Source organism: Thamnophis elegans, chromosome 14, assembly GCF_009769535.1.
Source record: "Thamnophis elegans isolate rThaEle1 chromosome 14, rThaEle1.pri, whole genome shotgun sequence".
NCBI classification, from domain to species: domain Eukaryota; kingdom Metazoa; phylum Chordata; class Lepidosauria; order Squamata; family Colubridae; genus Thamnophis; species Thamnophis elegans.
Window position 1 is genome coordinate 24,155,517 of NC_045554.1, and position 72,089 is coordinate 24,227,605.

A 72,089-nucleotide genomic window follows, 5' to 3' on the forward strand; every position below is an offset into this window, starting at 1 on the left:
CCTCTCATCTCCCTGAAGGCACACAGAACGCAGAATAATGGAAGGGACCTTGGAGGTCATCTAATCCAGCCCCTCCTCAAGCAGGAGAACCTAAACCATTTCAGATAAGTGACTGTCCAGTCTCTTCATAAAAACCTCCAGTCATGGAGCACCCACAACTTCTTAATGCAAGCCATTCCACTGGTTAATTGTTCTCACTGTCAAGATTCTCCTTATTTCTAGGCTGCTTCTCTCCTGGATTAGTTTCCATCCATTGTCCTTGTCTTGCCTTCTGGTGCTTTGGAAATCAGGTTGACCCCCCTCTTCTTTGTGGTACTCCCTCAAATATTGGAATGCCATCATGTCCCCGACTCTTATTTTTCACCAGAAAGACCCAATTAGAGATGGATAAAACACAGGACAGTCACACTCAAGCTCTTATACACCATGGAATATTCTTTCGCCTTTCAGAGACAAAGTTGCATAACCCCCTGCCCCTTCAATTCAGAGCAAAGAGGAGCAGACTTGGAAGGGAGCTGGGAGATCTTCTAGTTCAATTCCCTACTTGAGCAAGTGGCTGTCCAGTCTCTTCTTGAAAACCTCCAGTGATGGAGCACCTACCACCTCCGAAGGCAATCTGTTCCACTGATTAATTGTTCTCACTGACAGGAAATTTCTTCTCAATTCTAGGTTCAATCTGTTTGATGAGCTTCCATGCTTATTGTGCCCTTAGATGCTTTGGAGAATGTCAACCCCCTCTTCTCTCTGACAACCCCTCACCTACAACTTCTGGAGGCAAGCTGGACCACTACTTAATTGTTCTCCCTGACAGGAAATTTCTCCTTTTCTAGATTGGATCTTGCTTATTAAATTTCCATTTGTTGCTTCTTGTCTTCCCCTCAGGTACTTTGGAGGTTGACCTCCTCCTCTCTGTGACATTTCCTCAAATATTGGAAAACTGTTCTCATGTCAGACTGCTCTTCTTTGGACTAGACGTTCCCAGTTCCCACAAGTGTTTGTTGTATGGCTTCGCTGCCAGTCCCCTAATTGTCTTTGTTGCCCTTTTCTGCACTCTTTCTAGGCTCTCAAAGCAAAATTTTTTGTATCATGGGGACCAAAATTGGATGCCGTATTCCAAGTTTGATGCAGGATAAAATGGTACTAACACGTCAAGTGAACTTGAATGGTTGTCCCAAAGGTGCTTTTTCAGGAGGCAACTGTACTTCCTTGTTTTTTTCTTTGTAGTTGTTTTGCTTCTGATCCAAGAAGCTTCTTCAGCACCTTTGGGACAACCATGACCTGGATGACTGAAAATCTCTACAGACTTTAAGCTATACAATTTGGGATGAAGACCCTTGGAATGGGGTGGGAGTAGGAATGGATTTCCAGAGGAAAAATGGCAAGACTACAGGTTACCACTCAAGTGATCCTGAGGTCACAGATAAACGTCCAAGTGGCCTCAACGACCCTCTAGAACAATGGTTCCCAAACTTGGCAACTTTAAGACTTGTGGACTTCAACTCCCAGAAGAGCTGGCTGGAGAATTCTGGGAGTTGAAGTCCACAAGTCTTAAAGTTGCCAAGTTTGGGAACCACTGCTCTAGAAGGATGCCAATAACCAGCTGTTTGCCAGGAGTATAAATCCTTCCATTCCCTACTATCCTGTCAGAGCTGAAGAAGCTTCTTGGATGAGAAGCGAAACGTCTTCAAAGAAAAAAACAAGAAAGTCCATTTGCCTCCAGAAAAATCCCTTTTGGGACATACTTAAGTGGTTGTTCACTAGGACTCCTGGATCCTCCTCACAGTTATTGCTGTTGAGTCAGTTATTACCTATTCCATAGTTGTGCATCTGCGTTTTTTCCCTTTTTTTGCATTTGGTGTAAAACCCTCATTTTCTCACCATTTAATTGCATTTTGTCGGATAGAGTCCAATGTTCAAATCAGAATAGAGCTGGAAGGGATCTTAGAGATCTTCTAGTCCAACCCTCTGCGCAAGGAGGAGAAGCTGTACTATGTTGGAGTGGTGGCTGTTCAGTCTTTTCTTAAAAACCTCCAGTGATAAAAGCATCTACAACTTCTGAAGCCAACAACAGTTCATTTAGTGACCATTTGAAGTTACGACACTGAAAAATGTGACATGTTTTCCACTCTTAAAACTCTTGTAGGCATCCCCGTGGTGGTGATCATGCAGACTCCTGGGGTGACCTTTTGCAACCGTCTGGCAAGCAAAATAAAGGGAAAACCAGATTCGCTTAACGACTGTGACCAGGAAGGTTGTAAAATGGGGCAAAAACTGCTTAACATCTGAGCAACAGAAATTTTGGACTCATTTGTGGTCATAAATCAAGGATTATCTGTAATCTAACTTTTTATTTCCCCACCTTAAAATAAGACTTAAAATTGCTTAAAAGCAATTTTGGCAGATGCATCCATGAAATTAGGTAGTATCCCCAAAAAGGGCGCTTGGGAATTAATCCTGAGAGAATTTTTGGGATTGTTCATTCCTTGGCTCTTCCATTCAAGAATGATGGTTGTCTAATCCTCACTTGGTCTGTTTCCCTGATTCCCGTTATCCTTCAGTTCTCCTTTTCAGTTTCTTGTTTGCCCTTAAATTGTAGTAGCCAGCCTAATGCATATTTACTCAAAAGTAAACCAAATTATGCCCAATAGAACTCATAGAAATAGTACACAGAATTCCAGCATTAAATATATATTCACTCTTGCATACAGCTTTAAGGTTTCATATTTCCAAATTCACTTTTCTGAACTATTAGGACAACTGAAACATATACGGATGTTTTTTGTCCATGGGAAATGTTACCTAAAGCATTTTTATTCCAGAAAGGGCCGGATTCCATTACACTGACTACATCTTTTCCTCTTGAAATTGTCAGCCTTTGCCTTCAGAAATGTTGTCAGTGGCATTGATGGTTGAGAGTTGGCCTGATTTCAATGGAGCTGAGAAGTGGTTTCTGAAAAGAAGCTACACAGTCTCCTTAAAGACCATCCAGTGAAAAGTGCCCATTTGCCAGTCTCTTCAAACAGCAGTCTGCTGTTTATTTTCATGCCAACCCAAACCACACCTTTGGTTTGCTCTCATCTTCAAATCGAGAACTTCATTTACAGTATATAAATGCTAAAAGCATAGCAATTTGCAAAAAACAATTTTAGCTTTAATAAACAAACATTTTAATCGATTGCAGCTGAAGATGTGGGAAGCTTAAAGTTTTGCCACCAAGACAACTATAGAACACATTGTTATATTCATATTTTATATAAAAATATGAAATGATTTTTTGTAACGTCACAATACCAACTCTGTTCCTTTCATTTTCTATGTGTGATATGTGTACAAAAGGGGCAGAGCTAAACAACTTTTGTCAGCAAATGCTGCCCTTTTCTGCAGATCATGGTTTGATCAAGTTGCACATTTAAAAAAGAAGTTTTAATCTATTACTACAATTCTCATGTCAGTAATCTTTAGCTGGTTGAAATTGTTCATGATAGGGCAAAACTTTTTCAACCAAAGTACCTTAAATAGGTTAGCTTGTTGTTGTTAGTTGCAAAGTCATATCCAACCCATCGCAACCCCATCACAACCCCCATGGACAACATTCCTTCAGGCCTTCCTGTCCTCTACCATCCCCTGGAGTCCATTTAAGTTCACGCCGACTGCTTCGTTGACTCCATCCAGCCACCTCATTCTCTGTTGTCCCCTTCTTCTTTTGCCTTCCATCGTTCCCAGCATGAGGCTCTTCTCCAGTGAGTCCTTCCTTCTCATTAGGTGGCCAAAGTATTGGAGTTTCATTTTCAGGATCTGGCCTTCTAAAGTGCAGTCAGGGTTGATCTCCTCTAGGACTGACCAGTTGGGTCACCTTGCAATCCAAGGGACTCACAGGAGTCTTCTCCAGCACCAGAGTTCAAAGGTCTCCATTCTTTGGCGCTCAGCCTTTCTATGGCCCAACCTTCACAGCCATCCATTGCAACTGAGAAAACCATAGTCTTGACTGTACACACTTTTGTTGGCAGGTGATGTCTCTGCTTTTTAGTATGCTGTCTAGATTTGCCATAGCTTTCCTCCCCAGGAACAAGCATCTTTTAATTTCTTGGCTGCAGTCACCATCTACGAGTCCAGGAAAATAAAATATGTCACTACCTCCATTTCTTCCCCATCTATTTGCCAGGAATTGAGACGGCCGGATGCCATGATCTTACTTTTGTTAATGTTGAGTTTCAAGCCAACATTTGCACTCTCCTCCTTCAACCGCATCAAGTGGTTCTTTAGTTCCTCTTCACTTTCTGTCATTAGAGTATCATCCGCGTATCTGAGGTTGTTGATATTTCTCCTGGCAATCTTAATTCCAACTTTTGATTCATCTAGCCCTGCCTTTCTCATGATGTGGTCTCCATATACTGTATTTTTCAGAGTATAAGACGCACTGGAGCATAAGATGCACCAGGATTTTGAAGAGGTAAATTTTTTAAAAAAGCTTTTGCACTCTGCATACCTCCCAAAAACAGCCTGTTTTTTTTGTGAAAACAGGCCCATTTTTTGTTAAAAAAAGAGCATGCATAGCCTTTAGGAAGCTTATAGAGTGCTCCTGGGGGCTGGAGGGGCAAAAATGAGCAAACAATGCCCAATTTTTTTGCTCATTTTTGCCCTCCCCAGCCCCCAGGAGCATTCTGGAAGTCTCCTAAAGAATATGCATGGCCATTTTTGCAAATGGGGGCGGGGTTTCAGGAGGCCCAAAATGCTGTATTCAGTGTATAAGACGCCCCCAGATTTTCACCCTCTTTTTTGAGGGAAAAGGGTGCGTCTTATACTCTGAAAATTACGGTAAGTTAAATAGACAGGGTGTCAGTATACTGCCTTGCCGGACTCCTTTCCCAATATTGAACCAAAAAGAGATTCAGTGTCCAGTTCTCTATTGCAGTGGTTCCCAAACTTGGCAACTTTAAGACTTAAGACTCTATTGCTTCTTGACCCACATATAGATTTCTCAAGAGACAAATAAGATGGTCTGGTACTCCCATCTCTCAGGTTAATTTACCAAGAAACTGACATTTGCCAAATTTTATAAAACGTTTGAAGATATAAAACTTTCATGAACATTATATGACTGATTACAAAATGTGATAAAATATTTATTGGACTCAGTTCCTGATGTTTGACAGGCCCATACAGTTCAAGCTCTGTCTTTGTTGAATGCATTGAGGAACCTGGTAAGAAGATATTTCTCAAAGGATGAGCGAAGGGGACACAGGTTGTCTAGGTTACTGCCAAAAGTTAGATTTGGAAGGTGCAGCAAGGAAAGGGAGGGCAAATTTAAGGCAGGACGTGACACCTCATTTTCTCTGCACCGCAAATATGAAAATCCCATTGAGTGAACTGCTATTAACTTGCTGGCAATGCAAAACTAGACTATTGAAATCTGACATAATTTCTAGATGAGATTTCATTACACTGAGCAGATCAGACTTTTCTAATAGATCAAGGCATAAAATAAATAAAAGGGGAGCAAATGAAGGGAATCCTCCTTACTATGGAGGGAAACGGTTTCAAGTCATTTCTCATAGAGGGACAAAGAGCAAATTAGAGAGGGGCTTGTTAAGTACAATATAGGTGCTTTCTTTCTATTGATCACACATAATTTGCATCTCACAAATGTGAATTCTTGCATTCTCACTCCACACAAGGAAAATCTCAATGATTTATTCATTTCAAATAAAAAATAGACGGTAGATTAGAAGAATTACTTCACAGGCTTCAGCCTACTCAGGGCACTGTTAGGAGGCTCTTTTCCCCACTGCCTGGAGGAGTTTTGTCTGCGAGTCCCTCTAATTAACAAGGTGAATCATGCAGCAGCTCTCTCTAATTAGCGAACATGACAAGCCATTGGAAGCCAGCACCCAGGCCTGGCCAACAAAGACGGAGCCCCACATCTGGGGGGAAATGCATATTTCATGTAAATAGAGTGCAAAAAGTAAGAGAATTTGGGGGGAACCTCGTTTTCTTTTTTCATGTTTCAGGCTTATGCCTCATTTATTTTCAGACATAAATAATGACACCGTAAATCAAAGCACCCCGCTGCAAGTCACAGGCGGTGAGCACAAGCTTCTCACACACACAAAGACACATCAAGGTTTTCTTTTAAAACAAAGCTCAAGTATCCGCTTAAGGGGGCGCTATTTGCTTTCTGGTTATTATTATTATTTTTTTGCTTTGCAGTGGAAAGGAGATGCGACATGGATATTTCAAAACTAGCTTAATTATTCTTCCAGCCTCCTAATCAGCTTTTCCTGAGAAAAAAATTAGATGGACAAGATGGAGAGACGTTTGAACAGAGGTTTTCTTCCACCACCATCACATTTGGGTCATTTGAGATTCACACCACCAAGACCTAAAATCCACCCTTCTGTCCCTCTTTTTCCTGATTCTGTTTTTGTCTCCCCCTTTTTCATAATTTTTCAGTGATCAAACTACATTTCCATTCTTGGGGGCAAACAAATAGTAAACTTTGTCTATCTTGAAAGGGAAAGGAGAAAGTGAGGTAGGCATGTAGATGGAGAGGATGGTTGCCCTGAGAAATCACCTGCCCTCGGTTTTGTCTCCCCATTTAACACACCCTCCCTCTGGAGTGGCAACTGATATGTCGCTCTGCTTTATGGTTCAGTCATCTGTCTCCCAACCAGGCAATTCTGGATTAAACGGAAAGTTTGCCTTTGAAAGACCACTGCATATTAAGTGCTTTCTTTTTCCTTCTTGCAGGAAGGAGATAAAAATGATTACAAAGTTTATAGGATGGCACCTCTCCACCAGTGCCTTCCCCCCTTTCCCTTATGGTGTTGTGAATATAGTACCTTAAAGGTGCTGCCTTGTAAGCCACTTTTCTGGAAGGATCATGTGCTTGAAATAGAGAAATGGCAACCCTGGGTCCAAGCCAAAAGAGGAAGCAGGGTAAGGCTGAGGAGTATGTCCAGTTCTTGGCAGACAAAGTTGCCCGGTTTCGAGCGGACCTGGACTCCACCCCAGTAGATCCAGCCGAGACACAAGGAGAAGACTTGGCAAACCATCTCTGGGTTGAGTTTCAGGAAGTTGCCTCTGGGGATGTGGACAAGGCTATGCGAGCTGTGAGTGCCTCCACCTGCATACTGGACCCGTGTCCCTCCTGGCTGGTTGCCAACAGCAGTGAGGTGACACGAGGCTGGATCCAGGCGGTTGTTACCGCTTCTCTTCGGGAGGGGTACTTTCCCACCGCGCTCAAGACAGCGGTGGTAAGACCCCTCCTGAAGAAACCGTCTTTGGATCCAGCTGTTCTTAATAACTATCGTCCAGTCTCCAACCTCCCCTTTGTAGGGAAGGTTGTTGAGAAGGTGGTGGCTCTCCAGCTTCAGCGTACCTTGGAGGAAGCTAACTATCTTGACCCCTTCCAGTCTGGCTTCAGACCCGGTTACAGCACAGAAACCGCTTTGGTCGCATTGACTGATGATCTCTGGAGAGCTAGGGATGGAGGCCATGCTTCCATCCTAGTTCTCCTGGACCTCTCAGCGGCTTTCGATACCATCGACCATGGTATCCTTCTGCGACGACTGCGGGAGATAGGGGTGGGCGGCACTGTTTTGCAGTGGTTCTCCTCCTATCTCTCGGACAGGTCGCAGTCGGTGTTGGTGGGGGGGCAGAGATCGTCCCTGAGGCCCCTAACTTATGGGGTGCCGCAGGGGTCGGTCCTATCCCCCCTACTATTTAACATTTACATGAAACCGCTGGGCGAGATCATCCGAAGGCACGGGATAAAATACCACCAATATGCGGACGATACACAGTTGTATCTGTCCGCCCCGTGCCAACTCAATGAAGCAGTGGACATGATGAACCGGGGTCTAGAAGCCGTTAAAGACTGGATGAGAGCAAACAAGCTGATACTCAACCCAGACAAGACCGAGTGGCTGTTGTGTTTCCCTCCGAAAAATTTGACCAACATACCATCACTCAGGCTGGGGGGACAAAACTTACACCCCTCAGAAAGGGCCCGCAACTTGGGAGTCCTCCTGGACCCACAGCTAACTTTTGACTACCATCTCTCAGCTGTGACCAGGGGGGCATTTGCCCAGGTTCGCCTGGTGCGCCAGTTGCGGCCCTACCTGAATCGGCAGGCCCTCACAACAGTCACTCGAGCCCTTGTGGTCTCCAGGCTGGAATACTGTAATGTGCTCTACATGGGGCTGCCCTTGAAGAGCATCCGGAGACTTCAGCTAGTCCAGAATGTGGCCGCGCGAGTGATCGTGGGCGCACCACGGTTCGCCCACATAACACCGATCCTCCGTGAGCTGCACTGGCTACCTGTCGATCTCCGGGTGCACTTCAAGGTCCTACTCACCACCTATAAAGCACTCCATGGTAGTGGATCTGGCTATTTGAGAGACCGCCTTCTGCCAATTACCTCCCTGCGTCCCATCAGATCACATAGAGTTGGCCTCCTCCGTATTCCATCCGCCAGTCAGTGCCGACTGGCGACTACTCGGAGGAGAGCCTTCTCTGTTGCGGCTCCGACACTATGGAACAATCTCCCCGTGGAGATTCGTACCCTCACCACCGTCCAGGCCTTCCACACAGCCCTCAAGAACTGGCTAGCCCGTCAGGCCTGGGGATAAGTTTATTTTTGCCCCTCCCGAATGCTGAGTGAATGTTGAGCTTTACTGTTTAATTTATTTTTGTGCACATTTCTTTTTGTATTGTCCTACACTCCCTTTCCTTTTTGATTGTAAGCCGCCCTGAGTCCCCTCAGGGAAAAGGGCGGCCTATAAATGTCTAATAAAACAAAAAAACAAATAAAACAAACAAAAACAAGCATTTCAAAGACACAAAAATCCGGCTATTTAAGATCTGGATTTTGTACTCCCAGTTCCTGCCTAACCACCTAACGATAACAAAGGACAACGAATTCTCAAACTCTTGCATTGTCAACCTGATCTCAGGCTTGAATTAAGTTTGCATTTCTGCTACGAGTCTTTCCTTTCAAAATTTAATGCAAGAGAACAGAAAGGAAAGCTCTGACTGAAAATATTAATTAAAAAATAGGTCTAAGTTAAAATTTGAGCTTCATGCTTTTTTTTCTTTCTGGTGATCTTACTTGGGACAGCAGCTCCCATGCTTCCCAGGACTTCAAGTAGACCAAGGGTGTCAAACCCGATTTCATGGAGAGCTGCATCAGGGTTGTGTTTGCCCTTGGAGGGCCGGGGTGGGCGTGGCCAGCTCGACACCACTCCTGTCACCACTCCTGTGGTGGCCCAAGCGCTCTGCCAGTGAAAACAGGCTCCTGAGCTCCGTTTTCGGCTGCCACGGCCTCCTGCAATCCTCTTGTCAGTGAAAACAGAGATGGGGGGGGGACACAGCTCTCCCAAGCTCCATTTTCACTGACAGAGGGTTGCAGGAGGCCGTGGCACCCAAAAACAGAGCTCAGGAACCCATTTTTGATGGCAGAAGCACCGCATGCCGGTCCTTCGCTGTTTCCAGAGCAGCTCCGTTGGCCAGATCTAAGTACCCCATAGGCTGGGTCTGGTCCCCAGGCCTTGAGTTTGACACCCTCAAAGTAGACCACCTTGAGAAGGGCGAGTCCTTCCATTAGTTCCCAGGAGTTCCCAGATCTCCCATTTCAAGAGCAGGAAAGACAATCCACTGGAGAATATTCACCCTGGTCAAGGTTCCCAAACAATATCCCCATAGCTCATTACTTTTGGAACATTTCCCCGGGCCTCAAATATTTCCAGCCAGAAAGGTGGTTTTTAAAACGGGAAGAGCAGAGAGCAGTGGAGTACCTACTAATCAGGTTTCTAACGAGCGGGCCGGGGCTGCATGACTGCATGTGCCTCTGCCTTTGAAGAGCTGCTTGCAGAGGGACTGGGGGAATGATTTCCACAGGCCGCCTCAAACAGCTTGATATTATTTCCAGAATTTTCATCATCATTTATGTTTGTTGTGGCTAATACAGCCATTCTCTGAAGGAGGCCTTGGCTCAAGGCAGCTTCTGACATTCTGATCTTTATTTACTGGAGTGTTTTGGATGTGCGTTCCCAGGATTAACAGAATAACAGCATTGGAAGGGACCTTGAAGGTTTCTGGTCCAAACTCTGCTCAAGACCCTATACCAGTGATGGTGAACCTTTGTGGCACTGAGTGCCCAAACCAGAACGCCCGTGTATTATGTGTGCATAAGTGTTCGCAGGAGACCTGAACACCAGCTGGCCGGTGCGTTTTTTGGCTGTTTCTTGGCCCAAGAAATGGCCTTAAAATGGCCCAAAATAACAGCCTGAAAACAGCCCAAAAAACGGCCTGAAAACAGGCCTGGTTTTTGTTGGTTTTTTTGGCCATTTCCCAGACCCCCAGTGCCTGCAAAGACCAGCTGGCCAGGGCATAAAAGCAGCTCAAAAAATGGCCTGTTTTATTGGCCGTTTTTCGGGAAGTTTTCAGACCATTTTCCGGTGCTCCGGCACCTGCGAAGACCAGCTGGTCAGAAACCAAAAGAGCAGCTGATGACGGTGCGCATGCCCACAGAGGGGGCTGTGTGTGCCACCTTTGGCATGAGTGCCATAGGTTCGCCGTCACGGCCGTATACTATTTCAGATAAAGGGCTGTCCAATCTCTTCTTAAAAACCTCAAGTGGTGGAGCACCCACAACCTCTGGAGACAAGCTTGATTGATTGAAATTTGTAACAGAAAATTTCTCCTTGATTCTGGTTGGATCTCTCACTAAATTCCCATCTGTTGCTTCTTGTCTTGCTCTCAGGTGCTTTGTAGAATAAGTTGATGGCCTCTTTGTGGCAGCCCCTCAAATATTGGACAATTGCTATCATGTCATCCCCAGTCCTCTTTGTTAGATTAGACACACCCAGTTCCCACAACAGTTCATTGCACATTTTTGCCTCTAAGTATCTTTGATGCTCTTCTGGCTTTCTTGTATCATGATGACCAAAACTGGATGCAGTAGCACAATAACAACAATGGAGGGGAAGTGGAAGGTTTCTAGTTCAAACTCTGTTAAGCAGGAGACCCTATACCAGGAGTGTACACACTTGGGAACTTTAAGACTTGTGGACTTAAAGCCAACACGGCTGGCTGGGGAATTCTGGGAGTTGAAGTTTGGGAGTTAAATATTCCCAAGTTTGGACACCCCCACCCTACACCATTTCAGACAAATGGCTGTCTGATTATTTAATCTATTTAACAGCAAGTCCACAACAACTTCTAATCTATGATAAACCACCACAGTCATTATCCCTGATCCATCCAGGATCAAATATCCTCTATTCATTTTTAACAAAACTTTTCCTTAAAAATTTAAGTAGCATCTTTCCAAAGGGAGAGTCATTCCCCAAAGTCATAAATCTTTGTTGTAATTACCTCTACAGCATTTCTTGTACAATGTTTCTTCCTACAAGTTGAAACCCAGTATCTCTGGACAATTGTTTTCTAATAAATCTATTCCACAATATCCATTCATTTCATTTTTTTTTTCATTTTAATTTATTTGTATGCCGCCCTTTTCCCTGAAAGGGACTCAGGGCGGCTCACAACTCAAAGGGAGGGGAAAAACAAACAAAGTTACAAAAAACATAAAAACCATGCATAATTTAAAAAGCACAACAGTCATACCATTCGAAGTGGGGCAGCGAGTCTTTAGCCCCAGGCCTGTCGCAACAGCCAGGTTTTAATTTCTTAAGAAAGTCCAGTAGCTCTCTCATCGTTTTTATCATCTCAAAGTCTTTTGAATTCATGCCCCTTCCAGTCTTCTCCAAATCCTCAATTCTCAAACCAGGTTCCTTCATGCTAATAACAGATTAGGTTCCAATCCAATCTTACAACTGGTCTGATTTATCTGCTAAATCAAGTATCTGAATGTCATTTTTGGGTTGATTTAAGACTATTATTAATACATCAAACCTCTGATCTCTTTTCATTTAGAGCTTGTACATTTAAAAAAAATTCAAAGCTATATTATCCAAAGGCATTTTGGATAAAAATATGGTGGGTCATGCAAAATGTTTTTAAAAGAAGGATAAAGTTTAGTCCTCAGTTATTTTTACTAGGTATATGTACTGACTTTACAGTGGTAGAGACCAATTTGACTCTGCACCTGATAACTGCAGCAAGACTGTTGGTGGCGCAATATTGGAAGAAGGAAGACTTGCCTACAATCCAAGAATGGACATTGAAAGTAACAAACTTAGCTGAAATGGCTAAAATATCGGCATATCTCAAAGATCATTCAAATGAGAGATATAAACGAGACTGGAAAAAATGGATTGACTATATACAAAATAAATACGGGACTAAGAAATTCCAGTTAGCCTATGCTTAAGATCAGAAATGATTTAAACTGTTAAAAGTCAGTTCAGTAAGAAGAAGCTAAGGTCAATCTAGAATGTTATTAATTTCTTTATTTCTTTTTTCTCAATAGATTTTAGACTGTGTTAGTTAAAATCCATACCGTGTACGGGTTCTGGGAAGTCGGGGGGGGGGAAGGAGGAGGGGGGGGGTGGGGGTGGAGGGAGGGAGGGGTACACACAATAAAAAAAATTGTACTTCAATGTCTTAATGATTGACAAATGATGACATATTTGTGTTTTTTTTTAAAGAAAAATAAAAAATAAGACTTGCAAAAAATAAATAAATTCAAAGCCTTTTATAGACCTTGCAAAGAGTATATGACATATAATATTCAAAATCCTTAATTATTATTGTTTTCATTTTTAATATAGTCCAAAACTTATAGCTAAGCTTTCACAATAAGATGTAGGTAATTCCTCTCAATTACAAGAGAACAAGATGTTTCATAACAGAATAACTGCAGAAAGAATTGAGATATTTCCTACAATGAAAATGAACGTGTGAATAAAATCAGACCACTTTACTACCAAGGGGAAAGTAACATGTCTCTTTTTTGTTCTTTATTTGGTCTTTCTTGTAGGCCATTTGGTCTCTCTAGTATTCAGTGCTATAGTAGCTTCCTGCTATACTATGATAGCTTTAGTGCATCATCTTCATTGTCCTTTAGATATTTTTCTAATGCTTCCCCCCATTTGATAATACTTGCAATATTCCACACCCACCCATTTTCATTGGTAAGTAGAGTGTCAATATTGCTTCAAAGATGAAGGCATGGTTTATTATTATTTTTTTGGTCTTCCTATCTAGGATTTTTAGTTCTGCTTGAGTCAGCCCATTACTTCAGCTGTGTATTTAATGACTGGAATTGCCCAGGTGTTGATTGCCTTGATATATCTTCTGCAGACTTTGGACTTAAGATCTTTACTCTCTTGATGTATTCATTTCTAACCTTTTTCTTGACTTCAGTGTGCTTGATTTTGTAAGTTTGAAGGATGCCCAGGTACTTGTAGTGATCATCACCACAAAGAAGAGGGAGTCGAACTGTTCTCCAAAGCACCTGAGGGCAGAACAAGTCGCAATGGGTGGAAACTAATCAAGGAGAGAAGCAACTTAGAACTGAGGAGAAATTTCCTGACCGTTAGAACAATTAATCAGTGGAACAGAAGTTGCCTCCAGAAGTTATGAATGCCCCAACACTGGAAGTCTTTAAGAAGATGTTGGATAGCCATTTGTCTGAAACGGTATGGATTTTCCTGCCTAGGCAAGGGGGTTGGGCTAGAAGACCTCCAAGGTCCCTTCCAACTCTGCTATTGTATTGTATTGTATCTTCATCCACTCTTGATATTCTATACTGGGCTTCAATAATATTTGTGATTGGATGAATTATGCCACCAAAAATGTGATTTTCACCCTCCATTCCCAGCTTACTAAACCCTTCTGTGATTGTTCCTCCTCTCTGATTGTGTTATTCAGATGGCCTGGAATAATTGTGATAACCCTCATACAGCAGCAACCAGAGGAAATTGGGAGAGAAAATAATTTATCTTCTTTATGTGCAGTTTTAGGTCCAACCTTTCTGAGCTCTCTCAGAAGAAGGTAGCAATAATTTCTTTTCACAGGCTTTGGCCAGTGATGGGATTCACACATCTATTTACAGCTGCCTCGAAGCCTCATAATTACAATGCAGCTGAAATGTCCATTTTCCCTTCCTGACTACAAATAGGGATCAATCGAATTTTAAATGACTGCTTACGGGCTAGATTCTGATCGTGACCTTTGTAAATAATTAGAGCTTGCCCCATTCTCTCTACCTGGAAAGGGTAAGTAGGCAGGTATTTCTAACTGGCATTTAATCTGGAAAGGAGCCAAAGATAAATATCTAGCTAAAAAGCTAATATGACTTGGCAAAAAGAAGCCTACAGACACCCTTCTGCTCCCTCCAAATCGTTGTGGTCAATAAAAATGAAACTGGAGAAATTATGCCACTGTTTCATGTGCTGAGAAGTTCAAGGGGCTCAAAGTGCACCTTCCTACACTACCTGGTCTTGCAATATACCTCTCTACCTTTCCTGCTGCTTATCCTGAATTTATATATAGGTTACAGCAAGGTTTCTAGGAAAGGTGGAGTCCAAAGATAAAAATACAAGAGACAAGAACATTAAAAACCATCCATTTTTGCACTGAAAAATAGCTTGAAAAAGAAGGGCATTACCAACCATTCGCTCAAATATTGAAAATATTCTTCCTTACATTTAAGATTCTGAGTAAGCCACCAGTTCTGAACATTTGGCTTTTTTAGTCATTTGTTCTGTCTTTGCTAAAATTCAGATTCTAAAACTCATAGGGCTGGAAAGGACCTTGGAAGTCTAGTCCAGATCTCTGTTGAAGGCTTTTGTCTGGGGTCTCTTCTTTCTCTGTGGTATTGTGTTTGACTGGGCTTCTTGGTTTTCCCTTTAGGTTTTCCATCCATGAAATATTTCCTAATCTCTTAGTTTGTTGAAGTATGTTCTCTTAAAATCTAAGAAAATAGTTTGAATTTGCTCAATTGACTGTGCCTGCATTATGGTGAATTCTAGTATAACTCTACTCCAAAGTTCCTACAACTTCCACCGCTTCTATCATTTCATCCTTATTAGTAAGAATTAAATCTGGTATAGTTGGCCCTCTAGTTCCTTTCTCTACCTCCTGGCTAACAAGGTTGTCATCTAGGCATTTCAAAAACTTGTTTGATGTCCCACTCTTTGTAGAATTTATCTCCCAGTTTAAGTCAGAGTAGTTAAAATCCCCCAATACTATCACGGTGTGTTTCCTGCAAACTTTATTTAATTGATTAGCAAAATGTTAATGTATTTCCTCTGCCTGGTTGGGTGAATTGAATTGAATTGAATTGAATTGATTATATTTCTATGCTGCCCTTTTCCCAGAAGGGACTCAAGGCGGCTCACAACCCAAGTCCGGGGGGGGGGGGATAGGGGATACAAATAGGGGGGAAAAAGACATAGACAACCAATACCACAATTTTAAAAACAACTCAACAGGCACACCATTCGAGCGGGGACAGGAACTTATCAGCCCCAGGGCTGTCGGAACAGCCAGGTTTTAAGGGCTTTGCGGAAAGCCTGGAGGTGGTGAGGGTCCGAATCTCCATGGGGAGCTCGTTCCAGAGGGCCGGAGCAGCCACAGAGAAGGCCCTCCTCTGGGTGGTCGCCAGTCAGCATTGGCCAGTGGATGGAATTCGGAGGAGGCCTAATCTGTTGGATCTAATCGGTCTGTTGGAGGTAATTGGCAGCAGGTGGTCTCTCAAGTACCCAGGTCCAATACCATTAAGGGCTTTATAAGTGACGACTAGCGCCTTGAAGCGTATCCGAAGACCAATAGGCAGCCAGTGCAGCTCGCGGAGGATAGGTGTAATGTGGGTGTACCGAGGTGCGCCCACAATCGCTCGCGCGGCTGCATTCTGGACAAGCTGAAGTCTCCGAATGCTCTTCAAGGGCTGCCCCATGTAGAGCACATTGCAGTAGTCTGTAGTATACACCCATTGCAATGTCATTTCCTCTAATATTCACCCAAATGTGTTCAAGAGGACTTTCATCCTTGGTATTGTGTATTTCTGTAGAGGTGTAATGATTCCTTGGGTGGATGTCAAGGCTTGTGCATGAACTGGATTAAAGTAAGGGAGAGGTGCGCATAGTCAGCCTCGCTCTCTCTCTTCCCAGATTCCATCTTGCTCCAATAGCATGACAAGAGTCAAGACAATTGGAGATGGGCTGGACACAATGGCTTACCAGGATATTCAAGTCCCTGAATATTGACACCATCTCCTGGGAAACCCTGGCACAAGATCTATCAACATGGCGCACACAGATCCACTAAGGCTGCCAGACATCTGAGGACAGAAGAACAACCATAGCACAAGAGAAGCAAACACTCTACAAAGTCAGAGCTACAAAAGCTGCAACAATGGTGGCACACGTTTGACCGACATGTGGCAGAACATTTCATGCCCCGATAGGCCTTACCAGCCACCTGCAGACACATCGTGCGCAGGCCACAACCTGTTAAATGTCCTCTTCAAACACGATGGACAAACATCAATCAAATGATTCCTTACATAAAGTGCAATTCCCTTTCCTCTCTTGTTGGGTCTGTTTCTTCAAAATTTTATATTCTTTTAGCAATAGGTTCAAACCATGGGTTCCATCCCACAATGTTTTGGTAATGGCAACAATATCAAAGCTGTCCTCATGTATGAGCTCTTCAAGTTCTCTGTTCCACAAACTCTTGAGCATTAGTCTGTAGGCAACTGAGTTCTTTGGGATTGACCCCATGTTTCCTTCCTACATCTCCTGTTTTGCAACCAAGTTCTCTTTCTTTTTCACTGTTGTCTTCCTCATTGTTGGATTTGCTCTCTTAAAGTTTCTGACTGGGATTTGGTCTTAGGACTGATCACCCTTCCCTTCCATTTTTCGTTTAATGCCCTTCTGATGAGCCAAGCAGTTATGTTCCAAACAGATTCTTCCCAGTTCTTGTGTGGTGCAGCTTATCTTTTGCCCTTCCTGTAGATAATATAAAGCATGGTATAGAAATCCAAAGTTCTCTTGACAGCATCATTTCTTGAGCCAGTGGTTTACTTCTAAAATCTTCTATTCCCTCACTGGGAGTTCACCTTCTGTTGGCACTAGATGAAAAAACAATTTGAGCACCAGACCCTTTGCTTTTCTGCTTATTTCCAGACTCTTGGTTCATCCCAACATGAAAGAGATTTATAAATTATAAAATGAAAGAAACCTATGAAGTATAAAGAAATTTATACTCTCCTGGGTTGCTGGAGCTTTGCCTTTCTGAATCAGAAGTCAAATGCAAGCCTGTGTCTTCTCAGCAACGTCTGGACTCCAGGATTGTGACACTTACAATGGGATCTGTCTTTCCATTGTCAAATACATGTTGGATAGACCGGTAGATAGATTCCAAATATTCAGAATCACCATCATATCTTTAAACTATATTTGGGGAAAGTAAGATGGTTTGAGAAAACCATATGGACAAATGTATGAATGTTAAGCTAAAGCAGTGTTTCCCAAAGTGTGGTATGTGTACCCTCAGGGGTACGGAAAGAGTTTGGTGGGGGTACGCGTTGCACCGGAGTTTGGTGGGGATCACGTGGGAATATCCACTGCACTGTGCTTAGCTGCGCCCACAGAACAAGGAAAGAAATAGGCGCGTATCGCAGTTTTTACCTGGGAACTGGGGCCATCGTACATCGTATCGCAACTCATTATGGCGGGAACTTCTGCGCATCCTTCGCGCAGCTCGGATAAACATGAGTGTTCTTTAACATCATTTTGGTTACAAATGCAACACGTGTATCCGGTTTTAATAGAAAAAGTCCTGAAATACATCTTGCCTTTTCCAACTTCATATTTATGCGAAGTTGCTTTTTCTGCATTTGTAGACATTAAGTCGAAAAAAAGGAACAGACTATTGGACGTGGAACCGCATCTCAGATTAAAATTAACAACCAGGGAACCAAATTATGATGATCTGTCATCTCAACATAAACAATTTCATCCTTCTCACTGAATCAAATAAATGTTCTTTATAATATAACTTTCGTTTATTTTGCGTATGTACCAAAAAAATAAAAAATAAATATATTTTGATTTTTATTAAAGCATATGTTTTTTATGAGGGGTACTCAGCGTTACGAAAATTATAGAAGGGGTACACATATGTCAAAAGTTTGGGAAACACTGAGCTAAAGGAACAATAACGAGGCATCCATAGTCATACGCACATGTCCTGTTTATCACAATATATGGCTTCACAATTGTTCCTTTTAAACATTATCTGAGATAGCCAGTACACGTGAAAGAAAGATTCTATGTTGAATTCATCTCTTGAAATTATAAGAAAGAAACATAATATCTTAAACCTTCAGTCCTTGAAGTTAATAAACGGTATTCCCAATTTTTCCTGTGAAGTTGTTTTAGGAGGGAAACATGCAGCTCATTCTATCTTAGGCCCAGTACTCTTCATCATCTTCCTAAATGATTTAGATGAAGCAACAGAGGGGGAACTCATCAAATTGGCAGATGACACCAAACTTTAATACTCAGGGTTTCCAAAGCCTCTTAAGTTGATTTTCCCTCTAGGGCAGTGATGGCAAACCTTTTGTGGCTCATGTGCCAAAAGCAGGGGGAGCGGAGGGGGGGGGGGTCGTGTGTAGGCGTGCCACACCCATAATGCTATGCGTGCCCCTCTACGTGCATGCATGCGTGACCAGCGCCCCCTGCTTTTGGCTCTGTTTTCTACCCTCCCCAGGCTCCAAAGGCTTTCAAGGAGCCTGGGGAGGGCAAAAACAGCCTCCCCCCCCCCCGAGGCCCTCCGGAGGCTTCAGGAGCTTCCCTGAAGCCTCCGAAGCGTGAAAACCCGGCCCTACAGGCAAACCAAAAGTTCGGGAACAGACTTCCGGTTTGCTCATAGGGCTGGTTTTAGCCTTCCGGAGTGTTCAGGAGCCCTCCGGAGGACAAAAAACGACACTACAAGCAAACCGGAAGTCACTTCCGGGTTACTCGTAGGGCCAGTTTTAACCCTCTGGAGCCTTCAGGGAAGCCTTCAGAGGGCAAAAAATGGCCTCAAAAGAAGGCCAAAGTCAAGCCTTGCGTGCCCTGACAAATGGCTCCACATGCCCCTGTGACACGTGTGCCATAGGTTCGCCATCATGGCTCTAGGCTTTCCGTTCTAAAAGAGGCATACCTAACACTTTAGAAGATAGGCTCAAAATCCAGAAAGATCATGGCAGACAAACCCTGGGCCCTATCCAACAAAATGGAATTCAATGGTGAAAAAAATAAAAAAGCTTTTACACTTAGGCAAGAAAAAACAAATGCACAGGTCTAAAATGGGTTGTATTTGACTTAACAGCAACAACTGCAAGAAAGTTCTAGGAGTCCTAATGGACAACCACTTAAGTAAGAGTCAGCAATGTGCTGCAGCTGCCAAAAAACCAGGGCTATTTTAGGCTGCATCAAGAGAGTCATTGGAAGAAGATCATGTGTAGTGTTAGTGTCATTTTACGCTGCACTTGTAAGATCATACTTGGAATACAGTTGTGGTCACCATGATACAAAAAAGATGTCGAAACTTTAGAAAGAGCACGGAAAAGAGAAAGATGATTAGGGGACTGGAGGCTAAAGCAGATAGTTGCAGGAACTAGGATGGTCTAGTCCAGTGTTTTTCAACCACTGTGCCGCGGCACACTAGTGTGCCGTGACATAGTGTAAGGTGTGCCATGGGAAAAACACTTTATATATAGTCAATATAGGCACAGAGTTAAAAAAATTTAACATTTTCTAATGGTGGTGTGCCTCGTGATTTTTTTCATGAAAAAAGTGTGCCTTTGCACAAAAAAGGTTGAAAAACACTGGTCTAGTCAACCAATCCTCCAAAGCACTCAAGTCATGACTGGAAGGTTATCAAAGAGAGATCCAACCTAGAATTGAGGAGAAATTTCCTGACAGTGGGAACAATTAACCAGTGGACTGGCTTCCCTTCAGAAGGCCTTTAGGAAAAGGTTGTACAAACATTTGTCTGGAATGGCATAGGCACCACTGTTCCCTCTAAGGTGCGTGCATGCGCGGCCGCGCACGTTGCAAGAAAATCCCGCGCAGCAGTTTTTATCTGCCGCGCAGAGATTTCTTAAGGAAACGTGTGGAAGTCCTTTGCAGGCGGCTGCAACTGAATCCGGCAGTGCTGTTGCCTGTTGGAGGAGGAGGAGGCGAACCAGCCTGCCACCACCGCCCACCGCCAGCCCCGCTGCTCTTCCCGCCCCCTTCTCAGCCCCACAGTCCAGCGGTCGCAGCAGAAACTGCTCCGGGTTTCCGCTGCCGCTCCCCGCATTTTCTGGACAGGGTCTCGCAGGAAGGAATCCCCTCTCCAAGGGATCCCCGTCCAGAAAATGCGGGGAGCGGCAGCGGAGACCCAGGGCTGCTTCTGCTGCGACCGCTGGACTGTGGGGCTGGGAAGGGGGCGGGAAGAGCGGCGGGGCTGGCGGTGGCCGGTGGTGGCAGGCTGGTTCGCCTCCTCCTCCTCCAACAGCACTGCCGGATTTCCACCCAACACTGCGGGGGCGCCAGCGGGAGCTTTGGCGGCTTCACCTCAGCCGCAGCGCTGGGCAGCAAATTTGTTGGTGCTGTTGGAGGAGGAGGAGGTGGCAGCAATAGCACCTGAGGACAGGACAAGAAGCAATGGAAACTTGTCAGGAGACTCAAGATGGAAATAAGGAGAAATCTGACAGTAAGAACAATTAAAATCAATGGAATCTTAATTCATTTGCTGCAGGTTTTCAAAAGACTGGACGACCATTTGTCTCAGATGATATAAAGACTCCTGCCTTGGACAAGGGGCTGGACTAGAAGACCTCCCAGTATACCTTCTGATTCTATGATTTTAAAAACCACAAGCTTTTTACAGCTCGCTTGCAACTTTACCAAATTTAATTCAGCCATTTCCTTTTGTTATTAAATGGGTATTGCTAGTTCAATGCACATGCGCTCCACTTTTAAGATGCTGAAAAAATCCCCATGACCTGCAACAAAATTCATTCTTCCACTCTTATCTTGCCCTAACTTCTGATAGGTTCCTGAAATATAGATCTATAAAATTTAGTGAAAATATTTCTATCTATTTTAATACAGACTCGTAAAACAGATTGGGACAAATGAAATTAGTGCTCTGGGATAATAGCAGGTTTACTCTATTTGGATTTTCAGATAAAAGGTATCTTTTGTGCTAAGTTCTAACAATGTAGTTCTCTAATGTAACTATGAAACAGTCCAAATATATAATTCCCCTCAGGGAGGAATTCTGGGAGTTGAAGTCCACAAGTCTTAAAGCTGTCACGTTTGAAAACCCCTGGGGTTTTTTTCCCTAAAGGGTTAGGGGTGCAAGGGTCTTGTAACAACAGCTTTAAGACTTGCGTGCTTCAAATGCCAGACTGTCTGAGCCAACATTTTGGTTGCTAAGCAGGAGCGTTGTTAAGTGATACTGATATTATATAACACTTTTAATTAAGCGGGTACCTTGAATAAACATAACTTTGAGTTTCAAATAATACTGATTTGTTGTTGTCTTAGGTGACATATGTGAAAAAAATTCAGGTGCTCAGGCATGAAAATGTGCCGCTCAAACACTATACTTTTCCGCTCACACTGAAAAAAAATTAGAGGGAACATTGATAGGGACTCCTACTTGAGCAGTGGGTTGGACTGGAAGATGCCAAGATCCAACTCTTATTCTGTAATTCTGTAAATATCCACCTGAGCAACACTGTTTATAAAAAGAAAATTAGAATAATAATAACCTTAACAGTTCCTAGCTCCTTGGTTAGGACTCAAGCTGTTGAGCTACCAACCAGCCCCAAAGAATTAACCACATAATAAAAAACAAATTGCAGCACTCATAAAAAGGGTAGGACATTCAGTATAGTAATAGATCGAAATTCTACATTTTAAAATATCTGAAAGTTCTAACCTAGTAATTAACATTATGACCTAGTCAATGTAATATCTAAGAATTCTGGCCATTCTTTCCAGTAACCAGGAAGAGGGTATAACCCTACTTGACTTAGTTCGGGTTATTGCTTCTCACTTGTTTGTCCCCTTTCCTCTCCAAGTGTCTCCTTCACTTCAAACTGTGCATTCACTCTACTTCCTTAACCAATCAAAGGGGCTGCCATCCACACAAAAGAATGTGACAACATGAGGGCTTCAATGTAAATTTGTAACGGTTTATTATTTTATTCTTTTTCTTATCACTGAAGTTTATTACGCTTGGTTTTTATTCCTTTCTATGGAAATTGTCATTGAGTTTTATTAGAGGTTGGAATCATTTGGCAACATACCAATATCATACAATCAGAATAGTAATGATAACGATTGGAAAGAAGAGATGATCAACCGTAAAGATGAATACATTCAGTTACAGTGGTGACTGATACATGATACGAAACAGATGCTGAGACTCTAGAAATTGTGCAGAGAAGAGCAACCAAGATGATAAAGGTTCTGGAGGCTAAAACGTATGAGGAATGGTTCAAGGAGTTAGCTACATCTAGGCTATCAAAGAGAATTGGAGGGACATGATAACTGTCTCCAAGGAGCTGTCACAAAGAACAGGGCATTGACTTCTTCTCCAAAGCACCCGAAGGCAGGACAAGAAGTAACAGGTGGAAACTTGTTAAAGAGAAAGTGAACCTAGAAATAAGGAGAAATTTTATGACAGTGAAAACAATGATTCAATGGAAGAGCTTGCCTTCTAGAGTTCTGGGTGCTCCATCATTGGAGGTTTTCAAAAATAGATTGGAGAAGCATTGGCTAGCAGAGGATTGAGCTAGAAGATCTCCAAGATCCCTTCCAGCCCTATTAGTCTATGTTCTATGTTGAAAAAAATAATCAAGTTAGTGACCGATCAACCTAGGAAGGTGACTCACTAAGAATTAATGGCAAATCAAACAATTGCAATGATAAAAATAGATTTAAGAGATTCAAAGATTATAAATTTTTAAAAGAAGGGGATATGTGAATTGACTCTTTGTTTACTCCCTGCTAATCCATCCCATACAGCCAGATAGTGTAACCTGTGCAATCAAACTTTTTTTTTAAAGTCTTAATTAATTCTGCAAAACTCTGCATTGAGTAATTAAAGAAATCAAAGTGAAATACCTCATTTATTGCTCTGAAATCTTGGGTCTTTTCAGGAAATTTATCAGGCATGCTCACAAGAGTATAGGATTAAGAGCTGCCACATTCTTTTGGCTGAAATACCTTAACATTTGAAAATATCATTTTTCTTCCACAGTGGCAGAGTGGCAACATGAGTTGTGTTTATTTTTGTATTGTTCTTTCCAATATTTATTTGTATACACATGTTTTTTTTCTTAAGATGCTTACATTAGAGAGTTTTTTTGCAGATGATATTTAAGAGTAAGATTTAGGCGACAACCTTCACTGCAAAGATCTTTTGCTCCCAGGGATGCAGAAGGTCTTCTCAGCAAGAGAAATAAATGGACCCTCATTGCTAGTGTGCAGGGTTCCTTGTGCTCCTCCAAACAGCACATTAGAAATCAATATGGCCTACAATATTTTTCATCAGCCTCCTTGATATTTTCTAATAATAAAAGCAAGGGTGGCCGTCATGCTTATCTCACATTTGCCAAGAGAAGACAAACTGCTTGCCTCTGTGGTTTGTCACTCTGGGAAGGGGAAAATGGAGAGGTTGCGCAGAAGATTTTTTTTGATGCATGCTAGAAAAATTGCACGTAAAAATGCAAGTAGAAAAACAGAAACCACCTTTGGTGGGAAGGTAACGATGTTCCGTGCTCCTTCGGCGTTTACTCACGCCAGCCACATGACCATGGAGACGTCTTTGGACAGCGCTGGCTCTTTGGCTTTGAAATGGAGATGAATCTCGCCCTCTAAAGTCAGGAACGACTAGCACATAAGTGCAGGGGGAACCTTTACCTAGAAAAAATTACTGAAATATGTTTTGAAAGTTGGGTCCCTTTCCCAATTTTATACTTCTTTATACCTTTTTGATGTGAGAGGGCCACAAAGACCAGGCTATTTTTATTTCATATTGTAAAATGGAGCTCAAGAGAGGTAGGTGGTCTAGAGGTGGAACTCTTGCCTCACAATCAGGAGGCTGTGAGTTCAATCCTAGGTAGAGGCAGATATTTTTGTCTCTGGGCACAATGAGAATATATCTGCTGAACAAAGCTCCGCATTGGCAACAGGAAGGGCAGCCAGCCATTAAAACACTCTGCTAGCTCCATTCAGTTGCCCAGACTCCACCCCACAAGGGATTATGGGGGTCATTAAATGAAGGTGATGATGATTGTAAAATAGAGCTCAAGAAGTGGCGTCTGACATCTGAAGGTGTCTTTCGTTGATTTGGGAGGTAAGGAAATTCACAGAAATCAGCTGAAGTATTAAAATGGCTTGACTTCTGTGGATATTTTCAGGCCTCCGGGTCATGGTTGTCCCAAAGGTGTTTTTTCAAGAGGCATTTTATTTAAAGACATTTTGTTTCTCATCCAAGAAGCCTCTTCCACTTCTTCAGAGCTGAAAAAGCCTCTTGGATGAGAAGTGAAATGTCTTCAAAGAAAAACTAGAAAGTCCAGTTGCCTCTTGAAAAAGCACCTTTGGGACTAATGAAATGGCTTGCGTTTGTAGTGAGGAGTTTTTCATCCTATTTTCTTTTGATACATTTCTACGTGTTTCTGAGTCTATGCTAGTAACAATGGCATCAACACTACCACTGTGATGGCCTGAAATTCCCAACAATCAAATGGCCTGAAATTTTGTGAGATCGCACGAGATCCCAAAATACCATGAGTTATTACCAGATAATGCTTATATTTCATGAGAATTTATAAGATACTTTGGATACCCTGACAAACTTCAGCTACAATTTGCATTAAATATTACTTTTTCTTGTTTATTGGTGGTATTTTTAGATTGACAATCACTTACTTGCTATCCTTCTTTAGATACTAACACTAGAGAGAAGTTAGGAGTAGACTGGAGCAGTCTTATTCTGTAAAAGATGATTGTTATTCTCATTCATGAAACATAGGCTATTAATTGTGCCATAGTGTATAAAATAAATGATTAAAAACAAATGATTGGTTACTTTAATTTTGCCTTTAAAGCATTTTTGTTTGTTTGTGAAAAGAAATTAGATTATTTATTTGTAGCTGGATTCACAGACTCTTATTCTCAAATGTGATAGCATTCTCATTACTGCTACCATAGAAAATTTTCAACTGGCATCACATGGCTTTCTGTAACTGAGGCAAATTTCTGATTTCAGGGAGTTTAAATATGATTAAATGTGGAAGCATTTCCAAGTTTTTACTCTTTTTCTAATCATACCATCCAAGGTGTGATTGTTACATTTTTCATATTTCTCACCTGCTGAAGATGGAAGGATGGAAATGCATTTTCAAACAAATGATATGCAAGAAGAGATGATGAGAGTAGATGGTTGTGTAGAAAAATGGGCTTGGAACCATCAACCAAAACAGAGGAACAGAGGAAGCATAACACAAAGAAATACAATGGGCTATAGCAAAGTAAAGTGCCACCAGAAGGAAGCATTTGAGGAAATGATGTGGAGAGGAATCTTTATCCCATGAGTAAGGATTACAAGACACTACAGTCAAAGCAGAAAAAGAAAAATGATGGTAAAGCTTACAAAAAAAAGAAGAAACCAGAATCAACTAGAAAAGAAGTACTTTGTCTCTAGTCAAATCCATTCTCCAATAACAGTTATTTTGAGCACCAACATAACCAGTCCACATTTTCTTAAGAAAGTCGAACCAGCTCTAGGCATCACTAGGAATTTACTAGACATGTGAACAGGTGTATCTGAAGGGAGGAGCTAATGGCAAGATCAACCACCTGCAGAGGGGTCAGACTCAGAGTTACCTGGCTCCTATCCACGAGATCTGGGTTTAGTAGAAATGTGCTGCTTATTGGAAACTCTGTTGGCATGGATGAAGACTGTATGGTGAACTGGCCGCCACGAGTCAGGCCTTTGGTTAGCTGAGTGAAATCCAGCTGTGATGACCATCAACTCACAAACCATGCCCAAAAAGGGCAAATGAATGTCTCCAGGACCTCATGTCTGAGGAATTCTATTGCCATTCCAGCCATGCCAACCTAAAACTCTGGTATGAAGGCTGTTATGCAGAAGGAATGTGGGCACAATAGTGCATGTGATGTTTAATTGATGAGTTGCACTGGTTACCAGAGGGCTTCCAGTTGCTGGTGACCACCTATAAAATCCTTCCTGCCTCTCTCGTTGTTTCTACCCATCCAGTGCAACCAGACTGGCCATCATCCAGGACCCTCCAATTAAGCAATATCAACCTGTGAGACATAATGTTCCTTCTCTGCCATTGCCCCGGAGTAATAATAGCATTACATTTAGTAGAAACATTATTTAATGGAGGGTTGTTTATTTTTTAATCAATTGACATATACAAACATCACAGAAAAAAAACAAAATCCACAATAAGCTGGCATCCCAAAGTGATGACACCTACTTGGATATGATGCATTTAATTTAATCCTATCATGAAAACGTTAAAAGATAGAGAGATGATAGAGATAGATAGATAGATAGATAGATAGATAGATAGATAGATAGATAGATAGATAGATAGATAGATAGATTGACAGACAGACAGACAGACAGACAGACCATTTCTTCTTCTTCCTAGAATTTCCCCACAAGTGCAGGTCCTCTATTTTTTCAGATCAACTGAGTGTTGATCCATTGGTTGCGACAGGAATTAACTGACTAGTTTGTTGCCCAGATATGACGTGGACTGAGAAAGAGTGCTTGGCCAAGATCAAAGAAGGACTAGAACTCACTGTCTCCTGGTGCTTGGCCCAAAGTCACCAAGCCAGCTTTCATACTTAAAAGGGACTAGAATTCACAGTCTCCTGATTTCTAGCCCAGTGCCTTCATCACCAGACCAAATTTGCACACATTACATACATACAGTTTAGAGGCCACCTGATTCTAATGGCTGTTTGTGGCTCATTTTAAAAGCAGAAACAATAAAATAAAAGGATATAATGTACTGTAGAGCCTGTGAATTCAGAAAAAGAACCTTAATTTAAGGAAGGAAGGAGAAGGAAGGAAGGAAGGAAGGGGGAGGGAGGGAAGGAAGGTAGGTAGGCACTAGGCAGGGAGGAAGGGGAAGGTAGGCAGGTAGGTAGGGAGAGAGAAAGGCAGGAAGGAAGGGGGAGGGAGGGAGGGAGGAAGAAGGAAAGAAGGAAGGACGGAGGGGGAATGGAGGGAGGGAGGAAGGAAGGAGAAGGAAAGAAAGAAGAAAGGAAGGGGAAGGGAAGATGGGACAGAGGAAGGAAGGGGGGAGGGAGGAAGGAATTTTGCTTCTTAGGAAAAAATAGCCCTACTTAAAATTTGAATTCTGTATTTTTCACGTTAAATTATTTGCACTGCTACTAAGAAGACAACTGAAGAACAAAGAATGAACAAATCCTAACAAAGATTTATTTCTATCCCACATTTTTTATGCTCAAATCCTGGGGATCTTTTGTTCGTGTTTTGTTTCACTAAAGAGTAACTTTTTTTTCTTTTACTAATGCTGCTGAGAAATATCCTTTTGCACAAAAAAATAATAATAATTCAGGCACAAAAGGAGATGGCTTTCAAAAGATTATTTTACAATTTACATATTTTACCCTAAGCATTTTGTAGTTACTGCCTGCTGGTGAATCTATCAAATTTTACACCCACTTTCAAAATGAAGCTGTTTCTTTCTTTCTTTTTTACTTTTGGCTTTGCAGCCATTGCAAAGGGGGAGGGGTGGGGGGAATTTCCTTATTTCACTGGATTTGAAACCAAAGGCCTCCAGCGCTGCGTTTCCTTTCTCAAGAGCAAAGCGAATGTGACTTCTTGAAGGGGGTCACGGGAGGCCTCCGGGGGCTTTGGGGAGGCTGGTGCCTGCCCTGCTTTCAAGCTGCACTGATGGGCTTGTCAGAGTTGCCATCTCCTTCGAAATGAGCCTCCGGCTGTGGCCAGGAGCAGGAAAAAAGCAGCATTTATGGATCTCACCCTGCCTACTTCCCACTGATATCAAATCCCGAGTTTTAAAAACTAATCTCCCACAGAGGCAATCCTTCATTTCCAAGGCCAGTGGGAAATTGGACTGAAGGGATGGACTTTGGAAGGCCTTGTTTTGCTCAACAAAGCTTCCTTTGAGAGAGACAAACAGACAGAGAGGGGGGGGGGAGAGGGAGATAGGTAGGTTCCAGGGGAGAATAACATCTGTAGTTTCTGGTGTTGGTGGACTGGTTATTTCCTAGATGTTGTTTCGTGATGGTGTTTGGCTTGGTAACATCATCAGTGTATGGGGCAGGGGAATTGGCTGGCTCTTTATGGGTAGATATTCTTCCCTAGATAAAGATGGCACTGAACAGTTGGGTCTGCTGTTGGCAGGTAAATGACAGGTTTCCCTCCTGTGGCAGAGGAGCCTGCAATTCTAAAGGGTCTCTTAGAGACGTTGTCAGCCCTGCCGTCTTTGGCATACTTCGCTTCTCTGACATTCTGCCATAAACCGCAAGGGAGGGGAGAGGCAATTGGGGAAGTAAGGAATGGGCATGGGAATAGGCAGGAGAAGTGGGGGGGACGATGACTGGGTGACAGGAATCAGAGATATCAAGCTGGAATAAACCAGCCAATCAAGGGCGGAGCATTCAAGGAATAATGGATGGAAACTGACCAAGGAGAGATTCAACCTAGAAATAAGGAGGAACTTTCTGATGGTGAGGACAATCAACCCATGGAACAGAAGTTGCTTTTGGAAGTTGTGGAAGCTTCATCTCTGGAGGCTTTCCAGAACTGGCCTGCCATCTGTCAGAAATAGTGTAGTGTCTCCTGCTTGAGTGGGTGGTTGGACTAGGTGACGTAGAAGATCCCTTCCAACTCTGTTAATCTGTTAAAACATTCAAAAACTAATGCTATTGGACACTGATGAATTGCTTGGGGTGGGAGGAGTGGAAACATGCAATCTTTGTGCGGGAATACTCAGATCCAGCTTTTCTTAAGCTGTAACTTCTTGACTGTAGTAAAAGAACTTTTCACTTCAAAGAATGGAGTTGAGGGTCTTTCTTTCCCAAGTGCCCCAGTCGGGAGAAACCTGACATTTGTAGCAATCCAGGCAGTTTGGAACCAAAGAAATGAGGTCGCTGATTAGGAGTGGGAGATCCTCCTGTCGGAAAACAAAATCAGTATTATACTGCACCACTTGTTCAGTGACCATTCAAAGTTATGATTGTGATAAAAGAGGGGGATTTGTGAGGATCGGGTATCCCTGCCGTCACATGGTAGTTATTCAAGCTTTTGGCCACCAGTTTGCAGCAGCGAATAATCACACGCTTTCCATTCGTGACCTTCCCTGCTGGCTTCCCACAAGCAAAGTCAATGAGGAAGCCGAAAGGATATGTTGCTCTACAAGTTGCTCCTGCTGCCGCTGCTTTTCTTCCCCAGCAGCCCCTGGGGAAGCCTGGGGAACTTGTATCGCCTGACTGTAATTCTTTCCACCTGTTTGCCAGAGATGCGGTTTCAGAGCATAAGCGGACACTTTTGGATTTGCGCCCCTTCCCATGTCATGGGTCACATGAGGTCCTTGCTTAGGGACTGTAGGGCTTGCCATCATTACACAAAGCGACCATAAGATGTCCAGCATTGCTTAGCGATGGAAATTCTGGTTCCATTAGCTGTTGCAACCTGAGGACTATCTATATTGGCAACGTTGGCAAATTGATGCTATGAGGTGGAAATATTGATCAAAAGGAGAATGAGACAATTTGTTATAATGCTCTATTAATCACTGGGAAAGAATCGTATTGGTTCCAAGATGACCATTGCAGGATGGGTGATTATGACACATAAAAATAGGAAGAGCTTTGATTAGATCACAACAGCAATAGCACTTAGTCTTATATATTGCTTCACAGTGCTTTGCAGCCCTCTCTAAGCAGTTTACAGAGTCAGCCTATTTGCCCCCAACAATCTGGGTCCTCATTTTACCCACCTCTGAAGGATGGAAGGCTTAGTCATCCTTGAGCGGGTCAGGATCAAATTGCCAAATTGCAGGTAGCCGGCGGTCAGCAGAATTAGCCTGCAATACTGCACTCTAACCACTGCGCCACCATGGCTCATCGATGCCATGTTGACTTTTTTTCCATTATGTCTTGCAAACTCCCCTGATTTTTTAAAAAAGGCAAGACTCTGAATCTTGTATTCAAATCCGGTCTGATCTGGCTTCCAAGCAGGTAACCAACTCAGGAGAAGCTGTTTGCAGCATAATCTGTTGAGAGTAGTTTCAAAGCCAAAATGAAACAAATAAGTGTAGTTTACTCCTCTCCTTTTACCTTATGGATGCCACACATATTTGCCTTCTGAGATAAAATAACTTTGCAGTGAGAGAGGATATCTCTGCTTTGTAGTCAGAAAAAACGTCCATGGAGCAAGTAGAGAGACAAAAGCAGAAGAGCCAAATCAGGCCACTGACTTTCCTCGGCACTCTTTCAAAGTAAAGACACGAGTATGCTTAGCATTCTATGACACAAACAAGGCTGGTAAAACTATAAGTGAATCTCTTAAATTATAAAAAGAAGGTTTCAGAAGGGTTTTTTTCTCTGTACGGTGATGAATAGGAAATTCTAAAGTGTATCCAACAGATTGTAATGGACAGAAGGAAAAAAAATCCAAAGGAGCAGGAAGAAGATTCACAACCAAGATAATGGTCAGATAAAAGAAATCTGAGTTGGAGGCAGAAACATAATTACAAGAAGCATCTCAGGCATTGCCTTCCCTAATTCCCAAGGAGATAAGGACAGGGAAGAGGAAATGCATTCTGACTTGCAAGATTCCTTTATTGTAACATTTAAAAATATTAGTAGTTTCTGCATCTTTGGTTTCCCAGTTTGGTCTGACTTAGAGGGCTGACACAGATAAAAGTTTCCAAAGGGCGGGGGGTTCTACCCCAAAAGTTGTATTAAGGGAGAGGGGGATTAAAAAAAGGAATGATGGCAGCCTATTCTCGAAGCAACACATATAAAAGAGAAGTTACATGGGGATAGACAGAACTATCTCCAGATGGATTTGTAACTGGCTAACACACCATACTCAAAGTATTGTCCTTAGTGATACTACATCCACATGGAAGGAAGGAAGGAAGGAAGCAGTGGGGTAATCCAGAGTTTGGTTTTAGCCCCGGTACTCTTCAATACCTTCATACACTTAGATGAGGGAAGAGAAGGGGAAACCCATCAAATTTACAGATGACACAAAGTGGCAGGAATAGCCAACACCCCAGTTGATAGGGTCAAGATCCAGATGGATCCCGACAGACTCAAACACTGGACCCTATCTAAATCAATTTAGAGAAAAATAAAGTTTTATGTTTAGGCAAGAAAAACAAAATGCACAGGTACAGTATATGTGGTATTTTACTCAATAGTAGTAACTGTGAGAGGGATCTTGGAGTCCTAGTGAACAACCATTTAAATATGTGTGCAGCAGCTGCCAAAAAAGCCAACACAGTTCTAAGCTACATAAACAGAGGGATAGAATCAAGATCATGTGAAGTGTTAACACCACTTTATAATGCCTTGGTAAGGCCACACTTGGAATACGGAATTCAGTTTTGGTCGCCACAATGTAGAAAAGATGTGGAGACTCTAGAAAGAGTGCAGAGAAGAGCAACAAAGATGATTAGGGGCCTGGAGACTAAAACATATGAAGAACGGCTGCAGGAACTGGGTATGTCTAGTTTAATTAAAAGAAGAACTAGGGGAGACATGATAGCAGTCTTCCTATATCTCAGAGGCTGCCACAAAGAAGAGAGAGTCAAACTATTCTCCAAAGCACCTGAGGGCAGGACAAGAAGCAACAAATGAAAACTCATCAAGGAGAGAATCAAAGTAGAACTAAGGAAAAATTTCCTGACAGTTAGAACAATTAATCTGTGGAACTACTTGCCTCCAGAACTTGTGAATGCTCCAACACTGGAAGTTTTAAAGAAGAGATTGGAAAAACATTTGTCTGAAGTGGAGTAGGGTATCGTGCCTAAGCAGGGGGTTGGACTAGAAGACCTCCAAGGTCCCTTCCAACTCTAATTAGGCAATTATGGTCAATTCCTTCATTTTTTAAACCCAACTGTAGATGCTTTCGGAAAGCACCAAGCTAGGCATGCATGAGGATGGAAATCCTCAATGTTCTGGCCCATCTCAAGAAAGAAAATGAGTTTCACAAGATTTCTGCAAGAGCTCCCTACATATGAACTATCCTATCCATTAGATATCCTTTTGATCACATTAAATCTGTGTTCAATGTACAAAGATACTCAGTGATATATGTATGTATATACACATGTCTGCATGTTTATATGGGGATATAAGCACATATATAATTAATGAAACTTTTCATTTTCAAAGATGGCGTTATAACATTTTAAATGTGCATTTGGAGATTTTGAAAAAGAGCCACTCATCTGATATTTTCCTTTTTAAATTTTGGAGTTAGAAAGACAAAATATGCATTGCTAATGGCTTTACCTCAGCATTTCCCCAAATAAAAAAAAGATACATTAGAACATGTGGACAGAAAAAACAGGCTCTTTCAGCCATATATGGGGTGAGGGGGAGAATATGGTATATATAGTATATATACCATATTCTCCCCCTCACCCCATATAGTGGGGCATATAGTGGAAATTAGATCACTCGGTATTTTTCCTTCAGAAGTTAGAAGCCAGCTTTTCTGGGTTTTTGTTTTTGTGATCGTTTCTCTTCTTTTAATTCATTTCCCCTTGTTGAAGATCTCAAATGCACAAGGAAAACTGATGCCCTTTCCTGCAGCTAAATTAACCAGAATCATGTGGAAAACAATCTGAGCCTTGTATGGAAAGAGGAGCCATTAAAATTAGCCCAGAGCTACGGACTCTGCCCGGTATCACTAAGCAGCACACACTGCAGATGTGAGGGCTGCTTTCAGGCATTGGGAGCCGTGTTGTATAGCTACAATTAAAATCAGCTCTTCTGCCAAAAAAATAAAAGGGAAGGGGCAGAAGGAAAACATCAAAGGCAGATTGAAATGTGTAGTTAGTAATAAGAGTGGTCTCCTCTTGAACCAAGCCCTCCGGCTATCCACAGCCCCCTTGTTAATGAGAAATTTTGACCTCTGGTTTGTAAGTTAAACTTGTAATCCCAGCTAATGAAGTAAATCAATCCCAACTTCAGATTGTTGTTTCCCTTCTTTTTCTTTGCTCACTGGGAGTTTAGCATCCAGGGGTCTCCCAATAGGATGTGGCGTAAAAGAGGTGGGGGAGAGGAAGAGGCATTTCATAGTTTTGTGCGTGTCCTGTGATTTTGCAGATTCTACAGTGGCTTTTGCTAACAATAACTCAGCTTTAACGTGCACAAAGATTTAATAGATGGTCATGGTTAACTGTGCGTAAATATAAACTTATCGATTTATTTGGCTTTCTGTCTTACCGCATCCTGAGGGCTGGTTTATCGTAAAACCAGAATTGCAGTCTTAATAGGGAAACAATTTGACTGCTCCAAAAACTGTCTCAGACATCCATTTATTCTCTGGCTGTGCTATCCCAAACGCTTTTGAAAAAATAACCACAAAGAAGTAAATCCAGTAGATTTACACACACCCTATTGGTTGCATGGGAGGGGAGTAGGTTGGATGATGTTCAGGCCCCCAGATGGTTCAAATTCCACTCTTTTCTCACCTGACTGAGATGGCTAGGCCAGAGGTCAGCAAACTGTGGTTCTTTCCTCCCTCTGCTGAGGCTCCGTCACCGGTCGGTGTCACAATTTTGAGAGGAGCTTCGGGGTGGGGGGTGGGGAGAGAAGCACAGTGCGCCAGGAGAAGACTCTATGGCAAGGGGAGGGTTTTCCAGTTGTCTCCACAATTGATAGGGCTTTCGGTTATGACAGGTAGAGGAAAAAGTACACCACGCTAGGAGGAGACTCTATGTTGGGGGAACTGAACTTCCGGACAGCTCCAGAATTGAACAGGGGGCTTCCGGTTAGGATCTTTGTGGCTCCTGGTGTTTTCTTTTCTGTGGGAAACGGGTCCAAATGGCTCTTTGAGTGTTTACGTTTGCCGAACCCTGGGCTAGGCTAAGTTCATACAGCTAGAAGGAAGTGGAAACCCATTTTTATAAAGAAGACACCATACTAAGCCAGTTATTTGGTGGGGGGTGTCATAGAAGCTTATACAAACACAGCTACTACCTTTTCTTAAGTTGGGCTTAGGTTATGTGAACAGCTATAGTGAATAATTGTAGTGCAAAGTAGTGTGCAATTTCCACCCCTGACTTGGTGAAAGTCCTTCAGAGAGGCCAAAAGGGTGGGACATAGCTAAAAAAAGCTTGATCTCATTAAGACCCGGTAGATAATGATGCAAGAAACAACTGGAAGTGTATCTTCCAGATGTGCTAGAAGCCATACACACCAAAAACAGGCTCAGATGAGTTCATTAAAAGCCCACTTGCCTAACCGATCTTACTATGCTTTGGCTCTGATTTAATGTGATATCTGATCCCTCCCACTGGGAATTGAAAAGCACAACCTTCCCCAGCATGGCATCTTCCAGAGGTGTTGGAGTAGGCATTCTGTGACCTTTGTCACAACATCTGCAGGATTGCAGGCTGAAAAATTGGATTATGCATAAACCATGATTGAACAAGTCATAATTCAGCATGATAGAGGAACAAAACCCTTTTAGATCTATGGACAAAAGAGTTCCATGGTTATCCCACCACTGTTTCAATGGATCCATGTCCTTAGAAGCAGAGGATGCTTTTCTCCTGCCCTGGCAGGAATTCCATGGACCCTGCCAAGAGCTTTTTCTGAAAGCAGGAAGGGAAGAAGAGGATCATGTCCCTGTAAACCACGGCCAACCCCAGGATAGACCTTCAGAAGACACCACAAAGCTGGCATTTGGCAGGGCTATTGGGGCAATGAAGTTGGCTTTTACTGTGATGATGGTGGAGGTAAGAAATGGGTGAGGAGAAATGGGTGGGGATCCACCTCACCATATACTGAACTCTTGGAAGGTCATTTGGTGTCCCCATGCATGCTCTTCCATTGATCCATCACCAGCTTCCCAAAAGAAGAGTAAGCAGTGTAAGGGCGCCCCATGTCATGTTAATCAGACATACCAGAAAGCCTAGGATCACCTGAATTCAAATGAAGAAAAGTGGAATTATTTAAGAGGGTTCTTAAATTATGAATGCTGCCATTTCTTTATTGACAGTTCATATTTTCTGGCTGCTGTTATGATTTCTAGCATACTGTATTCAACTGGGGTTTTAAAGTTATTTGGCAATTGTTTAGTTCAGACTTAAATTTTGTACCATGGACATTTTATTATAATCTAATTGTGGTAACCTACAAGCAGTCCTCAACTTACAACAGGTTGTTTAGCAACTGTTCAACGTTCCAATGGACCTACTTACCGATACAACTCAGTTTCAAAGTTCCAATGGCTGACTTCCCCTGATCACATTTATGGCCATTTGCAGTTTCCCATGGTCAAGTGACACCAATTGAGTATAATCAGTTCATTCAATGATCATTGTGTTCACTTAATGACCAGCACAAAAAAGTTGTAAAGTCAGGTAAGGTCACATGGTAACCCATTTAACAACTGCCAGGAATTCCAACCATAATTCCAGGCTCATAAATCAAGGGCTACCTCAGGGGTGGGTTCCTGCCAGTTCTAACCTCTTCTATAGAAGAGGTTCCATAAATCTACCATGCCGTTTAGAACTGGTTCCAGCTGCCCCTAACCGTCCGCACCACGCTTGCCCTGCCTGCCGCTCACTGATTGGCTGGCTCACCAATCGCCCTGCCCGCCTCTAAGAGTCCTATCTAAACTTTAAAGTGTTAAAGCTGTCAAGTTTGAACATTCCTGGGGTTTTTTTTTCTAAAGAGTTAGGGGTGCAGGGGTCTTGTAACTTGACAGCTTTAAGACTTGCACACTTCAATGCCAGAGTTCCTGAGCCATCATGATTGGAGGAGGAATTCTGGGAGTTGAAGTCCACAAGTCTTAAAGCTGTCAAGTTTGAACACCCCTGGGGGGGGGGGTTCTAAAGGGTTAGGGGCGCAAGGGTCTTGTAACTTGTGCTGCAAACTTGTGGGCTTCAAATGCCAGAGTTTCTGAGTCAACATTTTGGTTGCTAAGCAAGAGCGTTGTTAATTAAGTTTCACCACATTTCACAAGTTGGCCATGCCCACCCAGTCACATGACTGACAAGCCACTCCCACAAAGCAGGCCACACCTACAGAAGAGGTTCTAAAAAATTTTGAAACTCACCACTAGGCTACCTGTACTAAGAACCTGCCAATTTGTGAGGAAGAGGGAAGAATTGGCAAAATTAAGATTACTCTTCTAAAAACAGAGTTGACAATCCCAGTGGAATAAAGAGCTGGGGAACAGACTGACGTTTCATATTTATTCTCCAGACTAGGATAGGAACTGAGATTGCCCACAAGTGCTCTGTTCCACATGAGAAAATTGCAAGACCGCTGTCTCTGGCAGTCTAGAAGGTTTGGGAGACAAAGAAATAACAATCTTGTTGAAATCGCAGTTGGTGCCTTCAAAATGAAACTGGGTTTGCATACTTCCTGTTCTAACTCACTTTCAGATATTGATTCTTAACTACTTTTCAGTTATTAGGAATCTTGGTATCAACCAGTCTGAAAACAGTGAGTTGTGAGTTTCCTTCAATCCTTCATGTAAGAAATTGTAAATACAAGTTTATGGACTTTATTAAAAATCTGATTTTAGAAAGATACAAACACACTAAAGATCCAGATAGATTTGAAATAAGATTTTGGAATTAATTATCTTTAAGAATCTTTTCAGTGGCAGAACGCTTTTGTTTTGAATTCTATTTAAAAAATGATGGGATGAGGTTTTGAAAGTTGGACACTAGAGGGAACCAGAAGGAACTAAAGATTACAATTAAGGAAGACCAAACAAATTTGGCTTGCTAATACAGAATGAAGCAAATTATTTTAACATTGGACATATTGAAGGATATTTTTGGACCTGGGGTTAATTTTAAGAGAATCCGTTTTTATAGACTCAGTTTAAATCATGCTATAGGAACACAATTTGCCAGATAAGACAGACTGATCTGAATGTGGATTTTAAAATGACAGGCTACCAGAATGATTTGGAAAAAAGATGCTACACTGGACATACAAAGGAAATCAGTGGATGCCTTAATAATTAAGAAGGGCATACAAATAATAAACTAAAAGAATGACCTGGATAATTTTCCTATACTAGATTTACAAAGGACCCTTGTTAAAGTTTTAAAGAATTTTATAAGAAAAACATTTTTTCTTTGTCCAGAAAAAATGAAGAGAAACTAAGTAATAGAATATTACTTGACCCTAAAGATCAAGGCAAAAGGAATAAAGGGCTAAAGTAAAATAAATATTAAGCTGGTTTATTTATCAAGCTCAAAATAGGTATGTTTTTATCTCTAACCCTTAGTGGATTTTTGCTGATCAAGACTGAACAATGAAGATTTAAAGATTTTTTTATAAATAAGAAATAGGAAATGGGGAGTAGAGCTCATTTGTTCTATTTGGAGAAATGGTGACAAGTTGCTAAATTTTTTATATTTGTTGTGTTAAAGGGGAAACTCATTACAGCTAGTCCTCGACTTATGACCACAATTGAGCCCAAAATTTCTGTCGCTAAGTGAAACATTTCTTAAGTGAGTTTGGCTCCATTTTATGATCTTTCTTGCCACAGATGTTAAGTGAATCCCTTCAGGTGTTAAGTTAGCGAAACGGTTGTTAAGTGAATCTGGCTTCCCCATTGACTTTGCTTGTCAGAAGGTTGCAAAAGGGACTCATATGACCCGGGACACTGTGACTGTCATAAATATGAATCAATTGCCAAGCATCTGAATTTTAATCATGTGACCACGGAGGTTGCTGCAATGGTCGTAAGTGTGAAAAACAGTCGTCTCATTTTCAGCATTGTTGTAACTTCAAACGGTCACTAAGTGAACTCTTGTAAGTTGAGACTTATCTGTACTTTATCTATTTTCTTTTCCTTCACTACATTCTTATTTTTTTCTATTTTTCTTCCTTTTTTTTATTTTCTGAATTAATTTTTATTTGAAATTTTTTAGTTTGTTAGTTTTTATCTTTTTAACTCTAAACAAATTTATTTATTGTAATTATTTAAACATTCAAATGTATTTATTATAATTCATTTATTTATTAATTTATTAAATAAATATCCGGATTTATCTTACTTGGTGGGGGTCCTACTTTTGACTTTAAAATCAGGTTTTTCCTTTGAATTTTGGGAATCAGAGGTTTCACCTGCAAGTCTGCAAAAAGGGGTTGCCTTGTGGGCCTCTCCAGTCACACCCTGAATTTACTTAGGACTGTGATGGCGAACCTATGGCACAGGTGGCACAGGTGGCACAGGTGGCATGCAGAGCCCTTGCCCCAGCTCAGTTCCACCTGCATGTAGTATGTGTGCCTCCTGCCGGCCACCTGGTTTTCGGATCTCTGCTGCACAAGCGTGGGCGGTTGCACATGCACGCACGGGGTTTATGTGTGCATGTATGAGGGTGCATGCAAGAATCCTGCGTGCATGTGCGGGGGGTTGCATGCACATGGCCATGCATACATGCACAAGGCAGGGTGCGCATTGCATTATGGGTGCGCCCACACACTTTCGGCATGCCATGACAAAAAGGTTAGCCATCCCTGATTTAGGAGAGCTGTTCAGCAATCTATCTACTCCCCTCCTCCAAGAAATTAACCTGTATCTGGAAAACTGCCTAACAGGCCAAAGCATCAGCACATCTGGGGATCTTTAAAAGGCTGCCTGAAGTGCAATTAAACAAAGGGATAATTCTGCTATAAATCATTTTGAAAATGCAGTGGAATTGTAAAAGGCATCAGAGATACATGGCAGTGCAGAAAAGAATCTCTGCCCAGAATTTAAGATGGCACCAATACCAGCACTATTTCTTTCCCCTTGACATCTAATTTCCAGTTTCAAGTATAAATTAAGCCTGGTTAACAACTAACTATTGTTAATGTTCTGTACCAAAGCTTTAAACATGTGTATGGCAGTATTCCCCAGCCTTTCTGGGTTGGTGGCCCGGCGCAGGGGGAGGGAGGGAGAAGGGGATGATTTTGTGGGTGGGTGGGGGATGCACATGCACACAGCTTCAGTATTATTGTGAACGACGGGCACAGGTGCATGCTATGTGCACAAGTGGGGCTGCATGCGTGAGTGTGTGCGTATGTGCATTGGCCTGCCCCTAATGCAGCCCGGCAGCAAATAGGCCATGGTCCATTACTGGGCTGTGGCCCTCAGGTTGGAGACTCTTGAGTTATGAGATTGGGTTATGGGATTGGAGCTCAGATAGTTTGGCCATTCTTTTATTCCTGCAGAAATGGGTTAGGGTTCACAATCATAATCAGAAATAGCTCTGCAAATGATGTTTTGGGCTATGTTAATTATAAAAAAGATTAATTTTGAACAGATCTTAAGTAGCAGTTCAGGAAGTAAAACGTAAGGATGTGGTAGGTCAAAGTGAGAGAGGGAGAGAGGGAAGGAGGGAGGGAGGGAGGAAGGAAGGAAGGAAGGAAGGAAGGAAGGAAGGAAGGAAGGAAGGAAGGACAAGCCTGTTTTGCTCTTAAATCCTGATTAGCTTGTAGAGGTGATGTTACATGAAGCAATATTTATCAAGTGTAAGGATAATATTATTACAGTTTCATTTGACCTGATTTTGGCCAGTACACAGGAGGATTTTGTGGCCATGACCTTTGAAAAGCTTTGGGATTCCTTCTTCTGTCTTTCAATTTTACAATAAACACAAAGCTTTAGTCACAATAGTAATAATACTTAGATTTATATACCACTCCCAGTTTTTACAGCACTCTCTGAGCTGTTTAGAAATGACAGCCTCTTCCCCCAACAATCTGGCTTCTCTTTTTACCAACCTCAGAAGGATAGAAGGCTGAGTCAACCTTGAGCCAGTCAGGATTGAACTCCTGGTTGTGGGCAGTCAGCCTGCATTTAAGCCACTGCACCACCACAGTAAGAAATAATTTGGAAGAACAGATGATGCCCAAGACATCTTCCTCTAAGGGCCTCTATGATTCTGTGAGTTTATAAATATGTGACCAATATAATACTAAATTCCACGTTTCTTCTGAGAGATTTTGAGATTCTTCTTGAGATTTTGGAAATCATGAGCAAATATTTGCAGGCAGTTTTAAGATGGAACGAGAGCAAGCAAACGGAACCTTAATCCCAGTCAGATTAAAATATTACAGAATGCATTTACTAGGAATGTCTTAAGTTTTGGTTGATTTGCTGATTGTTTTTCATTTTCTTAAACATGTTCCGTTTAATCCATGTGCTTTCAGCATCTATGCAATCTGCTCATGAATTTCCAAAGTCTTCCAGGAAGAGAAGGTCCTTCACCGCCAGATGTGCCACCTGCATAAGTTCCATGTTCACACCCTGGCACCTCCAGGGAAGGCTGGAAAGACCCTGCCTGACTCTTTTGACAATGCCATGCTGGATAAACCAAGGAAGGATATGATAGAGTAGAATGAGTTCCTATGTTCATGATGCAAAACACAGAACTTTGTAATCATCTGTTTCTACACTACTCTTAATACAGTTTTCAAGAGTAGCTGCAGTAGCTGGAGAAGACCGACATGGCTGGTTATCTCCTCCCAGGTGTTTTGAAACATACCTGGAAGTAGCCTTGGGAGGTGGGTGGGAGAGTTTGGCGGGCTGGATGGGGTCTCTCCTCAGTTGGCAAGGAAAAGACACGGCTGCCATTTAGCTGTGCAGTGAAAGCAGCTTTTTCATCTGGTTCCTGTCCAGAGGTATCTGCAGGGTATAATTTAAAAAAAAAAGTCAAGATGGTACTGCAAAGGTGTGATCAGAGCTCCACCTGTTTGTTATGTGCATCCACTTCTGTTTTGTTAGTCTGAAAAGGTGCTACAACAGGGGTGTCAAACTCTATTTCATTGGGCCACATCAGGGTTGTTTGACCTTGGGGATCGGGTGGGCGTGGCCAGGGTAGATGTGGCCAACTGGACAACACTCGTGTTGGGGGCTTCTGTGGTGGCCCAAGCGCTCTGCCATCTTGGGAGGTTGTGATGGCTTCTCCAACCCTCTGCCAGTGAAAACGGCCACACACGTCCCTCCTAAGCTCCGTTTTCATTGGCAGAAGGCTGCAGAAGGCCGTAAGGCCTCCCAAGTGCCATTTTCACTGGCAGAGGCACCGTGGGCCGGTGCTTGGCTGTTTCCAGGGTGGCTTTGAGGGCCAGATCTAAGCACCCCTGGGTCAGATCCGGCCTTGGGGCCTTAAATTTGACACCCCTGTAGTACCAGATTCTGGGTCTCTGGTTACCATAAATCGGTGGTCCTCATACATTTGGTCTAGGAGCCCTTAACATCCTTAAAATGTCTGAGAACCCCAAACCATGTTGGCTTTTGTGGGATATATCTTTTGATATTTACTGAAGAGCCAAGGTGGCGCAGTGGTTAAATGCAGCACTGCAGGCTACTGCTAGATCAGCAGGTCAGCGGTTCAAATCTCACCGGCTCAGGGTTGACTCAGCCTTCCATCCTTCCGAGGTGGGTAAAATGAGGACCCAGATTGTTGGGGGCAATATGCTGACTCTCTGTAAACTGCTTAGAGAGGCCTGAAAGGCCTATGAAGCGGTATATAAGTCTACTGCTATTGCTATTACTGTATTAGAAATTAAAATGGAGAAATGTTAAAATGTATTTGACTTCACAGACCCCCCCCAAAAAAGGTTATCTGTTTAACCTTAACTCTTTTTCCTCTCTAAAAACCTTTTTTCATATTAATGCAGATTAATTTTACTAATTGCAGCACAATATAAAAGGGGTTTATAACTTTTTCCCTTTCTTGCACTCAATTTGAAAGTAGCAAATATAAAAGCACAGCAGTGCCTCTATTTGCAAATGATATATCTTACTATATGGGGAATCTTGTTGAGAAGAACTTCACAAATAATGCTTTATTGGCTGCATAACCTCTTGTTTGTTTTTATTCATTCAAGTGAAGCAACTCAGCATGCAAGACTAAAATTTGTTGCAAAGGGAATAAAAATTCATAGCAGTCAATGGGATATTGGAATCCTTGCCAAGCCCATTGAAAGCATGAATGTCTGCCGTGGACTTTGCCTTCAGGCTGAACAAGAAGTAAAAGCATCTGAGGAAAGAGTTAAACAGACCCAGTTTGCCTCTAAGAATGAAGTCTGCCTCTTCCCGACTGTTCATCTGGGCCAGAAATGCATTGATCTTCCATATGTCTCTTGGCAATGATGAAATATTAAATTCAAGTCATGCTTTTTCCTTCTTCAGGGTTTCCCATTTGATCAAACTGAACAAGTAGGACAACAACTAATAATATTTTTTAACAAAAATGCAGAATAACAGAGTTTGGTCATTTGGTGATCATTTTTAGGCTTTATGCTTGGTAAAGCTATTTTATGCCATCAGAATAGTCAGTAAAAAAATGGCACTTATTTTAAGCACATTCTTCCTTCTGAGAACATCTAATTGGCACTCAAACTTTTTAGACCACCCTGAATTCTGAAAAAAAATCTCAAAAACAACTTAGATTTCATATAACATGTTTAAATGACATTTATACTTGAGGAAAATTACCATTTTTCATAAATGTCATTTCATTTCCCAATGGTATTTACAGGAAGGTTATAGTTATCACAATTCTGAATTGTCCCCCTCCCTCATAAAACTTAGTGCCCTCAAGCTCCGAAGGCCGAATGACCAGGGACTCCCTGGGGCAGCAGTTGCCCTTCCACTTTTGGCATTTGCAATCATCCCCAATGCTTTTGCCTGGGGCACTGCAGCCGTTGTGTCCTGAGAAGATGCCCTCCTGTTCTATGGGGTAAGGAATTTATGGGTAAAGCACAAAAAGCTCCAGCTGTTAGATACGCGATCTTGGAAAAAAATGAATCAATAAAAGAATTGTGTGGGAAGCATGAATTCTGTGTTATTACAAATTTACTTTAAAGAAATATTTGGTGAAATGCTGATAAGAATTGGAAAATTATTTGTACATGCACACTTATTTTTAAAGATAAAATCGTGACCATCTTTCTTTATAAGAAGCACCCTATCAGTTGATCATAGCCCCATCACGTAAAGAGCATTTTTAACCACAAACTTAATCATAAAACATTGAGTAGAACTGACCCCTCAATAAACTTTCTCTTGTATCCAGGTAGGAACAAGGGGGAATAGCATTGAGAATTGTCCCTTCTTTTGAAGTTTCAGCAGCTAAATAAGTTGCAGTCCCTTCAGCTATTCTCATAAAATTTTGCTTCCGGACAACATGCTCTGTTTATTGCGTAATAATCGAAATGGCACTAAACTGAAGTGATCACTGAGCATTTAGGAATTGCATTAACCGCTTCGTGACCTAACTCGCTTCAGTCTTCCTCTGCTGCTCTCTCTCTCTGGAGGGCTGGAGGTCTATTCTTAGCTGGACCAAGAGATGGGCCTCTGCAATGAAGCCTAAACTATTTCAGTCGACTGCCCGCATGTCTGCATGTGTGTTCTTTGGAATAAATGAGGAAAACCTCACTTGTTGGATCTTTGGATCTTTTTGATATTTTTCAAGAGGTATCTGCAGGGAGTGGTCAAAAATGTCAATACATGATTGAAGTTTCAGCTTGCTTTTTATGTGGAGGTTTGACGGTGTTGTCTGACTTTTTTAAAACCACATCCTGTGGATGCCCCTGCATCCAGTGTTTTCCTCTGGATGCCTCTTGAGGGGATAAAAAAGGGCCCAGAGCTTGGTTTAGGATGGATGCCCCTCCGGTCTTCTTGCTCACATCTGGGATGCTTGTTTTGGGTGCACCTAGCTCCTTGAGACGCTTGCCAAGCAAAAGGCCTGTTTTGAAGGGGAGAAATTCCAGGGCAGTTTACCAAGGAAGGACTGTCAGTTAATTTGGGGTCTATGAGCTTCAAAAGCCCCATTTCATCCTACTGTAGTTCCATTGAAAAGACAGATCCCATCAAAGATCTCACCAAGCTAAGAAAAGCTTGAAAAGCTGAGCAGGGTGGATCTGCTTGGTGCAGGGATGGGAGACCACCAGGATATCTGAGGAGCACAGAAATCAACCTTCCAGAAGAAATATTGTGCCAAGTTGGTGAATTTGCCAAGATTATCCTTTCCCACCACAATAAATGATTGGCTAATGTTAATCGCTTCGCCTGCCTTTCCTTTCTTTGGATCTTTCGAAACTCCCCTCTTGGTAAAATTCCGCCCAGGTTTTGACTCCCAGGTTTCTCTCCCTGGTGAGATGAGAGGATGAACCGGTGTCCGCGGGGCCATGGCAAGGGCCGCCTTCGTCCTCCATCCGGGCCGGGCGAGAGGGGCGCACAGGTGTGCGCGGCCGTCTGAAGCCACGAGGCGTCCCGACGGAGGGGAAAGGCGGAGGGACACTCATCCCATCCCTGTCTCGGCTGGTTCTCCGCCCAGCCCGGCCGACCTGCCAGGGAGCTCGGGGAAGGGGCCTGGCGAGGCGGGCTGGGAAGCGCCCGGCTAGCCAAGAGTTAAGCGGCCGGGCGCGGAGGCGCTGCGGGCGGCAGCGGCGGCGGTAGCAGCAGCAGCGCGGCGTTCGTGCGAAGGCGACTCATTTCCCGCAACGGCGCAGCCTCGCAGCCCGCGGCGCTCGCAAACCTTTGGAGAGCCAAATGGCTCGCGGGTGTTGGAAGCAAGAAGGTGTTTTTCCCTCCCCTCCTTCGCTCTTTTGCCGCCGCCTCGCCACGCGCGTCCTGGGAACAAAGGGGGCGGGGGCGGCGGGGGGGCTCTGGCGCCTTTTGGCCTGGGGGGGGGGCTGACATGCGGGAGGGAGGGGATTCGGGATAGGGCTGTTGGCCTTGGAAGGCAATGGGATCGTTTTTACCAGAGAGGCGGGGGAGGGGCTGCTCGGGGGGGGGGGAGCCAAATTGGGGCCGAAGTCAAGTCCCCTCTCCATCCCCCCCCCAAGCGCCCCCCGCCTTTTACCGAACAATTATCATTCCCGATCAATCAAGAACCTGGAGTTGAGAGATCCAGTGGGACGAAATTAGTTTAATTCGTTGTGGCAAAAAATACACTATATTGCCAAAAGTCTTCGCTCACCCATCCACATAATCCGACTCAGTTGTGAGCGAATAGAATAGATACAATATAGTGTATCTACATCAAGAGCTGGGAAAAGCATCTGCCCTTTAATAGAAACGGCGAGGCAGGAAAGGGGGCAAGGGGCTCCTGGGTGATTTTTTTTTTTTGGAAAATGTTTCTCAGGAAGGCTTTGTCCATAAACTTCACACATTGCAGCCATCCCGACAATCCATAACCTCTGTTTCTAGTCCTTGCCGTGAGAATTGTTACTTGTGATTGTGATAACTAAATACAGTGCAACAGTTAAATATCAACAAAAAGTAAAATTGCTGCAGTTCCATTCTTGGGCCAGAAGCCATTTGAAGGACCCCCCCACACACACACATACCAAAAATACCCGGTTTCAGATATTTCCATTAATTGCTCCTTGAATTACTGAAATAGCTTGCAGAGGTAAAAATCAAGCTTTGAACACCTCTTCTGCCCTATTATGGGAAAATGAATGTTCTCTTTTGATTGGGGAATCTAATGCAAAACAGTTTGATGACTTAGTAGATGACTTAGACTTAGTAGTGGGGTGGTGATGGCAAAATTTCCATCCAGTCCTTGGTTTGTCTTTCTTCTCGGCAGTCTGAAATCCGGCTGCCTGATGGCATGGATTTCCTTCCTGCTCAGAAGAAAAAAGAAGGGGAACATAGATTCCAGGAGAGTTTCCCCGAGTTTCCCCAAAGGTTCGGAAGAGTAATCTTCTGGTCTCGGTGACTTCAAGGTTGGATGTTGCAACATTATCCTGGGAGACAAAGATTTGCCTTGATTTGCAGAATGTAAGAGCTCCATGTTCCCTCAATCAGAAAAGGGCTCTTGGTATTTTTGTTCAATCTGGCCCTCACTTTTGCCAGAAAGGCACTTCCTTTCTGACAAAGAAAGGATATTGGTAAGAAAATACTTCTCCGCCTTATATGAATATGAACTGCTGGGACCAGATGGCTTACATCCCAAATTCTGAAGGAGCTGGCAGATGTTATCTGGGAACCAATGAATGAAATCTTTCAGAGCTCCTGGAGAACAGGAAATGCCAGAGGATTGGAAACATAGGATCATAAAGCTGGAAGGCACCTCAGAGGTCTTCTAGTCCAACTCCCTGCTCAAGGCAGGCAAGATCCCAGGCAAATGGTTGTCCACTCTTTTATTTTTGAAAACTTCCAGTAATGGAGCACTCTCACACAGGAGGCAAGCTATTCAATTGACTTAAATGTCTCCTTCTAGTTTGGATCCTTTTCTTTCATAAGCTTTGACCCATCACCTCTTGTCCGGTGCTTTGGAGAATAAGTCGACCTCCCTATTCTTTGTGTAGGAAGTTAAAACCTACCCCTTGCCTAGAAAAATGAAATATTTTTCATTGGGAACTATTGAAAAGGCAGAATATTTCCCTGGATAGGAAAATGTAGAAACGTGTTTTAGGTAAGAAACAGACACACTTTTAATAGCCCCCACCTTTGTCAATGGGCCATTAAAAAATCCCAGGCCAGTCTCTTCTACATAACAAAGATCTCCCCCTTCAACTCCAGGGTGATGGGATTAAGACATGATAGTATTAGTCCCTTACGCATCTCACCACAGGGCACCTGGGAGGAAGCAATGCTCAACCAAATGTGGACTCACAGCCTAGAGAGTTGCCCCTGCATGGCCCCATGGGAGTCTACCAACCAATCAGAATACAAGATCAAGATCAAAGGCCGGAGACGGCATAAAACCAGGGACTTTCAGCATCTCTGTCTCTCTTTTGTTCTTCTTCATCCAACATCTGGAAGCATCTGATCCCCCTTTTCTGTCCAGGAGCTCAAGCCATGTGATCCTGTCCACCATTAAACTGTCTTTCTAAGCAGCCTCCATGTTTCCAGTGTCTTTCCCCCCACTTGGAACTGAACCCAGAAGGACATTTTCTTCCAACATTTGTGATAGTTCCTTAAGTCCTGGAAGGCAGTTATCATGTCCCCCCGCCCCGCACATCCCCCCCTTAAGCCCTTCTCTTCAATAGACTAGACCCACCTCTCAACTGCTCATCCTACAATTGGGTCTCCAGGCCCTTCATCATCTTTGTTGCTCTTCTCTGCACACTTTCTAGGGTCTTAGCATCTGTTTTGTATCATACCTGGAATACTGCATCCAGTTCTGAACACCACAATACAAAAGGGATGTGTAGAGAACTACTAGAAAGGTGGTAAGGAGTCTGGAAACTAAATTAACATTTGAATGGTTAAGGGAACTAAGTGCAGTATATCTAGTCTAACAAAGAGAAGACTAGGGGTGATAAGATGGCAACCTCCCAGTAGTTGAGAGCAGAGGGAGTCAACTTACTCTCCAAAGACCCTGAGGGCAGGGCAAAAAGTAATGGGTGGACGCTTGTTAAAGAGAGATCGGCCTTTATTTAACCTATGGAAAAGCTGGCCACAGCTAGAATTCTATTTGCTAAAGACTGGAAAAATGAGAAAATACCAATGCAGGAGGAAGTTATTTACAAAATAATGGAATGTGCTGAAATGAGTAAACTGACATTTGAAATTAGAGAACAAGAAGATAAACAATTTTATAAGACATGGGATTTATTTTATCAATGATTAGATAAACAACAACATGGAAATGAAAGACACTACACTATGTTATCAATACAAGAATAATAGAATGATATTGAATATAATATAAAATATGTTATTATTGGATAGATAGAAGATGATGTAATGAATTGTTATAATATAAATGATCCCAATATTAAGTATAGCTCATTGAAAATGAAGGAATATTTAGCGATAGTCAAACAAATAACATACAATGATGATAATGTATACAAACATTTGGATTTGATAACATGTGATTTTATATAAATTGCAAGTGATGACTATGGAAAGGATGCACAAAAACCTTGTAACCAATCGACACTGTATATAATGAAAGATGGTTTTATGTTTTATGTCTTGTTTGTCTTTGTCTGTTTAAAAAAATAAAATAAAATTTCCCAAAAAAATATTCCTCCTTCAACCTCTCTAGGAGGAGAATGCACAGAAGAGCTTAATGAAGTTAGCTCCAACTGCCATTCAAGATGGCTGTGCTCATGGAAAGGGGCATCTGTAGTCGGCAAGCCTTGTTGCAAATTGGATTGAAACGTGAAAAGACTATTACAAACAATTTTATACGTTCTCATAAAATACCGGAGGAGGCAGGTAGGCCCCTGGGGGAGCCATGGATTACTATCCCTGGAAGGAGGAGAAAACGGAGGGACAGGAAGAGAAAGAGAAGAGGTGGTGAAGGCAGTCTTTTTAAGCTGAGAGGAATGGAAGACATATGTAGAACATCTTCCTTGCAGAAATAATAAGGTCCCCCCCCCCTGACATTCTTTCAAAAAGCACGAAGAGATGGTTTTGCCAGCAGGCCAGAGACCCCAGGGTGCTACGGAGCCCACCAAGTGGTTGTTGTTATTGTCAGGGGTATCCTTATGCTTTGTTAACCATGAAAGACAGGGAAGGGCTTTGGACTATACAGGTAATCCTCACTTAGTGATTTCTTGTTCAGTAACTGAAGTTGTGAAAGCCCCCAAACTGGAAGTCGTTAAGATGTTGGATATACGTCTGTCTGAAGTGGTGTAGGGTTTCCTGCCTAGGCAGGGGGTTGGACAAGAAGACCTCCAAGGTCCCTTCCAACTTTGCTATTGTATTAGTATTGTAACTGTTCGAAGTTACAACAGTGCTCTACAAGAAGACTTATGGCCAGTCCTTGAAGTTGTGCCTATCGCAGTGTCCCCACAGTCACAGGATCACGATTGGGGCACTTGGCAACCGGCACACAGTTACAGTGGTCACAGCTTCCCACAGTCACATCCTCACCCCTTGTGATCTTCACTGCCAGCTTCCAAGGAGTCAAGTCAATGAGGAAACCAGCCGCCCGCTGAGGTTGTGCTTAAGGACTGCACAGGATTCCTTCACCACCACAACCTGAACTCTCATTGTACACTGAAGATCGCATTCTAGTTCATTGTACAAGGTGCCATGACAATAAAAGTAACCTAAACTAAACCTGAAATGAAGGATAAATTTCTTGATACTGATAACAATTAGTCGATGGCCTTGTCTCCTGAAATTTTGGGTGCTCCATGCCTGGAGGTTTTCAAGAAAAGATTGGGCAATCATTTGTCTGGGATGGAATAAGGACTCCTGTCCTGGGCAGTGGGTTGTACTAGAAGGCCTCCAAAGTTCCTTCCAGCTGTATAATTCTATTATTCTAACTTCAGTGTCTTCTGCCAAGGGTTTGCAGCAGCTGGAGGCAGTGGGATAAAAGCTGATATGTGGTAAAAGCTGATTCCATTCAGGAATGTGCCTTCAAACTTTATGCTATGATTTCTTGAATTTGATGTTTAACTTCAAAAAAACTTCATTTTGGCCATAGTTTGGGGGGCGAGCAAAGAGATGCTTCATGCATCATGCTTCCCCATTGAGCAGCTTCCATCTCCGGGGGGGGGGGGGGATAAAAATTCAAAAGATCCTTGCACATAATGGTTATGGAATATCTCATCCACGTTCTCATCAATCTATGATTTGGGATAGGGATCAGGAAGTTGAGGAATGTGAAAAAGATGCCAGAAGTAAAAAAAGAAATAAAGAAATAAAAAGAAAGGAAGCTCCCTTAGCAATCATCCCACCCCCATCTAATTTGATCCAAAGTAGTTTATTCATACAATTCCAGACTCTCTGAAAAAATGCATCTCGGCCTCTTGGGAACTGTTTTAGCCCTCTGCAATTCTCCCTGATTGTGGTGTCCAAACTAGGAAATTGAGGGGCACCATTTTGTCTGTTTTTTGGATATGTGCTAAGCCAGAAGTCTTCAAACTAGGCAACTTTAAGATTTGTGGACCTCAACTCCCAGAATTCTAAAAGTTGAAGTCCACAAGTCTTAAAGTTTCCAGGTTTGGGGACCCCTTTGCTAAACTTTTGCAACTTTACTTACCCATCCTACCCCTCAGGCTGTCAAAAAGAGTGAGCGGAATTGATAAAGAGCATTCCCTCCTCCCCTCACTAGGTCTATCCCACAGAGAAACCCAACTGTGGGCAGGGTGCTCCTGCTGCTTGGGAGTGATGTTAAAAGTGCAAAAGTTTCTTGAGGAGGTGGGTGGGCAGGAGAGCTGCAGAGAGACATGAGTGCAGTCACCCCCCCACAATGGTTTCAGCCCCTTCATTAGGGATGCATTAGGGATGGAGATGGTCTAAGGAACGCCACACAGGGATCTTGGGTTACAACTTTTGCAAGCTGGGCCACGTTCCTTTCAGTTCATATCAAAGGCCCTGGTACATCATTTGCATGAGAAGAAAACTTCTTAGGAACAGGGAATATTTTGGGCAGCTGTTTTGATTTTTTTAACCTACATGCTTTATGTTGCTGCCTCAAGATAACACTGAATAACATATTTAAGCAATTCATGTGTGAAAAACTAAAATTGTAACTCACAAGCTGATTTCTTCACACTTTGGTGAAATTTAAATCTCTTCCTTCAGACACTGTCGGAGAGAATATTTGTAGAAAAGATGATCTAAGGAACTTCAGTAGATAGAATTGTTTCTCTCCCTCTCCCTACCTTTCTCTCTCTCTCTCTCTCTCTCCCTTTCCCTTCCTTTCTTTCTCTCTCTCTCTCCCTCTCTCCCTCCCTCTCTGCAGAATATTGGGTTGAAGGATTTTGAGTCTAGAGATGGAGAGCGAAGTTCTGATTTTTGAGGCAGGGTGAAGTAGACCCCAACACTGTAATGCTTTATCCATGTGTTTTCTAACTCTCTTGTTTTCCCTTGTTGTTGACTTGCCCTGCTCTCTACCCAGGACAAAACTCTCCATGTCTATTAAAAATAGGTCTGTGAATTGATAGCCCAGCAGAGAAACTCATTGGAATTATTTCTGAAAGCCTACAGCAGTTTGTGCTGTCCCAATGTAAGGATTATGTCATGTTGGCAACATTATGAATTGTGGTGGATTATTTGCTTAATTTGTGGAGCACCTTTTAAAAGAGACATGTGCAACCCAAGGCCTGTGGGACAGATCCGGCCCTTGGTGAGCTTAGATCCCCGCACAGCTCCCCTGCCCCCCTCCTCCTCTCCAGAGATCTTTCAAGCCAGAAAAGTTGGACTCAGAGGAAACTGCTCCCTGCAAACTTTCTCTCCCCGTTTCCACATGCAGCGGTTTCCACATGCAGCGGCATCGTCTTCCACCCCCTGCTTCGCTGGGAGGGGGCACAGGGCAGGGAAACTCCAATTATGTCAGGGATTGGGAGAAGAGTGTCTCTTTTGCATGCTGTGCGTAGGCACACACACACACACCATTCCAAGCATGGAGATTTTTATCCACATTTGAGCTAGCAAACTGCCAATCATGCCTGGGCTTGGGGAGAAGGCCCACCTCTCCTTCCTCGGTGGATAAAAGCCCCCAAATGTGGAATGCGGCGTGTGTGCTTGCCTGCATGCTCTTGGCTTCCAGAAATTTGGGGAGATGAGGAGCTTGTAGAGCACCAAGTTGTTCCCATGTTGAATTAACTGGTGTTACTTGTTCCATCCTGACCCAGCTGTCCTGAATCAGTTGTGCCCAGAGAGCGGCATTGAGCCAGTCATGCCCACCTATTCGGGGCAACCCAACTATGACCACCCAGCCATGCCCTCTTAGTCGTGGGGACCCATCTGTGACCCGTAGCCACGTCTACCCAGCCACGCTCACCTGTCCGCTGTGAGTCATCTTGCAGCTGGCCCTTTGAGGGCAACCGTAAGGCTGATGTGGCCCTCAATGAAATTGAGTTTGACACCCCTGCTTTAGAAGATCTGCAGAGTCAGGAAAATACTTCCACTCAAGCAGTTCTGGAGTGAGCTCTGTTCCAAGGAGTACTCTGCTTTTTGCATTGCCTTTTCCAAATGAAGTTCGTTTTTGCACATCAATTTTTTTGGGAACCTATTCTGTAGGTGTGGCCTGTTTTGTGGGAGTGGCTTGGTGGCCATGTGACCAGGGGGAGTGGCTTGGCAGTCATATGACTGGGTGGGCGTGGCCAGCTTGTAAAATGTGGTGAAACTCACTTAACAATGCTCTTGCTTAGCAACCAAAATGTTGGCTCAGAAATTGGCATTTGATGCACGCAAGTCTTAAAGCTGTCAAGTTACAAGACCTTTGCACCCCTAACCCTTTAGAAAAAAAAACCCCAGTCTGGGTATTCTCTCTTTCAGTAACAAGTCTGGAGGTTTTGCTTTTCAAATGACAAAAGTTAGGGGTCCCCAAACTTGCAAGCTATACTGGCTGGAGAATTCTAGGAGTTGAAGTCCACAAGTCTTAAAGTTGCCAAGTTTGAAGACCTCTTGATTTAGGAAGAGGAAGAATTGATCCTTGACAATTTGAAACCAGAGTAATCTCAAGTCCTTCGCTTTTATTGAGTGTGTCCTTGTGAGTAGGATTAAAGACTCACTGCTCTAGGGATAGAAACAGCTCTGCATGCTGATAATTCTTCTTCAGAATGTCACCATTCTCATGAGTGTTCTTGAATAGTTACATATATATATATATATATATATATATATATATATATATATATATATATATATATATATATATATATATATATATATATATATGCTTAATTGGCTTGCTTTTTAAAGGCTGGAATTGCATGTGGTCCTTAAAAAGGCTTATTTGCAAAGTGTTTCCCTCCTTCTACCTTGAAGGAAAGGCCTGGCAGTGTTCTTTCTCCATCATGATTACAAAGAGCCTTGTAGTGTCCTGCTTTTGAGTAAAACCTTCTGAATCATGAGCAAAGGTTGAAAATCGGGAAATGTGAAAACTCGGGATACTTGATCTTATTCTGCTCGCCTGCAGGGCCTTCATTTGTCTTGCTTTCAAAGAAATCTCCATGACCAAGAGAGCTGCTAGAAAGAAATCTTTCATTAACAGCTGATTGCCTCCTTCAAAAGTTGCTTTTAAAGTGAGTCATTATGTTTACAGAAGTTGCCTCCAAGCAGCCCTTCTCTCTGCAAATATCTATACTTGTCGGATCCTTTGCTGAAGTAGACCAGGTTGCCTTGTATAGTGATTATGGTGTTGGACTAAATCTGGGGAGACCTGGGTTCAGCTAGTTTTTTATCATGGAAATCCATAGATGGCTTTGGGGCCAGTGACACTCAGCCCAGAGGGGTTGGTTATGGGAAAACAGGATTTATGTCTGTGCCGGGAGAAAGGCATAATATAAATCAAACCATTAGTAGACATTCCTCCCTCCCCCATGCATATTCATGCATCTTTCCCCATGGATTGACCCTGGGGGTTCGGGACAGCATGCAAGAAACTGTCAGCTTTTCATTGCAATTCCTTAATACTGAGCTAAAGTAGAGTTGACCAATGTATAGAAAGGAAAGATTGATATGTTACCAAAAATATGGACAGCAGACAATACTGACTCGCCAATAAGGGAATTAAACAGACTTTGGAAGCAAAAGTGTAGGTGGAGATTGGCTGTCTTGGCTGGGAAATGAAAACTGAATTATTTTTCACTTGTTTTCAAATTTTAGCATAAGCCACCCAGAGTCGCTTTAGAGTTGGATGGCCTCTCCTTCTTGTAAATGGATGGATGGATGGATGGATGGACGAATGGGTGGATGAGATGCAGTGCAACAGGGTTGCAGAAAAGGCAAATCCACAGGATGCTCCACTTTCTCCTGGTTAGGTCCGATTCCACCATGAATACTGGATTCCACATTTTACGAAAGATTCAGAAAAATTGAAACCGTTTCTGAGAAGAAAAACAAGGATAATCCCGAGAATAAACCTTCCCCTGAAGATAGATTGAAGAAGGTGAGTAAATGAGGATCTCACCCAAAGGGTGAGAATATCGGTAGCCCTCCACTTATGAACCCTGCCAAGTAAGACGTTTGTTAAGTGAATTTTGTCCTATTTTACGACCTCCCTTGCTACAGTTGTTAAGTGAGCCACTGTGGTTGTTAAGTTAGTAACACAGTTGTTAAGTGAATCCAGCTTCCCCATTGACTTTGCTTGTCAGAAAGTCACAAAAGGGAATCACATGACCTGGGACATTGCAACCGTCATAAATACAAGTCAGTTGTCAAGCGTCTGAATTTCTCACTGTCATGTGAAATATAGTCACACATCACTTTTTTTCAGTGGACGGTCACTAAATGAACTATTGTAAGTCAAGGACTTTCTGTCCAGGAAACTGAATAAGGCATTTAAGTTACATGAAAGTAGAATCTCACTGAATTGGGATGGAAGGAATTTCCTGACCGTGAGAGCAATTCTACAGTAAAATCAATAACCCAGCGAGAGAGTGGACTGAGCTCCTTTCTTTGGCTGAGTGCCAGCAGAAGTGGCATGGCTGTTGATCTGGGATCCATAACATGGATCCTTGAACTAGAGAGAGGGGTGGATCTGATGGCCTCAAATGCCCCTCCAAATCCCAGGTTCTGTGACTGTGGTAAAAGTGCAAATGCTTGAATCCCTAAAATGGAAAGGATTTGCAAGCTCAGGTAATAAAAGTCATGGAGGGCAATGAAACAGTGGAACTAAACGTGGAAACCAAATTAAGGAGAACAAACAGAACAAACAGCTTTAGAGTTGAGGTGATAGACGACGTCTGCACTTTAGGATCAACTGTTAACATAAAGGAACCAGTATTCAGGAAATCCGTTGCAGACTGGCACGGGAGAGGAGCCTTGAAAAAGATATTGAGATGCCAGGATGCTCAAGATCAGAATTGTGCAGGTAACTGTGCTCCTTCTGACACTCTGGGCAGTGAAAGAAGCAGGCTGGGAAGAGAATTGGTGCTTTTGGAACAATGGTGTGGAAAAGACTCTTGAGAATACAAATACAGATTAATAAAGTTGGAAAGGATCTTGTAGGTCACCTAGTCCAACTCCCCATCCAAGTAGACCCTACACCATTTTTGATAGATGGCAGTCCAGTCTCTTCTTGAAAGCCTCCAGTGATGAAGTTCCCACAACTTCTGAAGGCAACTTCTGTTCCATGGGTTGCTTGTTCTCACTGTCAGAAAATTTCTCATTTCCAGATTGAATCTCTCCTGTTCAGTTTCCATTCATTATTCCTTGACTGGCCTTCGGGTGCTTTGGAAAATAGCTTGACCCTCCTCCTCTCTGTGGCAGCCCTCAAATATTGGGACACTGCTATCCTGTCTCCCCTGGTCCTTCTCTTCACTAGACTAGCCATGCCCAGTTCCTGCAACCGTTCATTGTATGTTTTAGCCTCCAGTCCCCTAATCCTCTTGGTTGCTCTTCTCTGCACTCTGTCTCAACATCTTTTTTATAGTGTGGTGACCAAAACTGGATGTGGTACTCTAGGTGTGGTCTTACTAAGGCTTTATAGAGTGGTGTTAATACATTCCTTGATCTTGATTGTATCCCTCTGTTAATGCAGTTTAGGATTGCATTGGCTTTTTTTTAGCTGCTGCTGGATACTGTTGGCTCCTATTTAGCTGGTTGTCCACTAAGACTCCAAGATCCCTCTCCCAGTCACTGCTATTAAGCCTGGTTTCACCCAGTCTATATGTGTCCTTTTGGTTTTTCTTGCCTAAGTGTAAGACTTTACTTTTCTCTACATTGAATTTCATTTTGTTAGACAGGGACCAGTGTTCAGGTCTGTCAAAATCCATCTGAATCTTGAGCCTATCTTCGAGGGTGTTGGCTATTCCTGCCAGCTGACTATCATCTGCAAATTTGGTAAGTTCCCCTTCTATCCCCTCATCCAAGTCATTTATGAGGATATTGGAGAGTCCTGGGCCTAAGATGGGACCTCCTTCCTTCCATGTGGAGGGAATACTGTGGCCAGCCAAGAAACAAACAGATAATTGAACAAATCACACCCCCCCCCCAGGGTTCTCACTCAAAGCACAAGGGACCAGGCTTAGATTACCTTACTTCAGACGGGTGATGTGAAGGCCCAGCTCTCTAATATGGGGAAAGGTGGAAGGAAAAGACCAGCAGCAAATTAGAGTGTAGAGGAATTGCATTGTTGGGAGACCTGAAGGTGAGGGACAGATTGTGATGAAGGAAACCGATGTGGTTGCAAAGAATCAATACAGGTAATAGTAGATAATCAATCACACTAGATTTTTTTAAAACCTCTTGATCACCAATCACTTTCAGTTTGCAAGAGATGCTTGATGTGTTCCTGGGAACATGGTAGCCCCTTTTCCTATGTGCCCAGCTAATCCGTGATCAACTCAGAGATCAGCTGTTTCCTCATTTTTATTAATATGACAAAACTGCAGGCTTGTCAGGATGGCTGCCAGACATGAGGTGGGGGTGTTAGTGTTAATATTCTCTCTCTTCTCTCCCCCACACCACAAAATTGCTTTTGCAATGGAAGAACAGTGAACCTGATGAGGAAAATGCTTGAATGCTGCCCCCCCCAACCACCAATCTATGAAGAAAATTGCACTTTCCCCCTGCTAAAAGCAATCTTGATGAAGATTGAAGTGAAGCTAAAGCCTCTCCTTGCAAATGTCTATAGGGGAAGAAAAACACTCTCCCTCCCCCCCACCCCCCTCTGTGTGTAATGAACAGAAGACAGTTGTCTGAATATTGCCTCTCTGTACTTTGGATCTTTTACTGCAGTCCGCCTTCCTGCTTGGCCCGAGTGTGACCCTTTTCTTCATAAACCTTTTGCACATTTGCTAGATAAAACTCCCAGATTGATTCCTGAATTAACTTTTTCCAGATTGAGTTACCTTTCCCACTAATCATGAAGGTGGCATGCATATTTTAAAAGCATTTACCTTGGACATTTCTTATCCATTTTAGTAGGTTCCAGGTGAAGCCCTGGTCGAACTGTAAATCTCTTTCATTTTAATTCTTACCGGAAGAGTTTGCTGACCATAGAAACCACATCCCACAACTTTCCCATTGTTTTGGGCTGCTTCAGAATTTCAAGCCACCTGCCCTCACTTGTTTTTTTGTCAGAGCTCATCATGACAGCACATTAATGGCATGTGGGAAAGGGGTACTGGCTGTGGTGAATTTGCCGGCTGTGGTTACACCGGTGTATGTTTAACTAAACCAGGCCTGGGCCTTCCACTCCAAAGCCAGCCTGGCTTAAGGGTGGCAAAAGTTCCTGCTAGATCCCATTCCTCTGAAGGCTTCCTTGCCTTGCTTTCCAGTGCCCCCCCCCCCCCCCAGCAAAAGGCAGGCTAAGTGGGAGTCATTGTTCCAGGCTGGACACTTCATGGCCTTCATAGTTATGGCCATCGGGAGCAAGTCGCCCTGTCACCCTCCCTGCTTGCCCCTCTCCCTGCCTGGGAGCTGTCAAGGCCCAGCACAGCACACCGAAGGAGAGGTCCTTCTCCCTAAGCCCGGGGCACAATTGGAAGCTGGGCTTCCAGCTAGTGGAGGCTAGTGGAGGAACAGCCTTGAGCAAAGAGAGACAGCTTCTGCTCCAGTACGGCTCCAGCACCAAAGCCCTGGTCCTCCCAACTACTAGAAGCCCCCTTTTCCTCCCTCTGGGACCTGAGGTGGATTATCACTCTAATAACATTAAGAAAGGAAGGGGCCTAGAGCACAGCTCACTTGCGTTGAGTTATCCAAGGTTGAATTGTCCCACAGTGAGTAGCCCTGCAACGAGTTGCCCCATCCCAATACAACTTTGACCCAAAAGTCAAGCTTATCCAGGCTGATGTTGGGAATCTGAGAGGGGCACAGTTGAGAGGCCAAATGGGGACTTAAGAAAGAACTTGTCACTGGGTTGCAAAAAGAAAAGGCAAGAATAATTTCTCACTATGGGGAAGGGGACCCCTCGCAAAGCCCACCATTGTCAAAGAAATGGAGAGCTGGATTGGTTTTGTGCTGAAGGGGTCAGGCTAGAAACCAAGAGATGGTGAGTTCAGGTCTTCTCTTGGGCATGAAGCCAGCTGAGTAGCCTTGGGTCAATCATACTCTGAGCCCTAGTGTTGTGGCCTGTCAGCTGCCAGCCCCTCCAGAAGCTGAATCAGGAGGAGGAGGAGGAGGAGGCGTGGGAGTCAGGGCCGCATCAGGGCAACCTGAGAGATCTGAGGGGGAAGAGGGAATGGAGCTATCAGAGATAGCGACAGAGGCAGAATCTGAGCCATCCATCAGCCCTCAGATGGAGAGTCAACAGCCCCCAGGTCTGGTGAGGAAGAGGAGGAACAGCTAGGTCCAGTGTCTGATGTGCAGAAGGCAGAGGAGAGGAGAGCAGTGGAAATCTATGGGCCGGCCCTCAGGACAGAAGAGCCACTGCTGCTAATGAAGCCCCATCCTAGCTCTGGGGATAAAAGGCAGGGGAGGAGGTGAATAGATGTGGCAGACAACTATTCATCTCACTGCTGGATAGACCTGTTAGCCTGCGGTGAGAGAGAAACTTTTTGCTGGGGCTGCTGGGGCTGCTGGCGCTCCTAATCAAGGAATCGTTGAGAGGGTATATGTCATGGTTGGGGAGCTGGGTCAGAATAGTTAGAAGGATGCAAGGGCAAATCACACAGCCCTCTCCCGTGGAACCTGCTAATGCTACTAATGATTGTGGTTATAATTACAATTCCAAGATGGTGGGATAAAACTGGAGGGCAGAATGCCGAGTGTGGAGCCTTCAGCTTCTGAACAGGTTGTGCAGCATTTCCCAAGAATGGCAAAAGTAGGGGATGGGATGGCGGTCTCTGTTCTTGTTGATGCCACAGCTGATATACGGATATTTTTTTAGGGAGGAAGGCAGAAAATTGAAAGATGCTTAGAAGTGTTGAAGTTGAAAACTGTCCAGGAGGACAATAAGTGAGATGTGAAGGGATGGGTGTTTTTTTCCCCTCCCAAAAGATTGAATTCCATTCTGAACCACGGACTTCCTTAATGCTCCATTCTCTGACCTGGCTGTGCTCAGCCTTCCTTCAATATGAGGCCACATCTGAAAACAGGGAGTAATTCATGTCTCCCCTCTTCCCTTTCTGCAAAGGTGGTACCTTTATGCCATCTGTTGCATGAACCACACAGCAACAACTAGTCTTAGATTGTTTTCAAAGCTAAGAATGACTTTGTAGGTGAAAGTGATGCCAGACAAATTTAATTATCCTTCTACCTGTTATCAACAGTTCAACGGATGCAAGTGCGTGAAAGGGGTGTTTGTGCATTTAACTGCAGCTGATTCATGTGGATCTGTTTTTACACATACAAAATGTATCGCAATTTTTGCACTCGGAGCTTTCACTTCTACACCTACCCCACCCCAACCCCATCCAGAAGGAGAGTGGTGTAACTTCAAGATCACGAAGAAAATCTTGTGAAATAAGAGGGGAAAGCGGACAGATGTTCTCAGGTTGCGGGAGCTGCTGGAGGGGAGATGGTTCCTATCTGCTTGCAGCCCCTTCTCCAGGTAGGGAAAGTGCCTAGAAATGACAGTACCAGAATTCCAGTTGAATTGTATGCATATCTATGGATGGACATTATGGACAAATTCATCTTCCAGACCTGCAGCCATCTTTACTTTTGGAACTTTGGCCTGCCACATTTTCTGTTATTCTACTATGCCGTTTCTATTGTGGGAAAATGGGAGGGAGGGATTGTAAGGCGTGAGATGCTATGTAGCCATAACAAAATTCTTTCTAGAAAGCCAAAGTCATCCTTTGTCTTTGCACCTCTGCACCTGACTGGAACTGAATGGGTGGAACTGCCAGCATGGCAGTGAAAGATTTGACTTGTGGGTGTGGGGGCAAGATCTTGAACTTTCAACTGGGCGGGGAAAACCAGGAAGCTTTCAGATTCACGTTTTCCCAGATGTGCCAACATGGCTCTCTTAATAAATTGGAACTTTGAGCAATACTTTGCCTTGGACTCTGATTTACTTTTGGATGCTATTTGGGACCCTGACAATATCTTTATCTCTACACAAAAGTGTATGAGAAAGTGTATTTGTTACCCCAAATGTAGACAGGCCACATCTGCAAGAACATAGAAACGTTTGGGTTTTTCTTATAAAAATCTGCCCTCCAAAAACATCTATATATATTGAAAGCAAGGCCTGCACCACGGGAATTTGCATTTAAAAAAACTGTTGGAGAAAAGTAAACATGAAAAGCATTTGGAAATTTAGCTTTGCAGTTGATTTACCTGACAGAAAGTCAAGGAATAAAAGGTTAACATCATAAAAAAGGAATGACCCCTCTCGTCTCACAGCACATTTATTGCACATTTACCTTCCAATAAAGAGGAAAAAAACATTCTACCATTAAAAATATAGAGGAATTCAATAGGATTAAAACAAAGTTTAGCGTAGTAGAAGAATTATTCTGAAAATAGATTTCTCCTCCATTAAGAGCATGAGAGTGGAGTAATTTTTATCCTTCAGGGCCAGAATTATAGCTACAAAACAGGTGTGCAAAATGAATAATAAGAGAAATTGCTGGGATTTTGGTACTTTGTCTTACTTTGTCAAATGTTATAATGATTGTGACCTACAACTCCCATATCCAGATAGAACATGGACAACAGATAGACTGACTTAAGTATATGTAAATGCAGGTGATACATCCAAAGCACCTCATCTTGACAGGAAAACCTCAGAACTGACTTTGCTTCTGCTGTGCCTAGATGGATCTTTCAATAAAGCTACACCATTGGTCAATTCAAAGAGCCAGGAGTTTCTTTTGTTGAATGTGCCAAATGGGACAGTTGACATTGTCAAAAAGTGTACGTATAATGCAACCGTAGTGTTCAAGCTTAAGGAAGCTTAAGTGTTGTGCCAGCCATTTAATCGGGTTGAAGGTAGGATTATGCCATAGTCCTGCGATAGATGGGAGGGTGTTCCCTATTTGATGTATCTTGGGGAAGCCATAAAAATTTGCTGAGGGCAGCATCTGTTCCTCTTCCAACATTCCATTTCCATTATTCAGTCCCTTTGTTGAAGCTGATTAAGATAAGCATAGTTCTGATGTCTTTGCTGGTCTACATGCTGAGGATTCATTGAGCAGGATGAAGGCCTTCATTTCATAATCTCTGTGATTCACCATCACCATCATCACCATTGGGTGGCCTTCATCTAAAGTAATAATGTTCTGATCTTGTTTCAGGGTTTTCATGGTGCATCTCTCCATTGGGCTGAGCCTATTGTTTGATTTATGTGTGATCAGCATTGTTGGTATTTTTTCTCCAATAGCTTGTTTTTCTGATTTTTCTTTCTCTGGTGAATATAGATTCTAATGCTGCTATGAATTCTCTTGGTGTGGCGTCTCATGTGTTAAATCCTTCATCATGTTCAAGTATTCCTAATTTCTGCTAGCTTAATTGTTTGCTCGATGAATTATTGACTAACTTTGACTTTTATTGACTTTTATTGAAAATTATTTAACTTTGGGATTTTATCCTCCAACTATTTTCTTTTTCTCACCTCTCTCTTTCACAATGTCATATCCTCTGATCCATTCTTTTTTCTGAAGAAAAAGCTTGGAAGAAATTTGATCCTGTTGGGTCTGATGAAGTGGACAGGGTTCTCACAACTGTGAGCTCCATCACCTCTGTATTAGACCCATGTCCCTCCTGGTTGCCTAAGTCCTCCTGGGAGGTGACATATGGTTGAGTCTTATCAATGGTAAGTTCCTGATTGAACCAGTGTCATTTTAAGAGGCTTTCACTGGTTCCAATCGCACTCAACAATTTTCATCCGGTTTATAATCTTTTCTTTTTAGGGAAGATTGTGGAGAAGGTTGTTACGTACAAGTTCCACAGGGAATCCTGGAAGAAGCAGATTATCTGAACTCCTTTTAGTCTGATGTTATCAAGGTGTTTTCCTCGTTCCCGAAGGTTGTACTGTATGTGCCTAGATGGGGGTTCAATCTTAACACTACTGAGTGGCTTTGAGTATTAGGCCCCTGTTGATTCTAGGGTCTTTGTATCTTTTGTTCTGGATGGGGTTGCACTTACCCAAACAGTCTGTGCACAATTTTATTTATTTATTGGAGATTCTCTTGGAATAATAGCTAAATGCCATCTTTTTGGAAACCCATGATTTCCCTGAAATTTCTTGTCTTGGACCTTATGTTTTTCCTGGTTTGTCTTTTCTTTTCAAGCTTTCTTAGATCTACAGCGCAGTGTTTTGTAAGTCTTCAGTATTTTATAACTCTAAAGCATTGTTTTTCAATGGAGAATCATGGGTAGAAGCCCCTTCACGTTTCTCTTTTAGCTACCGTACTCCTGCCAGATCCTGAAAGCAATATGATCTGTAAGAACAGCTCCCCAACTGGGCTTAATGTTTAAATCCTATGCCCAGAAGCCCTGGGATAAAGTTAGCAAGGAAAGGAACAGCCAAAGCATCAAGGCTGTTTTATTTCTTTTTTATTTCTTCTTTATTCAGCTGTATAGTTTTAAGTGGGCTGTCATTCTTTCCACTTTCTCCTTGTACCAACTAATGACTGGCATGCAATCCTTTTTTGGCTAAGCTAATATAGCTAATTGAATTCATAAGCCTTTTTCTTTTTCTTTTCTTGAAATAAAATATTTTATTCTTTACTGCTTCATTGTTGAACTTATAGTAACAATACTCAGTCCCAAATTGCTTGGAACCCTAGGTGTTTGTTTTTTTTTAAATGCAGCTATTTGTTTAACAGTTTGCTCCTGGGGAATAATGTGATTCCTCTTGCTCCAGCCTATCCAATGCCACATGAGCAGCAGGTGGTCAAGAACATCTGGCACCAACAGCTGCACCTCTTGACCTCCTGAAGCTTAGGAGGAAGGCGGTGGTGTTGCTCACATTGCACCATGGATTGGCTGCATCGCTGTGGCTGTGTTGCTATAGTCATGTCACCACAGGCATGTTGTCGCAGCCAACTTGCCATGGAAAACTCAACGTGGGACAACTTGCCACTGACAATCCCATGTTGGATAACTCAACGCCTTGCTTGTACCTGACAAAGCTTGTTGGATTTTTTTGCATGGACAGAGGCTTTGCGTATGCATAGAGAAGGAGAGGAGAGCAAAGAAAAGTAATAAGCCGGCTCTCAAGGAAAACCAGATGTGGATGCTAGCCAGCCCCTCCCTGGCTGGAAAATAAACGGCAGGGGTATGGGAATGGCCAGTTGTGGCAGACAACCGTTCATTTTTAGGGTACAGCAAGCAAATTGGATTTCTAGGGCAGAGCCAGTTCCGTTGGGACTAATTATGTTTTTTGTTTATAAAAGACTGTTTTACCCTGTTTGAAAAGTGGTTTGTTTTTACGCATGGGTAAGCAGCTTATCATTACTTGCTAAGGCTGGACCAGAACATTCTGTGACTCTCAAGATATGCACAAATTACTCCCAGGCTAGGAACTGCTGGTGCAGAAGTACCAGGTCTCCAGGTGTGGCTTCATATGAATGGAATCATAGGTCATTTATACGACCATCTTGTTCCCAATTCACATTAGAGATAGCTTAAAGATGGATTTCCAAGACAGTTTTATCTTGGCTACCGTGAGATGGACCATTCCACCAGTGTGTTAATGGATCTCTCCTGGGTGTGATTGTCCAGCATCTATTGGCCACTTTGAACTAGTGGAGACAGGCCCCTTCCTCTCTTTCAGGCAATACGGCTCAAGGACCTGAACCGGCCCACAGAGTACCTGGTATCTCTCTGCTCCTTCGTGGCACTTGCCGTACTTAGGAGTGGTTATTTGGGCCCCAGAGCAAACGTAACAGATGGCTGGACCCTCCCAACAAGCCACTGGCTAGTCCTGCTTGCTCCTCAGTACCTCCCCATCTCCAGGAGAGTCACAAATGCTTTACTGCTGGGGATCAGATTGGGGAGAGGGGAGGGGAGGGGAGGAGCTGGGGCCACCTGCCAATTCCATTTATGCTTGTGGCAGAATTAGAATTGGGCAGTCAATTTTATCCCAATGGAGTTTTCGGCAGGGTCATTGTCTGTTGGAAAGCACCTTAACTCAGCCATGGGCAAAGATCCCTTATCCAGACAATCCAGATGTCAAGGTTCCAAGTAGCATCCAAAAGTAAATCAGAGTCTGAGGCAAAGGATTCCTCAAAGTTCCAATTTATGAAGAGAGCCATGTTGGCACATTTGGGGAAACCCGAATCTGAAAGCTTCCCAGTTTTCCCCACCCAATTGAAAGTTCAAGATCTTGCCCCTACACCCACAAGTCCATCACATGGTCGAATCTTCCACTGCCATGCTGGCAATTCCACCCATCCAGTTCAAGTCAGGTGCAGAGACAAAGGATGACCTTGGCTTTCTTAGAAAGAATCTTGTTATGGCTACATATCATCTAACTCCATACAACCCCCCTCCCATTTTCCCACAATAGAAAATGTGTAGTAGGATAATAGAAAGTGTGGCAGGACAAAGACCCAAAAGAAAAGATGGCTGCAGGCCTGACACCAGAGATTTTATTTTCCCCAGTTCTGCCTGATCTGGGTCCAGGTAATTTAAAAAGTTATTTTGAATAAAGTATGGTTCTACTTACAATTTTAGAAAGTTGGTCAATTTTTGTATTTGTTTCTTCATCCTGTAGTAGAGTGATTCCCCAAACTTTCTGGCTTCACAGACTGGCATTTGTCCAAGCGGTGGGCGTGGGTGTGCAATGGAGCTTCGTGCGTGCGAGAGAGTGTGCTTGCCACTCTGAAGTGGCACCCCCCCATGCACGCTCCTCTGCCACTTAATGCGGACTGGTTCCGAATGGCCTGCAGCCCAGTACCAGGCGGTGGCCCAGGACTTGGGGGCCCTGCTGGAGCAAACATTTTTAAGCAAACATTTTCTCCTTTTACCGGGTCTGGAAGCTTTACCTCCTGTGACATCAACAGAAAAGTGCTTCAGAATGAATTCAGCAAAGGATTTCCCCCCACTCCCCACCCCTCCATTTCGGTGGCTCCAGGATTCCTGGCCTCCTCATTAGTTCCCAACTTGAAAAGGAGCCACATGATTCCCTAGAATGTTGCAATGGTTCTGGTATTTGAGGCACTGCTGGTGCTCGTGAAAATGGCTTCTTTCCTTGATATGTGGCCGCAGGGTGCTGGGTGTGCCCTATGCCCAGAGGTGGCATCCAGGAGGGTGCATTAAGTGAACTGGTGCCAAAATGAAACCATTGGGATCAGTTGTGTTGAGGGGGGGTGGAGGAGGAGGAGGAGCATGCCATAACAAAGCACAGCTTGCAGACAGAACCAATTTCGCATATAAATGCTGCTAATTGAAATTTTCATTTTTAAAAAACATGACATATCTGGAATCATCTCAGACGTCTGCTATGCTGGCTGTTTAACATACCACCGCCTACATCTTTCAAAAACATTTGATAATTTGGGTGCTGTAGAGCTGATGTGACTAACAGCGATTTCAGTTATAAATAACTTAGAAATCCAGTATTACCCTTTATTAATTCATTTTTTTTAATGTTTAGCCTGTCTAAAAGCTTGCAGACGGATAAACAGTGAAAAAGAAATACAGCTCAACAAAATGGGCTCAGCTGCACGGCTTCCAGTCCTGTCTTGCTTCAAACGTGCTGAAAAACATACTTCCCCCCCCTCAAAAACAAAAAAACACCAAAGTTATATGGTTTTCTTTCCTGATTTTAGTTGTGCTAGGTAAATATTTTACAATTCAACAGAGACATGTTTGGACTAGAAAGTCAGAGTGAAATATTTATTCTTGGTTGTTAATTGGATAGTGGCCATATTAGATTTGTGAGTTATTCAAGATTTGTTGCTTCTCCACTCATATTTTACTTGCCTTTATTGGATATTCGCGCTCTCTCATTCCCTCTCCCTGGCGCAGTGGTTAAATGCAGCACTGCAGGCTACTGCTAGATCAGCAGTTCAGCGGTTCAAATCTCACCGGCTCAGGGTTGACTCAGCCTTCCATCCTTCCGAGGTGGGTAAAATGAGGACCCGGATTGTTGGGGGCAATATGCTGACTCTGTAAACCGCTTAGAGAGGGCTGAAAACCCTATGAAGCGGTATATAAGTCTACTGCTATTGCTATTGTTTCTATCAGTATTATTCCCTTTTCCTTTTTGAATTCTTAGAAAACCACATTTTAAAAAACATGTTATGTACATATCTGATGGCAATTCATTCTTTAAGTGAATAGGATTTGTTGTGTTTAATTTTAATGGCCAAACAATCATCCCTCATTTGGGATTAGAATTAGGCAGTTGATGGTTTTTCAAAAGATCTACAGGAGCCTAATATATGAGTGTAATAATAATGCAAAAGAGCTGAAGAAGCTTCTTAGATGAGAAGCGAAACATCTTCAGAGAAAAACCAGAAAAGCCAGTTGCTCTTGAAAAAGCACTTCTGGAACCATAATGCGAAAGAGAGATTCTTCTAATGAGGGTAAGGTGACCAGACGTCCCGCTTTTGGTGGGACACCCCCGCTTTTTGATGCATTTTCCCGCGTCCCGCCCGCTTTTTTAAAAGGCACGCTTTTTTTGGCGCTCGCAGCTCCCGCCCATCAGCTGCTGGGCTGGCTCATCGTTCTGTTCTATGCTACCACCTACAAATTTAAGCCAGCCCAGCCTGCCGCTCACTGATTTGATTGGCTGGACTTCAGCCAATCAGTGAGCTGGCCAACCAGCTCACTGATTGGCTGGACTCCTTAGCTGAGGACGCATGCGCGAGTCTCCATTTTATTTCGTCTTTGTTTTGGGCAGCTGCGCTTACTCACTGGTGGTGAGTAAATCATGTTTTGTATTGTCTAATTTGGTACCGTGGGAATCGGGAGGTGCTGGGCTGGGGGAAGGAGACAGCCCCCTTGCGGAGTTCGCAGCCAGCCCCTGTGCTGCGCTGGAACGGGCGGCAAAACCTCTGGAACCACGTGTAAGTTCTCGGGCGGCTGCTCCCAGCTCTCCTGCCCCGGAGGGAGCAGCCGCCCGAGAACTTCCACATGGTTCAGGGGCTTCAGGGGACATCTCGATATCTAACCGTTAAGGGAGGAAGGCGAGAGCAGCTGGAAGCCAAGAAAAATTGAGAGAGAGGGAATCGGGAGGTGCTGGGGGGAGGAGACAGCCCCCTTCCCTTTGGCTTTGTGGAGTTCACAGCCAGCCCCTGTGGTTCCATCCAGAGCTTTGCCGCCCGTGCCAGCGGCAAAAGCTCTGGAACCACGTGGAAGTTCTCAGGCGGCTGCTCCCTCACTCTCCTTTGCCGCCCGTTCCAGCACAGCACAGCCTGTGCTTCCTTCCGACCTTCCCGCAAATGCGCCGCGCTCTCCAGAAGGGCTAGGACGGGTCTGGCGGCTAAGCAACGCGCGGCCTTCGCCGGGACTGACAGCCGCGGCGAAAGTAGCCCCCGCCGGCCGCCCTCGCTTTTGTCTGCTGGGTAGTGAAGGCGGCGGCGGCGGAGGATAAGGAAGCAGCCAGGCGTCGCTGCTCGCCGCGCGCTCCCTCGCTCGCGGCCAGGCTTTGGTGCTGCCTTTCCCGCTCTGTGCGTGCTGCCCAGACCTCTCTTCCTTCCGTGGAGTCCGTTCGTGAATCAATGGGATTCGCCGCGGAAGGAAGAGAGGTCGCGGGAGCGGCGGACACCAGCAGAGAACGTCCCCTCGCTTCTGGGCCTCCCGCTGCTGTCCCGACCTCTCTTCCTTCCGTGGAGTCCGTTCGTGAATCAATGGGATTCGCCGTGGAAGGAAGAGAGGTCGGGGGAGCGGCGGACGCCAGCAGAGAACGTCCCCTCGCTTCTGGGCCTCCCACTGCTGTCCCGACCTCTCTTCCTTCTGTGGAGTCCGTTCGTGAATCAATGGGATTCACCGCGGAAGGAAGAGAGGTCGGGGGAGCGGCGGACGCCAGCAGAGAACGTCCTCTGACTTCTGGGGCTCCCCGCTGCTGTCCCGACCTCTCTTCCTTCCGTGGAGTCCGTTCGTGAATCAATGGGATTCGCCGCGGAAGGAAGAGAGGTCGGGGGAGCGGCGGACGCCAGCAGAGAACATCCCCTCGCTTCTGGGCCTCCCGCTGCTGTCCCGACCTCTCTTCCTTCCGTGGAGTCCGTTCGTGAATCAATGGGATTCGCCGCGGAAGGAAGAGAGGTCGGGGGAGCGGCGGACGCCAGCAGAGAACGTCCTCTGGCTTCTGGGCCTCCCACTGCTGTCCCGACCTCTCTTCCTTCTGTGGAGTCCGTTCGTGAATCAATGGGATTCGCCGCGGAAGGAAGAGAGGTCGGGGGAGCGGCGGACGCCAGCAGAGAATGTCCTCTGGCTTCTGGGGCTCCCCGCTGCTGTCCCGACCTCTCTTCCTTCCGTGGAGTCCGTTCGTGAATCAATGGGATTCGCTGCGGAAGGAAGAGAGGTCGGGGGAGCGGCGGACGCCAGCAGAGAACATCCCCTCGCTTCTGGGCCTCCCGCTGCTGTCCCGACCTCTCTTCCTTCCGTGGAGTCCGTTCCTGAATCAATGGGATTCGCCGCGGAAGGAAGAGAGGTCGGGGGAGCGGCGGACGCCAGCAGAGAACGTCCTCTGGCTTCTGGGCCTCCCACTGCTGTCCCGACCTCTCTTCCTTCTGTGGAGTCCGTTCGTGAATCAATGGGATTCGCCGCGGAAGGAAGAGAGGTCGGGGGAGCGGCGGACGCCAGCAGAGAACGTCCTCTGGCTTCTGGGGCTCCCCGCTGCTGTCCCGACCTCTCTTCCTTCTGTGGAGTCCGTTCGTGAATCAATGGGATTCGCCGCGGAAGGAAGAGAGGTCGGGGGAGCGGCGGACGCCAGCAGAGAACATCCCCTCGCTTCTGGGCCTCCCGCTGCTGTCCCGACCTCTCTTCCTTCCGTGGAGTCCTTTCGTGAATCAATGGGATTCGCCGCGGAAGGAAGAGAGGTCGGGGGAGCGGCGGACGCCAGCAGAGAACGTCCTCTGGCTTCTGGGGCTCCCCGCTGCTGTCCCGACCTCTCTTCCTTCCGTGGAGTCCGTTCGTGAATCAATGGGATTCGCCGCGGAAGGAAGAGAGGTCGGGGGAGCGGCGGACACCAGCAGAGAACATCCCCTCGCTTCTGGGCCTCCCGCTGCTGTCCCGACCTCTCTTCCTTCCGTGGAGTCCGTTCGTGAATCAATGGGATTCGCCGCAGAAGGAAGAGAGGTCGGGGGAGTGGCGGACGCCAGCAGAGAACGTCCCCTCGCTTCTGGGCCTCCCGCTGCTGTCCCGACCTCTCTTCCTTCCGTGGAGTCCGTTCGTGAATCAATGGGATTCGCCGCGGAAGGAAGAGAGGTCGGGGGAGCGGCGGACGCCAGCAGAGAACGTCCTCTGGCTTCTGGGGCTCCCCGCTGCTGTCCCGACCTCTCCTCCTTCTGTGGAGTCCGTTCGTGAATCAATGGGATTCTGTTAAGGTTACAATTGGATGTGTTGGACGAATCTTAAAAGATGAAACTTTTATTAAAACGTTTGACTTAACTAATAAACAAACTAATCCAACCTAAATGTAGAGGAGGAGAAGAAGGGGGGGGATTTAAAAAGAGCAGAGGAAAAAGAAAAGAAAGCATGAAGAAAACATAAAGAAAGGGATGGGAGGGAGGGAAGGAAGGAAGGCAGTTTATGTTGAAACAGAAAATATTATATAAGGAAGAAAATGGAAATAACTTAGGAAGGAAGGAAGGAAGGAAGGAAGGAAGGAAGGAAGGAAGGAAGGAAGGAAGGAAGGAAGGAAGGAAGGAATTGCACTTAATATTGAAGGAAAAGAGAATGAAGGAAAAAGTATTGGAAGGATTGAAAGAAGGAAGGAGGAACAAAGAATTACACTTAATATTGAAATGGAAAAGAAAATATAATGAATGAAAGAAGAAGTATAGGAAGGAAGGGAAGGAAGGAAGGAAGGAAGGAAGGAAGGAAGGAAGAAACAAAGACTGTTGAAACAGAAAAGATAATATAAGGAAGAAAATGGAAAGACGTATAGGAAGGAAGGAAGGAAAAAAGGAAGACAATGTTGAAATGGAAAAGAATATAAGGAAGAAAATGGAAAAAATTATAGGAAGAAAGGAAGAAATGTACTTAATATTGAAACAGACAAGGGAATGAAGGAAAAAAATATTGGAAGGATTGAAAGAACAAGGTTTTCCTTGTATGGGATTGATAGTGTCATTCTTAAATTTATTCCCCAAAATTTTTCCCATTTGTCTAGTTCAATGTTATAGCCAAAGTTCTGTGCCCATTTTATCATTGGTTGTTTTACAGTTTCCAATTTCCTCTTCCATTTGATACTTCAAGAGGAATTTGTATATTTTCCCTATCATCTTTCTGTCCAGACTTTGAATAATTTTATTCAATTTGTGTGGTTCTGTTTCAATACCATATATTTTAGTGTCTTTATTGTATTTAGTTTTAATTTGGAGGTAGGTTAGCCAGTCACCTTTCATATTCTGATCTGCCAATTCTTCAATTGTTTTTAAATTTCCCTGTCTGTCAATTAGATCTCTGTATCTTAGAATTTTGTTCCAATCTGTAAAATTTGGGTGTGTCGTTCTTTCTGTTGGTGATAGCCAATTTGGGGTTTTCACATAGTGGATTTTTTTGATTTTGAGCCATTGTTGCAGTAAAGTTCTAATTAAATGATTTTGAAAGTATTTGTGCGTTTTATGTTTGTCATTCATTCCATAAGAAATTATGCCAGCCTGCCTGCAGGTCATGACCTTCTAATATCAGAATTCTTTTATTCTTTAACTCAATCCAATCCTTCATCATTGTCATTGTTACTGCAGTTGCGTATATATAGGCTTCCTGTGTGCTTCCATCCATCCCTACGAAGATCTGCTGACTCTGCCTGCCTGCTGGTAAGTGAGCTGGGTTTTTTCTTTTATTTTTTTAATGTATTTTAAAATAATATTTTATTTATTGTGCATATGATTTTTAAAAATAGTGTTATTCTGTGTTGATTCTTTTTTTAAATTGTCTTAAACTATTTAAAAAAAGATTCTATCCAAAATAAATTGAAACAAGCCATTTTTAAAATTTCTATGCACAATACTTTGAAATGGACTCAGGAGTCATGATTGACACTGAGTGAATTTGCACTTTTAATAATCAGGAAGATACAATGGCATTGAAAAAAGTGACTGATGACCATTTTTCACACTTAGCGACCGTTGCGACCATTTTTCACACTTAGCGACCGTTGCAGCATCCTCATGGTCACGTGATCAAAATTTTGTTTGGCAACAGATTCGTATTTATGCTGGTTTCAGTGTCCTGGGGTGACCTTTTGACAAAAAAATTTTTTTTTAATCAAGCCCCCCCCCCCCCCCCCCCCCCCCCCCCCCCCCCCCGGTCAAGGGCGTCCCTCTTTTCCAATCTGAAAATCTGGTCACCTTAAATGAGGGGGAAAAAACATTGCTAAAAAGGCACCCTGGGACACAGAATCATTACAGAGTTGAATGTTCTTAGAATAACTTGGAAACCCAACATGCTGCCTATCCCAGTGAAGAAGAGGCATTCTGAAAAAGGTTTTGATGGTTTTTCAGTTGTTGGAAACATGTCTTTGAAACCCATAAAGGAATTTATGATAAGAAAATAAAAATCACGTAAACTTTCTTCTGCTTATACCAGAGGTGAAATTCAACTGATTTGGAACGGTTTGGGCAGAGCAGGAGCACCAACGATCAGCTGGCCCTGTCCACCTGCCCCTGCTCGAGCCGGTCCTTTATTTCCTGCTTTCTAGCCCATCTCAATCACACTGCACAGCTGATTCCCCCCCCCCCCCCCCCCCCCGCTGTTTTACTTACCGTTGCTGACTTGGAAGGAAAGCAGCTGAGCTTCTAAATGCTCCATTTTCAGTGTTTTTGGTGCATGTTCACTGAACGGGTTGATAAACCGACAGCATCCCACACCTTTACTTACCTATTGCTTAGGTCTCCAAACCAGAACTCTTCTCTGAGCACACAAGAGGTGAAGTGATAATGTTCTCCGTAGCCTTTTGCTGTTTCCCTTTCCGCTCGTGGCTCCTGGGGGTCGAGAACATTTAC